General features: G+C 38.7%; 2 protein-coding genes across 4 annotated transcripts; one reads left to right on the top strand and one right to left on the bottom strand.

Annotated features, from left to right (window-relative positions):
• The first annotated feature begins 1,741 nt into the window (after positions 1 to 1,741).
• doc2g (double C2-like domains, gamma) lies at positions 1,742 to 33,810 on the top strand. Of its 2 annotated transcripts, XM_039664241.2 has the most exons (11): positions 1,742 to 1,942; positions 3,422 to 3,845; positions 4,526 to 4,605; positions 7,580 to 7,654; positions 14,775 to 14,884; positions 19,012 to 19,138; positions 19,277 to 19,333; positions 20,782 to 20,906; positions 29,666 to 29,747; positions 30,707 to 30,803; positions 33,513 to 33,810. In XM_039664241.2, exons 2-11 carry the CDS (start codon positions 3,440 to 3,442, stop codon positions 33,641 to 33,643), a joined length of 1,290 nt encoding a protein of 429 aa, XP_039520175.1. In that variant the 5' UTR covers positions 1,742 to 1,942; positions 3,422 to 3,439; the 3' UTR covers positions 33,644 to 33,810. The 2 variants fall into 2 exon arrangements, with proteins under 2 accessions (XP_039520175.1, XP_039520186.1); XM_039664252.2 differs by lacking the exon at positions 29,666 to 29,747 and having other exon boundaries at positions 33,513 to 33,650.
• A 1,579-nt stretch (positions 33,811 to 35,389) lies between these two features.
• On the bottom strand, positions 35,390 to 42,944 carry serping1 (serpin peptidase inhibitor, clade G (C1 inhibitor), member 1). Of its 2 annotated transcripts, none has more exons than XM_039664236.2 (10): positions 42,839 to 42,944; positions 42,522 to 42,570; positions 40,705 to 40,981; positions 40,257 to 40,598; positions 38,938 to 39,144; positions 38,705 to 38,848; positions 37,766 to 37,969; positions 37,536 to 37,675; positions 36,311 to 36,533; positions 35,390 to 35,815 (listed from the first exon to the last, which is right to left on the bottom strand). In XM_039664236.2, exons 1-10 carry the CDS (start codon positions 42,874 to 42,876, stop codon positions 35,574 to 35,576), a joined length of 1,866 nt encoding a protein of 621 aa, XP_039520170.1. In that variant the 5' UTR covers positions 42,877 to 42,944; the 3' UTR covers positions 35,390 to 35,573. The 2 variants fall into 2 exon arrangements, with proteins under 2 accessions (XP_039520170.1, XP_039520162.1); XM_039664228.2 differs by having other exon boundaries at positions 35,390 to 35,824; positions 42,839 to 42,943.
• Positions 42,945 to 60,948: the final 18,004 nt, after the last annotated feature.

Raw genomic sequence — 60,948 nt, 5'->3', positions numbered from 1 at the left:
ATACTCTGTAACCTATACAAATAAACAGACTCTTCACCTTTTTCAAGAATTCTACGAAACGATAGCATGGTGGCCTGTACACAGCCAGCTAGAATCTTTCCGTCTCAACCACAGCCAGTTGCTGCTCCTTTGTGCTGCTTCAGATCATAGACATATACACTAGACCTCACCTTGGGGTTCTGAGCATGCGTCAAAACCGCCGCCATCTTGGAACAGGGGTCTTGTCATAGGAAGTAGCTAGGTCGCTGCTATCTCTGCCTTTACTTCGAATTCATTGATGTTGGCGGACTTTTGTGCAGCGTATGATGTTCACGGATGAAATCTGAACTAGGAAGAATGTTTTTAAAAAAAAAAAAATCATTTTTTCTTTCTGGAATCAATGATACATGTCTGACCATTGGAACAAACCAAAAAAAAAAAACAAGAAAAATCGCATTCATGATGATTTATGGTGATTTTATTTCCGTTAGACCTGTGTCTACTACATTGACGCTGATGCATTAAAGTGGAGGGGCTCCCCTGTTTCAAGATGGCGGCTCTATTGACGCATTCGTTCCAATGAACTGCCGTTGCCAAGGTGAGGTCTAGTGTATATGTCTATGGCTTCAGATAAGTTCTTTACTGTGCGACGCAACGCTTGGCCACTGAATCCGACGTCTCTGAGGAACCGGGTTGTAGAGTGTGCCACAAAACCTCGACAACCCACTTCCACTGGATAAACCTGGACTCTCGTTGATCAAGATCAGCCATCATCTTCCAGTCCCGAGCAGCTTCCAGTTGTCTTGGGCGAGACTTGGTGTTAACACCTTTTCTTGGTGGTTGCTCACCTGGGCGGAGGAATATTGTCTTCCGCGTGTAATGTTTTGCTAGAACAGGCGGCAACTTATTGGTCATGCTACACTTGCCTTCCAATGCTAAAGCCAAACATCGCAGTAGCCTACTTGGTCATGGCGCCAAGTTAAACGACCTTGGCTAAGAGCCACCTTACATCCTGTCAGAATGTGCCTTAATGTGGCAGGTGATGAACACAAAGGACAAGAGGGATCCTCTCCTACCCAGAGGTTTAGGTTCTGAGAAATTACTTTTTTCACATATTGTTATTCGCCCTGCTATGGGCGAATATGCATTTTCGGATGCTGCCTTTCTAACACAGTCATATAACTGCCGTCTTGGGACGTCTTTTGACCATACGTCAACATCCGCCTTTTTAGGGTACCCTTAAACGTCGGTTACATGACGATCCCGGGCCGTCATACAACTGACGCTTTACCTTTAACGTCGGTTAGGTTTAGGTTTAGGGGTAGGTTTAGGTCTGGGGTAGGGTTAGGATCCGATAACGTCATCTAACCGACGTTTTAGGGTACCCTAAATAGGCGGATGTTGACGTATGGTCACAAGACGTCAGTTATATGACGTCTTTGGATGAGACTGCCCTGGCCTTTCTGAACATCATTGTGAGTGAATAATGTCAGAATATAAAATGTTTGTTTTTAGGTTAACTATTCCTTTAAGGTAACATGGCTATACAGAAAGTGACTTGGGACAACTAGCCCCGGCGTTCTATAACTTCTCTGCAGTTTTTTCTTGATCTTATCTTTTTACTAACTCACTATGCCTTTTTTCTTTCACATACATTCTCCGTTTCTCTCTCTCTCTCATCTCTCATCTCAGCGCGCTCTCTCATTGTTAAATCTCAGCAGTACTGTGAGAGTGGCAGATCAGTGAACACGGTGCGCAGAGAATTTATAGAAAACGTCACAACCGAGACACGAGAGAGAGAGAGAGAGAGAGTAGTGAGCGGGGAGGGAGAGTGTGAGAGGAGGACAGAGAACGAGGGAGGGTATATTGATACAAAACGACGTTGGTTTCTCTTCAGTGTGTGTGAGAGAGACCATGAGTGGAGACAAGATGGAGTGCTGGAACAGATGAAGACTGTCATTGGGTGAGTGTGTGTGTTGAGTGAATATGTGTCTGAATGCCTTTGTTTTTGTCCACTTGATAATGCAGGTTTGTGTATCAGCTTGACCACCTGTTAGTGTGTGTGTGTGCCTGTGTCCACATTCACAGGCACATCCACACTTCTGCGTGTCTCCTAGTGATTGTATGTTGCCTGCAGGTGTATTTTTATGAGTGTACATTGGAACGCATTTCTGTGTGTATGTGTGTGTTTATAAGTCATTGTGCACTAGTAGCTGTGTTTATCTGCACTTCTGCTTAACTCTGCGTATGATGTGTGTCTGTTGGTTCGTTACGCAGCCTGACAGCCTTGTGTGCACGTGACAGTGTTTTTTTGTATCTTACTAGCCTCACGTATTGAAATAACCGTCTTGCCACACATCATGTGATAGACATCTGTATGTGCAAAGCACAAATATTATTGTTGATTTATGTTTTTTGTACAACACTTCAGTTTTAGTCAAATAATTGAAGAGGCGAAGTAAAACTGTGTAGTACATTGTGTATTTGATATTTTAGACTTACAATAACATTCATTAGTGTGGCATTGTCAGCAATCACACAAAGCAGAAAGGGAAAACAACTTTGTTTTGCCTCATAACAGTGCCATTTTATCTCGCTTATTCTATTTTTGGCTTGTTAGACGGTCTAGTTCATGAGACAAGAATTTTACGAACTACAGGGGAAGATGTGAAAAACAGAGATTGAAAGAGAATGCTTGAGACAGAGATAGATCACACAGAAGAGGACTCGTATGAAACCGACTCTATATCTCTGTCCTTAGGGAAGTAGTGTAATCAAAACAGCAGCATTACTGGTAATGAAAGATATTATCATCAGAAAGTCTGTCACACGTCTTTATCTGTCTGGATCAGGGGCCGTGGGGCATTCTTGAGTTTCATTTGTCACACCAAATATTTCATTTTCAGTTTTGCCTTGGACAAAAATTGGCACCATAAGATTGGTTGGAATTATGTAAGATGATAAAACATATTTTGAATTAAAGACAGTTCACCCAAAAAATATTTACTTATCCTCGTCTTTCCAAACCTGTACTTTTTTGTTTTGAGTACATAAAAAAGATATTTAGCAGACTGTCCAAGCTGCTTTTTCCCCACAAAGAAATTCTAGAAAAATGACCATATATATATATATATTTTTTTTACGTTTATTTGAAATGAAATTAATAGGGTAATTTACTATTTTTGGCAAATAACCAAGGGTAATTAACTATTTTGCTTTATTTTATTTTTAAAAGTTTACTGTTACGTTTATTTTAAAGGAAGAGGGAAATGACAAGTTTTGGGTCATTTTTAATTTTGCTAAGCAATTTATTTTAGGTTTATTTTTTAACCCATTATTCCTTAAAAAGTTCATTTAAAAAGGTTTTGTTGTTTTAAAATCTCTCTCTCTCTCTCTCTCCCTCTCCCTCACACTCACAATCTCAATCTCACAATCTCCATAGTTCTTTCCAGTGGTCCCGATGAGCGTCTCCAAACCACCTCCACCCCAATCCCATTTCCCCCCCAGCAACCCTTCATCCCATCTCTCCCTGCCTCCATCCTCCTCTTCCTCCCTCTCTCCCTCCTCCCCTCCCTCCGCTGCGGGTCCCCCCAGCCCAGCTGTGCCTCCCCCTCCCTCCCCGGTGAAGATCTCCATGCAGGAGCACTTTGCCATCAATGTGTGCCCCGGCCCCATCCTCCCCATCCCACAGATCTCAGACTTCTTCCCTCGTTTCCACGACTTCCCCATCACCCCCCTTCCTCCCCGGGAGAAGCAGATTTTAAAGGACAAAGACAAGGACGGAGACGCGGACGGAGAGAAAGACCACAAGAGGGAGAGAGAGAAAGAGGAGAACGGAGAGTTCGTCGACTCGGATGACGATGACAGTGAGTTTGCCTCGTGGCTAGTGACTGTTTCACGTTTGTATCCCTTTGCGAGTGTATTTTACGCTCCGCTCTTCTTCTAAGTAATCATTTTGCAGAAGCATTTTTCACAAAGCTACTGACATCCCTCTGGAACGACCTGAGGGTTAAGTGCTTCTCTCAAGGACACAAGGGTAATAGTACCTGGAGGAGTCCTTGTGGGCTTTGAACCTACAACCTGTGTCACTAGTAGCCCAAATCTTGAACCATTAGACCACATCACTTTTTTTCATTGCATGCTTCTCTATTACATAACTCCCCACATAGATAAATCCATTGACATTTCATGTTCTGGATTCCCTTTGTTTGACTGACTGATTTTATTCACCAGTAAGCAGCCAATGAGGCATGAGCTCTTCCCATCTGCCTGGACCTGCATCTCACACTGTTCAGTATTGATTGCTTTATGTGGTGTTGGCCGGATTGGTGTGAGTGTGTGAGATAACTGAGGTACGCGATCGGAGTGTTAAATAGTTCATTAGTCTCTGTAATGGTGCATAAACATTACAAGCCCTCTGTATGTGCACAGCCCTGATTAGGTCATTACAGGCAAGACTTACTCTTTTGGATTGTTCTAGGCCTCTATTTTTGCTCATATAATGCGTGCAAGATATTAAGTTATTCTTTTGTTTTTGTTTTTTCAGCCTACCTAGGAACTCTGGAGTTCAACCTGCTATTTGACCAAGACAATAACTGCTTGCACTGCACCATCCACAAGGCCAAGGTAGGTTTGCACACACACACAAACACTATTGGGCACTTTTAAAAATAAACTCTCTTAAAGCACATCCACACTCTCACTCTTTCTCTTAATGTCTAAAAGTTGAATTTTTGTTATAGTCTTCCGAATCTAAAAACATTTTCACCACATCTCCAATTGTGTATTGAGTTTGATAATATTTGATGGTGGAATTGACATTTGAAAACGTTCCTGTCTTGCTATGGAAATTGTTATAGCCTGCAAGCATTATACAGTATGTGTTTGTATGCTTTGCACCATGTGGTACATTTAATAGCTTGTTTGGTAATTATACACAATAAAAAGATTCTGATCACAAATTATATTTTTAAATGTTCACAACGCAAACAGGTTCTTTTCAAAAACTCAAGAGAAATAGGCCCGAAAAGTGTTTGTTGTGGTTAAAATGAATTGGAAACTGAGGGGCAGTCATAATTTAATTTCACAGATTATTTAACATTTTTTAGATTATAATGCAGTAGTTGTAGAATGTAATAATGTATATTTTACTCTTGGTCCTGGAAAAGAGTAGTTTAAATCAACCACTGGAACATAAAATTGCCTATAGATGAAGAAAACATTTTGCACAAATTTACATTTTGTGGCTTTTATTAAATCCATTGCACACCGAGTACGAAATATTCGTAGCCTATGCGTATTTTCGTGTTCGTCAGCCTAAAAATTCGTCACGCATAGAAACCTTGCACACCGAGTCCGTTGCGTATTTCTTAAACCTTTGCGGGAAAAAACGGAAAAATACCAAATGGATTCGTCAAGCAGTGAGGATGATTTTTGCCCTCTCTCTTATTGAAAAGAGAAGAAAGAGAAAATATTACGTCCATCCAATCCTGAAATTGCGCCGAGAGGAAGGAGAGTTATCAAGGAGTTGCGAATTTATCCTGAGCGATTAAAAATTTACCTCAGAATGTCAGTGGGACAGTTCGATGCTTTGCTAGCGATCCTGGAGCCACATATTAAAAACAAGACCACCAATTTCCGTGAACCAATCGATTCTGAACGGAGACTGGCAGTGTGTCAGTCTGAAATGGACCAGGTATAGACACACACACGGACAAACACACACCCGCGCGCGGCCCGTTGGAAGCGCTGGGCAGACAGAACAGCTAGGCTGTTATTGTGTATATTGTGCCCAAATAATACATTAGTTATCGAATAGGCTGCTCAATCACACCTTATTCGATCCTAAATTTCAATCTGATTGAAAGGGGGGGTTTATTAATTTCATAATTCAATATAGACGAATCCGGCGAAACTACCGGAAGTAAGCGGGCGCCATTACTGAGCTGTTGCTGGGTAGCGTTGCGCCATTGCCTTCTATTGTTTTAGTTGCAACTTGCGTCCACTGGAATAAACAGCTCGAGATTTACGACTGACACTAACGTTACAACGTTAGCCCTTGTATAATGTCGAGTGGGTAAACAGTTTCTGTTATAAATTGTTTCAATGGTGGCAGTAAAATTTCAATTTTGAAGAGAAAACATTGTGAATACCCCGGGTCGACTGCCCCTGTCTGGAGCCGTACGGTAAACACAGATTTCCTGGGCGAGTAAAAGACGCGGACATTCGCGTATAATAACAATTATTTAATGACATAAGTAAAAAAAATATAATAAATGTGTGATATAGTGATCAGCAAAATCTCCTCTCTTGTTATTTTTTCTATTCAATTTACATGCTATGGTCATTAAATGGCTTTCCTGAGCTAAATATAACGTTATGTGACATAATTGTTCTCCTGCTGTTATATTGACCTCTTTCCATGGTTTAAAAACAGTAGTTGGTCATATTGTGTATACTTTCTAGCTGTAACGTTACCTTACCCTTGCCCGTTGCAATGTAAAAATTAGATAAATAATGGACACAAATGAAAAACATGAATTTGTTTATTTGATTTCATTTATTTATTTATTGTTGCCAAATGGACAGATCTTTTTATAGTTTCCTCGGTAGCAAATGTTAGCCTAGCTTGCTTGCCAAGCTATTTTCATAAATAATCTGTAAGATCGTTTGTACCTTCATCTGTGACTGGAGGCCAATGTCTAACATCATCAACCCAACAAGTCTGCCTGGCTGTAGCTGTCATCAAGGGTGCGTTATCACCTTATCTCCGAGGTTTGTTTACATCCCGGTGCATATGTCTATGCCGGTGTAACAGCTCAGTAATGGCGTCGCCACAAGATGGTAGCCTACACAAGAACGCTCGTCGGATTCGTCTATAGAGAAGAGAACATAAACACTTGATCGAATTGAAAACCGAAACTGAAAGCACGGCGCATATGCAATGATTTGAGGACGAGCTCCCCCCGGCCCTGAATTGTCAAAAGACCTCTCAAAATGCTGGCTCTGGATGCGAAAAACGCAGAAAATCGAACCCGATCCGATTAATTTTATGACGGACGAAAGTTTCGGAGGCGGTGTGCAAGCGTGATTGACATAACGTGAGGTCGAATTTTTTTTTTAACGTGCGAAAATTTCGGATGCGAATTTCGGACTCGGTGTGCAATGGCCTAGTCTTTGAAAGTGTACTTTTGAAATATTAACAAATTGCACAAATCTTTTTAATATGCTAATATTATATATATTTTGATGCAAAATATTGTCCAATAAAAATCTATACCATTACTAGAACTGTGAATTTACTAAACACAAAATGCACTTGCATGCATAAAGTGTGCCAAATGAAAATAAAATATTTTATTTCATGATTTATCTTCAGTAAGCAAAAAAATAAACAAAAAAGCTTAAGTTAAACAAGTCTTGACTCTAATGTCACACGTGTCAGTGCGTTTGAGGATTCCCCTCTGGTCCCGCCAGAGACACAAGTGTGCATATTACCGAAAGGATACGATCTATGAACCTCTTACCCCATCAAGACATGTGTGCACAGCTTTCGTGACATGAAGTCTATGTGCTTTTGTGTGTTTGTTTGTGCCCACAGGGACTGAAGGCCATGGACTCCAATGGACTGGCTGATCCATATGTGAAACTCCACCTCCTGCCTGGAGCAAGCAAGGTCATTGCAACCTTCTCACATGCACACAGCATGGTTAAACTCTCACAGCACAAGTTGTGATTCCCTGACACTCACGTACACACGGTTCAACACTTTCATTGCACAAAACACACAAGCGTTACTGTATGTGCGCATGCATCGCCGGCAGGGCCGCCCGTGAGCACTGAAGCTGTTCGTTTGAAGAACGTGTGGTGGAAACTGGTGGATTCAGTATGTGCTTCAGCACTGAATTATTCTCGCTTTCATTTCCTCTGCATGTAACAAAGGCACGGCGCTCTAATCTGTTCAAAGGAGGACAGGCTGAGACAGGAGCAGCCAGAAGCGTCCTGCCTTCTCTCCAGCGGTTTTTACTCTTCTCCATCCTCCCGCGCTCTCGTCCAAACCTCTGCCACTATCTCTCTGTCTATCGCCACATGACCCACTTTGACCTTGGAATACCAACACAGTGTTGAGTGCAGGATGGGAGGGAGGGCTGGAAAAGAGAGAGAGAGACAGATGAGGGGGGACAGCAGCAGGTGGTTGTCATGGAAACAGCACAGATTGTTACACGACTCACGTCAACAGAAAAGCGTATATATACTAGAGGGAAAGAGAAAGCGAGAAGCGTCACGTCTTGCGTATGCTTCCATGCGCCAACCTGGTAAATATCGACCGCGAGGATTATACAGACACCTCTGGGCTTTTAAAAGGTGTGCGAGCCGGAGGTGATGGACGGGTATGCGTAGTTGCGTACGTCCGCCCCTCAGACGTTTAGAGACGCATTCAAGTACGTGGATGTGCAGGCATTAAAGGAGCTCCCCTTTTGTCCTTTTACACGCTTCATGGTTTTATATGCATCGGCATGCCATCTATTAAAGGAATACTGAATAATTTGTCCTTTACTCACCCTCGTGTCTTGCCGTATGACTTTCCTTCTACTTTGGAAGATGAAAAGATCTGTTTTGTCCGTGCATTGAAAGTGAATGGAGACCATGTGACTGCTTAGCATGATTTTCAGTTGTCACATTTTAAATTTCAATCTGTTCACATTAAGCATCGTATGGCTTTAGAAGTCTTGGAATACTGTGCAAAAGACGCTGTTTCTATTTAAGTAGACAAATGCTGAGTCTATGACTAGATCATTATTGCTGTGATTATTAGGTTTCTAGCATGTTATTTGTTTTGGCAACAGTTCTTCTAACCCTTATTGACGGAGTGTGTAGCTGTTCATTTCTTAAACAACCATGTACTGTAGGAAGACACGTCATTGGCCATATTCCAGGAACACAATGTCAAGATCAGCTCAAATTGTGGAAGAATGTTTGGGAGGGAACATTTAAGAATCACTTTCACAAATGAATTGGCTCCTTTGAGCCTAGAACTTAAATGAATTGAAAGTCTTTGGGATGTGCTGGAGGAGACTTTACAGAGCGCTCAACTCTTGCATTGTCAATACAAGATCGTGACCAAAAATGTATGCGACTCTTTTTTGTGATATTTTTTCCATTCTTTCACGCTTTGAGTCTGATGAATCTTGACATTGTAGGACATCATGTTATTAGGATGTGAAGAGACTTTCAACCAGCATAACAAACAATGTTTCTAGAACAAATCGCCTACCCTGCCTTTAATGTTTAACATTATATTAGTTGTCAAGATAAATGAATTGCAGTTCTATCATAATGAAATTTAACACAGTACAAAGGGGAAAAAATGTCCATAAATAAATACCATAATGTAAAATTAATAATGTTATGCACATTTAAATGCGATCCATTTCCATTTACTTTGCCAACAAACACAAAATTGGTACGTATTTCCGACTACTGGGGGGGCGCCAGGAACAATTGCACTCGGACTGCAGTAAACGTGCCCTGTGTGAAAATATAATTTAAAAAATAATTAAATATAAGTATTAGTTTCAAATACTGAAACTAAACCTGAAATAAAAAAATTATAGCTGAAAATATATCTAAAAAATTAACAAAACAAAATTATTAAAGCAAACTAAAATGTTAAAAAAATAATAAAAATGTATAGAAAAATCATAATATATTAAAAAAAATACTACAATAGCTAGTCTCCATCCTCTTTCATTGTATGGAAAACAGCATCCTGAACATTCATCAAAACGTCTCCTTTTATGTTTAACAGAAGAAAGTCTCACAGCTATAGGACGACGTGGTGATGTGTCAGTTTTGCATGAACTATCCCTTTAACCAACTTCCTCTCATGCTGGCACTCCATCAGCATCCCATAAAAAGTGCAGGAAGCAGAAGGAAAAAAAAGCGAGAGGGAGCAGGGAGGGAGAGATTGTGGGGCTGGAGAGTGGCCCCTTCTTAGTCAAGTGTGTGTGTGCGTGTGTGTGTCATCACACAGCATGGAGAATGAGATATCTGAGTCACACACTCTCTCCCAAGCTGCTGCTCTGGGAATCTCACTGCTCTGGGCCAGATGGAGGGAGTAAAGAGAGAGAGAAAAGGGGGATGAGAGAAGTGGAAGATGAGGATGAAATATTTAGAATAAAAGGCGATAGCACCGATTTGGCAGGAGCAGAGAGAGACAGGTGAAACCATATGCTTTTGCAAGGATAAGATGTGAGTGAGCAAGTTGGAGAGAAATGGAAACTAGAGATCCAGATTCTTTTTCAATTGTGCCCAGATTTAATCACACCCCTGATAAATATGATAAAAAATGGCTGTAAAAAATAAATCTGCATCATTTATCCTTTTGATCTTTCATTAAAAAAACTGGCAAAAATCTAACCTTCCTGTGTAGTAAAAGAATTGAAAATGGGGGAGAAATCACATTAAAAAATGTGTAAATCACCCGTAAAAATGTCATCAGAGAAGAAATGTCACTGCAAGAGGGAGGGGAACATATTTTAAGTAAAAAGTTTCGATTTCATGTGGACGTTAAATTGCTCTTTCTAATTAAAAGGAAACCTGAAAAAAAAGAGAATCACAGTTTTGACAAAAAAAAAATATTTATCAGCTTTTCGACATGTTTGAATGAATAAGTTATATATATATATATATATAATCAGTTATTTTTAATTGTAATAACATTTCACAATTGTACTATTTTTTTCTGTTTTTTGATCAAATAAATGCAGTCTTGGTGAGCATAAGAAACATTTTTCAAAAAAGACCCCAAACTTTTGAACAGTAGTTTATGTATAGGCCTATATGATATTTTTTTAACCGTACGAACCCAACACCATGTTCTGTAATGTTTAGTACTTTTTAATTGATTTGAATGGCAAATTAATATATGAAATGCTCAGTACCATAGTGATAGACACCATCACTGTACCACTGCCAGAGTATCCGTTTTAATTAAACCAATTGCGATTTGAATGATTATTCTCTTCCTCATTCAAGTCCCAGTAGCTGTTTGCTCAGCTGGTGCTGTTTTAATGGATTGTTACAAGTATTTTTTGCTGATGTCTGTTGGAATTAAAGAGTGTTTATTCATTTGCCGAGCATCCTCAGGGGGCGAGAGAGAGGATAGCCAAGCTTGGCTGGTTCCAGCGTCAAATGCAGCAGTGCAAAGAGTAGAGCAGAGAGAGAGAGAAATGAAATATGCAGAGAAGCAACATGTTCTTCAGGCAATGAATGACGTGGACTCGCTTTGTCAGGAGAGCGAGTGCACGCGAGAGAGTCTGCGGTTTGGGAGATTGTGTTTGGGTCTTCACAGCCAGAACATTTCTTTGATTTAACACTAATTTGCTAAACGAGCTTTTGGAGGGTAATTGCCCGGTTTGGGGAGTTTAGTATGCATGTCAGGGTATGTGAAGTGCATGAGTATGGGGTGAGAGCTGATTTTTAGAGATGCAACGGAGGAAGTGATGAACTGTGTGTGTATGTGGGGGTGGGTCAGATTTGGCCTACATTGTGGAGCAAATGTCCCCAAAAGCAGTGGCATCATTTTTGGGACCATTTCTAGGATGGATATGACATGACTAAAGGGGGAAAACAGTTTTTGTGTAGTGTGAAAGGGGACTAGGGTACAAAACTTGACCTAATATGTAGTAGTAGTTGTTGTTGTTTTTTAAAATACTATGCACAATTTCAACTGACCTTGAGAGTCAGGGATCATCATGCATTTTCATTGTAAGGAAAAGAGCTGTTTTGACATTTTATTTTACAGAGAAAAAAAGTCATGCATATTAGGAGCAACATTGGGTGTACATGAATGATGACAGAATTTTTGACTTCATTGAACTGGCAACATTTAGACATAACATTTTGATTTTTTACCCCCATCTAGTGATGAAAAGGTAAATGACCATCCAGTGAATATTAGTTTCTGTTCCTCTCAATTTCGATTTCGTTTTAACTCCTACGGTGGCCAGTGTAGTCCAAGATTAACATGGCTTCCAGTTCGACCTCGTCCATGAGTGTTAACTCAAACGTAAACGCGAAAGGCGAAGCTTGAATTAACGGGTATGTCCCTCTTTGGCTAATGTTCTTTCAAGATGGAGGGGCAACATCGCGACCGACATCATAGACATATACACTAGACCTCACCTTGGCTACAGCAGTTCATTGGAACGAATGGGTCAATAGAGCCGCCATCTTGAAACAGGGGAGCCCCTCCACTTTAATGCATCAGCGTCAATGTAGTAGACACAGGTCTAATGGAAATAAAATCACCATAAATCATCATGAATGCGATTTTTCTTGTTTTTTTTTGGTTTGTTCCAACGGTCAGACATGTATTTATCATTGATTCCAGAAAGAAAAAAAATTATTATTATTTTTTTTAAAACATTCTTCCTAGTTCAGATTTCATCCGTGAACATCATACGCTGCACAAAAGTCCGCCACCATCAATGAATTCGAAGTAAAGGCAGAGATAGCAGCGTTACCTAGCTACTTCCTCTGACAAGACCCGTTCCAAGATGGCGGCGGTTTTGACGCATGCTCAGAACCCCAAGGTGAGGTCTAGTGTATATGTCTATGGACCGACATTAGAACCCCTTACCCGTATGTATTTTCAATGCCATATTATACACTCACGAGAATACTTTATTACTTGAACGAAGTAAATATACATTAATGAGCACATATATTTTTGAAAGAACTAAGTGTTTTTAGCTAAGAATAAACTAAAAGAGTTACACAGTGTAGTTTTAAACAAACTTTTTAAAAGGATGTTTTTTGGAAGTTACATTTTATCATTTGATGGTTCTGTCTAGCGTACTGTCTATCTATACCTGTCTGTCAAGAAAAATGTAAGGTTTTAGCCAGGGTTAGTCAAGTTAGTAAATACACTGTAGATGATTGATGACATTATAGAATGTCCTCATTTAGATACTGTAGCTACAAAAACAAGTGTATGTTTGTGAGTATGGGGCAGCTGATTTTAGGGTAAGACACAGAAGTGGTGATGATTTTGTGTATATGTAAGACAGAGGGGAGGTAAGCTGGGGAAAGCCTCCTGTCCTTTCTCTCAAATGCAAAGTAGGTGAGCAGATGTCTGCCTTTCACCTGAGGGAGAAGAAATAAATGATGTCTCCTCTTCTGGCCTCCCTGACTGACTCTCTCTCTTCATCTTTACCCAGATGCATCATGCCCATTCAAACAGGGGGCATGTCCTCTCAGATTTTTGACCCAAGTAGATTTGAAATCCAACTTACATAAAATTATTTTTTAATATTTTTTATTTGCAGGTAAAATAATGTCAAAACTAGCTCGACTGAGCTGCAGCAGAATCTAACAGATTCTTTAAATTGAGAAACTATTTACAGCCGTGGTAATTTCAGCATAGATGGAGCTTGGGGTGTTAATTGTTTCCCCAAAATGCTCTTAGGTGATGAAATGTGAAATAATGTTTATTTTGGGCTGGATTGTGCTTCTGGTTTAGTGGTGAGTTTTAGTGCTCAGTTTCTTCATTTAAGATGTACTGGGGCAATGTGATGTAGTGGTTAAGACCTTGAGCAATACAAAAATGATCCATTATAGCTCAGTCTGAGATGCATCTTTAATGAAAAGGCAGAAAATATTGCTGGATGTGCTCATAGATATTTACAAAATAGATCTTTAGGGTTGCCAACTCTCACGCATTTGCCGTGAAGCATACAGGCTCTGTCTCGCGCTCACACGCTGGAAATCTCACGCCAAATTTAAAAAGCCAGTGTGCTGCTCAGACCATTTGGCATGTGACATCAAGAATCAGTCACTCAGTCATGTTATCAGTGTGAAGCTGCTTTGATACAATCTGTATTGTGAAAAGCGCTATATAAATAAATGTGACTTGACTTGACTTGACTCTCCCTGGATTTTGATATCATACGCCGTTCGGTCTGCGCAGCACCACATGAAGTCAAGCATATTGACATGGTATGGGTTTTAATTAAACCAGTGAAGATCTGCAACCTCTAGATTAGACCAGTCTGTACTAATCACGTTTCCCCCACACCGTTCAAGGTCACTATATATAAGCTGCTGACCCCCACCTGTGCGACGATCACCAAAGACGTTTAGGCGGCATTGTGAAACGCAGTATTTGTGCGCACAAAGCAGATTTGCACATCTCAGATAACTATTATTCATTTTGTTGTTGTTGATTTTAATATTTGACAATGCAACCAGCTGACAGGACTCCCTGTATGTTTACAACACAACATTATTTGAGAGATTTTTTTTCCTTGAGAAAAATTAACATGTAGCTGTACCTGATATTTATCCAAATGAATCAAGATCGCAATCGTATTGCAAGCGCATGAATGGAAATTGTGAAATTTGTCCCAATCACTGATGAAAACATTAGGCTAACAGTTGTAACATGTTGTCGCTAAACTTAATGAAATTCTGTTTAGTTACCAAATGTTTTGCACTTACACTTATTGTGATGCAATGCAACGCTTTAGAGAGCATAAGGTTTTTGGAAAGTGATGAATGTCTGCATAGGAGAGGTCATGCAATAGCCCTTACATGGAAATGGTTTGGGTATGTCTTATGCTAATTACTAACTCTGTGTGCACGCACGCTCCCTCATTTACATTAATCTGGGTTCATCAACATTATACTGATGTTAAGAACAAGTTTATGTGCGTGCACAAGCACAGCTGTTGTAAACCCAGCAGAAATGTAATTTATTGTCATTCTCAATACACTCTCCCTCTCTTTTTCAGGCAAACAAACTGCGCACTAAGACTTTAAAGAACACGCTGAATCCAGTGTGGAACGAGACGCTCATCTATCATGGCATTACGGCTGCTGACATGACCACTAAAACCCTCAGGTACAGTACCACCTCCGTTTCCCATGATTCTCACCTGCATCCAACTATTTTTGGCTTTACTAGCACGGCTGAATTCACCCTTTGAATGTACAGTATGGCTTTCTGTAAAATCCCACGAGTGTCCCCGTCCACCTTATTAATGACAGTGAGAACATTGTTGAGCCCCATTTGTGTGCTGTGCATGTGTGAATTTCATTACTTCATGATGTTCAGGTCAAGTCAACTCAGAGCGCATTGTGTGTGGGCATATGTGTATATTCGCGTCTTTGACAGCAGGTAGTGGACGTCTCTGTGGTGCAATAACACACATTAGCCTTAAGGTATCACCCACACTTGGGTCTAACCTTCTGTGTAGAGGAATGCTACAATCGGCTTTATGCGGAGCGTCACGTGACCAAACCGGAAAACGGGTCTCATCGCATCCGCTTGTCATAGAAAGCGTTCAACGGCCGTAAGAACTGACTACGATATCTATGGATTTTTATGGTAATCAGCTAACCTAACTAGTTAACTTTGTTATTGGTGTTTTATTCCATTTAAATATCCAAACGTTACTGTGAAGAAGAAAAAATATAAAACGTTTAAATATCAATCTGCATATGTGAGGGACATTGGTTATGCTAATCTTTGCTCGCTCCTTTTAAGTTATCTTGAGTAAAACTGCAAAAAAATTTCATGAAGCACATACAAAAGACCTGGACCGGAAGCGATGAGACCTGTTCAAACAGAATACGGAAGTAAGTTGTGCATAGAGCCTATTTGAGCAATAAAACTCAGAAGACAGTGAGTGACAGTGAGTAATTTCTCTACAAATGTAATAGAAACCCTTCTGATGTACAGCTGGGAAACAAACCTAGCAGGAGCTCTTGTAGGATGAGAGAGAGGGAGTGAAGCTGTTTGCCTTACATGTTCCACTTTTTGGTTGAGGCCGTGAATAATTCTAGTTTCATACTGAAATGGTTATTAACTCGACCCCGATTTACTCAGCACTGGAGAAACACCTTCAATCCAGAGATTTTAGCCTCCGCAGTGAAACTGTTTAACACAGAAGCTTCTTGTAAATTAAAAATACAATTAGATGCATACATTCTGCCAAAACTGACACAAGCCGAATTGTTTTTCGTGGCAAACATGGATTCTTGCCACTTTTGAATCCCAAAGGATGAGTTTGATTTGACGATTCTTTACGCTCTGTTACGCTGTGTGACCATCATTCTGAAGAGCAAGTTGTTGGAGCCCAAGGCATAGATGGAGTATGTCACCACGGGCAGCGTCAGCACCTTGTCACAGTGGCTGTGTCTGGGCCATGACAGCTGGCTAATCTCAAACCCGACTGCAGTCGTTCAGTGCAGGGAGAGGCGGCAGGGATGAATATTTTACATATAAATTTCCAGAGCAAGTATTTCCATATTTACTGTATTTCCTCCCATATTCTTCAGCTTTTGTCATTTGAATGTCATTTCTCAATGAGAACAATGACTGCTGATGGGCTTCTTTTTTTTTTTTTTTTTAAGAATGGCTGCGTTATCAATAGTGCTATTGTGCCATTATATAAAAGCATCCTATGCTATTAGCGGAGTCATTATCATAACGAATGTCATGGAAGCATACAGTAGGTCTTTTTTTGTTTATTAGTAGACAATGAGTGTTGAGCAGTGGTCTTTTAGGAGCATAGCTGACAAATTTGTTTTGCCACATTTTAAAAACACCTTAACCAGATGTGACACATTTCCAGCGTCATTTTTCAGGTGAAAAAGCATGACTCAACAATCGCAGCTAATCAGAGCAATTTCGTGTTTAATTATATTTTGTTCAGGGATTTTAGAGCAATGAGATTTTGCTGTTGGTGGAGGAATTTGATTCATTGTAGTGAAATGAATCTTTGAATCTGTTCACTATTGAATCTGTCTGTCTGCCTGTCTGACGTTATATCTGAGAAAATGTGTATGACAAAAGTCATAAACATTCATAAACACTCCTTCATGTTCATGACAGGTGTTATGTCATGTTTATGACAGTGTCATGTCAGTCTTATGCAGCACACCCCTTCAAATAAAGTGTTACCTTATTTGGTTATTGAGAGTAAACCACATATTTCCATATATTATATAATATCCATATACTTCCAGCATGTTTTGGAATGTTGGGGCCCTTACCATTACCGTGCTAGATCCAAAGCGGTAAAAAATGGCGACAGCACAGTACTTACACAATTCAACCAGGCCTTGGCCCCTTAATTTTGCATTTGCCTTGGGAGGGAATTATTTAAATGTGCTATATTGTGACGGAAGAAAACTTAAGACTGCAATCAAAGTGTTTCAGGGAGTTCAGAAACAGTGCTTATTGATATAGAGAATAACTCCCTTTGGAGTGTTTTTGTGCTTTGTAACATTGCAAACATTCTTCATTCTTCAAAGAAAGTTTTTAAAAAGCATAATAGGTCCCTTTTTAACAGAAAAAATGAGTGTACTGGGTTTTAATTGGTAGCCGATGTCATTAATCAAATTAGCATATGAAATATTTAAACATGTGAGAAACTCTGAATGACGAGCAGTCAAATTCTGCAGAAACCTCTGGAGCTTTCTGCGAAATCCTGCCGGCACAGATTTTGCGTGGGGCTGCGCATGACTCATCTGACTAACAGTTCAATACTGAATAAACATTGAATAGTACGCGTCTTCTGGATGTCCTGCATGTAGGTGACTTCCGTATGCATGCAAGCTCTTGAAATAATCACAGTGACTGACATTAATAAGGAAAAGCTCAACCCTGTGACTTATTCATAGCAGCTTCAGGAAGAATGATAAACAGGAAGTGTAGAGCACCTGTTATCCACCTCCACACGAGTGTGTGCATGCGTTTGTATTAGCATGTGTACACACCTTGCTGGAAGGAATGACTAATCCAGAAAGCAAGAATCCAACAAGATCATGATGTCAGTGTCATCTGCTTACTGATCCGTGCAACAGAAGTGAATCGATCTAAATAACTTTAGCTGGACAATAACTTTATTCTAGAGCTGCTGTAAAGCCCTAACAATCTCCATTACTTTAATTTCCCATTATCACTGTAAAGCTGCGACAGTCCATATTGTTAAAAGCGCTTTATAAATGAAGGTGACTTGACTTGACAATGTCTTTTCTTACATTGTTTACTATAGATTCCTATTTTCCTTTTCTGGTTATTGTTGTTTCTTTTCCTTAATTCACTCTTTCTCAGTGTCAATACTAGAGGTTGAAAGATAATACATTTTGACGATTCCAATAACTAAGGTGGGGGGGCAGATTTACTTTTAAAAATAATATAGATATTTTATCTAATCTTATATACATTAACTATTTTTTTATGTCACATATTTCACGATGTCATCTATGGAGGATTAAAGTCACACAACTGTGTTAATTTCAAGTCAAATTTGTCAATGAAATTTGTGATGCGGTTCAGTGAGTCAGATGTTAACTCAGTAAGCAATCTGGTGGATTCAGTGATTCGATTGAAAGATTCAAAATAAATCTCTGCAGTTGTGGAGTATTTTGACTCATTAAAGTGGACTCATTCATTAAAAGAAATGGCTCATATTGAACTGAATCAAATAGACTCAGAGTCAGACTCAGAGTCATGTTTTTACACATGCATCAAGCAAGACAAGACAAGACGAGAACGAGATTTATTTATTTTTTTCCAGTGATCAGATTTTAAATTATTATGATTAATTTAGATACCAAACTCACAACTCGGATTTATTTAGTCTTGTTGCTGTAAAATCAATTGCTCTGCCATTGAATAGCGATGCAGGAACTGCTTTAAAATTAATGGTGTGACTAATTTTATGCAGCAGTCTAGTCTGGCAGATTTGCTCAATTCATATTCAGAAGTCATTTGAATCTAAAGTAATTTTGTCACTGACACAAGTGTTACTTTTTCCTGATCTCTGATCTTTTTTCACTACCAATGAAATGGTCAAAAATGATGTTTTGGTCAACCCCTAGTCAACACCACCTTCTTCTCAGCTCATATTAGCAGATATTCACTTTTTCTCTAGCTGTGGGTGCAACATGCTTAACACATTCTGCCTTGAAGGTTGAGCTGAAGAGTTGTGAGTGCCATCTCTCTCTCTCTCTTTCCAGGCTGTGTGTGTGTGATATGGATCGTTTGGGACGGAATGAGTTCATAGGTGAAGTCAGGGTGGCACTCAAGAAACTGAAGGAGGGAGAGAGCAAGAAATACTACATGGGTCTCGAGAGAATTGCACAGGTGTGTGTGTGTCTGTGTGTGTGTGTTAGACACGTCATTGTGGCCGTTGTGAGGTTACGTCCATTGGAATTTGTACAATGCATAATTTAGTGTTTGGGTATTTAGTCTATTATTAATAACATTTCTTTGGTCTTACAGGCCCGGGAGGCTAACAGTCAGGCAGTGGATCCTGGTTCTCTTGTTGCAGAGGAGGAGGTAAAGATTCAATAATTTCCATCCCATACTTGATACCTCTGCTCACTCTCCCTATTTACACTGAAACTGCACCAGAATATCGAACACTCACAATCAGGGTATAATGAGAAGAAAGAGATGAGGGCCTGTTTTTTTTATTATCTCAAATTTACTAATTAACCAAAGCACTATCCTGAACTCTTGTTTGTCTCTTTGTACTGATAAACTGTCCTGCTCCATGAAGTTATTATATTCATTGGCAAATAGCTGATTGTGAGGCAATTACTTTTAAAATAAATTTCACCATTTTTTCATGTAAATCGCTAATGAGAATTTCTTTAATTATATGTATATTTTAAGATAAAATTCTTATCATTTTTGCCTGTACTAATATTGTGTACAGGGTTCACATACATTATTAAATTTAGTATGAGAGGATATAAAAAGCCAAAAGATAATTTGTCCATCAATTGCTGACAGTTTAAGTATATATTGCACTACTGTTCAAAAGTTTGGAGTCAGTCAGTTTTTTTTTCAATGTTTTTAAAAGTATACATCTTATGCTCACCTGCATTCGATGCAATTATTTGAATATTACAATAATAATAATAATAATAATAAACGGTTCTCAATTTAATATATGCAACAAGAATCGTATCCCTGTGATGTAAAGCTGAATTTTCAAAATCATGTGATCACATGATCCTTCAGAAATCATTTTACTATAATGTTTTGATGCTGAAAAAACATTTATTTTTATTACCAATGTTGAAAATAGTTCTGCTGCCTAATGTTTTTCTGGAAACTGATTACATTTTTTTTACAGGATTCTTCACCCTTAGAAGAAATGGTTCTATTTAGAACCAGAAATGGTTCCATCCCATGCTTCATATATGGAACTCCAAAATGGTTCTATATAGAACCACTTTGGTAAAAGGTTCTATTGGCCAAGTATGGAACCCCAGGGTTCTATATAGAACCCAGAGGAACCCTTTTTTAAGAGTGTATAGAACCTTTTAGGGGTTCAAAATACGTAGCGCTGATAGAACCTTTTAAGGTTCTATATAGAACCTTATCTTCTAAGAGTGTTTGATAAATAGAATTATCAGCATTTATTTCAAGTAGAAATAACATTTCAAGAGTTAGACATTATAAATACTGTATCTTACTGTCACTTTTGAGATAAAATAAAAAATAAATCTAAATAAAGAAATCTGACTGACCCCACACTTTTGAATGTTATTGTTTTCATCTCTTACTGAAGGGGTTTTAGTATATACTTTAATGTTACTCAAAAATATCTTGCCTTAACTTTTACAATATTGAATAAAAAAAGACATTTTCTGTCACCATTAGTTTACATCCATTAAAACAGACATATATTGTTTAATTTATTATTGATGGTCTGATTATTGATCAGTGGAAACAAGCCAACTGCAGACTGTCTATCTCTTTCTCTGTTTCTCTAGCGTGGCCGTATCCTGGTCTCTCTGCTGTACTGCACAGAGAAAAATTCTCTGGTTGTGGGAATTATTCGCTGTGCCCACCTGGCCGCCATGGATTCGAATGGCTACTCAGACCCCTTTGTCAAAATGTGAGTCTTTGTTTTATTTATTTTTTGCCACGTTTTTTTAGAATGGACAGTGGCAAAGTGACAGGAATTGATCAAAGAGGCGGATTGGGTTACACTTCCCTCTAGGCCAAAAATAAAGTGGAAGCTTTTAGTCCGAAAGCCTATTTTGGCATCGTGAAAGTTGCATAAAAAAACAGCCAATCAGATTAAACCAGATAAAAATAGGGCTTACCAGCTTTGGGGCGCAATATGCATCAGATCATCAAACGGTCTGTTTGTGGTCATTATGTGTTGTTTTGTTTTGTTGTTTTTTTCAGAGGTTTGAGATGAGACCCGTGGTCTTTGTGTGACGATCTGAGCCTACAACCCCACACGAGTGAAGCTAATGTTGTTATCAGTACCTCAAAGCACCAATGTTGTTCAAATAGAGTTAAAGCAAATTAGCGCAATCCCCAAGGCTCTTGTAGTGAGTCACACACAGCCTTTTTACAGCCTTTATTTAATTTGCACATTTATTACAATGCAAAAAGTAAGTTTTAACAAGCACAATTTCGTTTCATCCTTCCTTGAATCAGACGAACGCAAGCATGTGTAAGTGCGTTATGACTCAATTCATTGCCATCGCCCTCCTCCTAGTTAGCATCATGGATTTCATTTCAGGGTGATTTATTTCTCTCTGTACCTCCGGTTGATCATAATTTATCCCCCTGTGGGTTCTTGCGAAGAATAATTCAAAGTCCACCCACACAATAAGATTCTATTTGGAGGCTGAGAGAATTAATGGGGCATAGAGAATGAAACGGAGTCAAGAGGCAAGCGGAAAGTCCCAAAAAAAAAAAAAAACTGGATCTTTGCTTCTCCTGTTTTTAATCGTCCTCTCTCAGCTTCAGCTTCTCACCCTCGAGTTCCCACCACTGCAATGCTCTTTTATCATTTGCCATACCTCTTTTTCTCGACTCATTCCATTCCTCGCTCTCTCTCTCTCTCTCTTCTCTCAAGTCTGATAAAGCATGCATAAATCTTGGACCACTCTTTTCCTGTCGATGGGGTCCTGTTCATTCTTATCATGGATGTATTTTGATGCGTAGTGTGATGGAGAGGAGGTTTTTTCCGCTATCTGCTCTGAGGAGATAGGATTTCCTTGTTTATCATGCCAGTTACAGGCACTGATGGGCTCACTAGAGCATTGGAAATCTATTGTTGAAGAGTGGACTGCAGGATAGACTGCTGGGAGTGTGCGTGTGCATTTGTGTGTGACAGGTGCTTTAGCGCTTGTTTAGGACTAGACTTGTCAATATAGTTTAGGATAAGGTGGAGATTTTGACTCTTTCTCTCCTGACATGTATGACAGTATGGCAGAGGCTTGTTTGGATGCTGGGTTGTTTGTGCACTGTGACCGCTGGACCAGGTGTTATTTGCCTTTTTGTCCGCTGACGTTGATTCCAGTTATGGCCGGATTTAGCTTGAATTTATTGATGCAGCACTGTGGTTTTATTAGCCTGGATTTTCTGCATCAGTGACTCTAGTCTTTTTAATAGCAGTAAAGGCTTTAATTGCAATTATTAAATGGATTCTGGAAAACTAACGTAACATGGCATAATTGGAATACATCAATAATGTGAATAGCAAGTGTTTTCAGTATCGCTAATTAGCTAATTTTTATAATGTGTATTCGTATAATTATGAAACGGGTCAGTAAGCTTAACGATAAAGATTTGTTTTTTACATGATTTATATTTTTACTAACCATTTTCCTTTTGAAAAACAAATATAAAAATATTTTTTATATATAAAAATATAAATAATAATTATCTGGAAATGATTGTGACAGCTATAAATTATGATTTTAAAATTTTTTTTCATAATTTTATCCAACATTGTCCTTGTGAAAAACAATTACAGTTACAAAAAATATTATTTCTATTACTAATTGGTTTGTAATTTTTAAAGTCCTCATGTAGTCAATAATTTGATCCCTTAAAACTCATCTTTGATCATCAAAATTTCATATTTAAATGATTCTATGGATATTCTAATTAACCCCGCCTCCACTAAGTCTCACCAGCTCAGAGATCCACTGATTAACGTGATTGGTTACAAGGCAGTTTGTGACGTCAGAAACATCAGCATTTTCAAACTGCGTTTTTGAGACTGTCTTTAATTGGTTCACTGCCGTTTTAAGAAGAAAATACTCCGCAATGGTGTTGACGGATGGATTTGTACATGGCTTGTCTAAAAACACCGCATAGACATTTACACAACATTAAAATGTTGATTTTTCACCAGGGGGACTTTAACACATTTCAAACAGATGCTTCTCAGTTAAGTCATTCTCTCGGTGTCATCTCATCTTCAACTGCATCAGTCAGCTAACTCTCTCAGACTGGCCCCAGGTCAGCAGCCCATCATTATTGTTGAGTCCTGAACTGGCTTATACTGTAATAGAGGGAACATGGAACTGGACACAAGTAGGGATTAAGTGTAGAGGGGACTGGGGGCCAATCAATACTGTAGTCAGTCCGTAGGAGGAAAGAGAAACTAAATCTCTAGATTTGGAGGGTGACTGCTATTGACGTTCACATGTTTTGTTTTCTCTGTTGAGATGTTTTTCTCAGACAGCAGTGTCTGAGAAAAGTGGTTTTAACAGAAAAAGCTCAGGCAGGGAAGCTTACTCAAACCCCTCTCTCTCTCTCTCTCTCTCTCTCATGGTGAATGTAATCACCATATCCAGGTTGCTAGAAGGAAGACCGTGTAGCTAAGGCAAGGCTACAGACATTTTCAGAGAAATTCAGGAAATAAATTTCTATATCTGAATTGTATTTGAAACATTTCAAATGTAATTAACCAAGCAACTAATTGGTAGACGTAGCCTTTCTGTTCAATAAAATGAATTTTAAAGCAGAAAGATGAACGGAAATTTTACAGGTTTGGAACGACATGAGGGTAATTAATGACTTTAAAAAAAAAATGAAATTTTGGGAGTACTATCCCTTCAGCAGATTATGTGTGTGCTGAGGAAAACACTTTTGCACAAATAGTCTTTTTGGGAGATTACCTGATAATAATTATACTTCAAAAGAGGTTTATTTTCTTAGGCTGCAAAGATGGAAAAAAAAGTAAAATGGTGACTTAAAAGTTGATGAAACATATTTTCAAACCATTTTACATCAATTATGTAATGCATTTTCTTATGAAGCAGAATATTCTGCCACTTGATTAAATCATGATCCCTTCATGACAGGTTATTAGAAATTATTAGTTTGCTGACATAAGCCAATATGGAAAGATGTTTCAGAAGCAGAGACTTGTTTAAAGATTACACTTTTTTTTTACATTGAATAACATGCACCAGTAAATAGAACAGGGATGTTTATTAAAAAGGTAAATAGGGTAAATTCACATCTAATGTTGCAGAAACCTCTGTCTGCTTTGATAGTGAACAAACACACCAACGGTAAACGGTAATCCAGCTGAGGCTAGCATTCATGAACGTCTGCCTTTCGGCAAATCAGTTAGGGTTGAACATCACATAAAATAATGAATATTCATGACTCAAGTACGCCTGGCACAGTTGCGCTAAGCTGCTGACAGAAAGTAAACTTCCTGAGGAGCAAAGACATGAACAACAGCAGAGAAGAAGAGCTTCTTTTTGCTTTTTTGCATATTGTTTTTTGTACAATGCTGTTTTTGGAAAGTTTAGTTTTATTCTTTCAAGTACTTTATCACATGAGTGTATCCGTAGCAACTAGGCATTTAAAACTGATGATGTTTCTAATGTGTAGTTAGAGAGGCTGATGAGATTTCGATATGCCCCCACTTTTCAGATTGTGTGCGCGCGTGTATGTGTGTGTATGCAATGATTATGAATGAGGCCCTGTAGAGTTCAGCTCTATTTTCATCTGGCCCTCGGCATCACCACATAATTAGAACAGACAAGGGAATGCAGATATTATTGCACATGCTCTAATTAATGTCATTACACAGGACACAATTTCAATAGTTCCTCTTTCATTTGAACTTGTGACGGTGAGACATTTAAGCTCACATTTGAATGTTTATTCAGACGCTTTGCTGTCTTGCACAGACTTGAATGTGCAGAAATGTAATTGCAGAAGCGATTAAGTCAAAATGTAATTAGTGACTAATTCACAGATACATGGATGCAGGTGCACATTTAAGCTGAAGTGTGTCATTTTCTGAATGTTAAAATACCTTCCTGTCTCAGTTTAATATGCAGAGTCAAATATAGCATGTTGATTTCTGGGAAAAATGTCAACATTGTTCTGCTTTCAGAACATTTCTGTTTGTTTCATCAATCTAAGCATCCCAACAGCAACATCGGCTAAAGCAATGGCACGAGTTAGGGGCAGGACTGTCAGTTTGATTAATGCATCCATCATGGTTGGAATATGTACTTCATTTATTAAACAATCATTAATGAGAATTGCACTACCATTCAAAGTTTTGCGGCCAGTACAATTTTTTTACTTTTTATTGCGCAAGGATAAATTAAATTGTAAAAACAATTCAGTAAAGACTTGTTACAATTTTTATTTTTGGAAAAATATTAATTTTTAAAATATACAACATTTAAAAAAAGTTACCCTCCCTAACTTTTTGAATTTTTTTGTTTTTTGTTTTTGGTAATTATTATGCATTTGTTTAATCCATTATTAATTTAGTTCATTTATATATATATATATAGCTTCTCTGGAAAAAACTTTAAAGTCATCATCCAGCTCAGTTCAGTTCTCATTTAATGGTGTCAATGCAGGCAGATCAATATTATTGTTGACTATTAAATTAAATTGTTACATGTAATTTGTTTGTAGTATAAATTCAATATGGACATACTACATCCTGAAGTACATACTTCCTTTTGGCATTGTCATGCGATGTGACCATTAATTGTAATGTGACCATCATCTGCATCATTGTTCCTCGCCATTTCTAAATACGATGACTCCCCCATTGCCTTATCGGAGAGTAAAGTTTCCTTTGGATATACACTTCAAAATCTGGGTAGGTCATTCAGAACATTTTCAGCAAGAATTTTATTAATAATGTGTATTTGGAAATTATTATAAGATTTTCTTTTTAAATATATTAGGAGAGTTGGCAAACTTGTACACAATTCCATTCGGTGGACACAAATGACCTTTTATATTTATGCATTTGGCAGAAGCAAAACAAGTTGCATTACATTTTAAGGTATGTACATTTTACAAGCTTTCCTGTTGCACAAACAGTAGAGTGTTGGCGCTTGCAACGCCAAGGTCATGGGTTCGATTCCCAGGGAAAGCAAGAACTGATAACAATGTAGATGGAGTACCTTGAAATGCAATGTAAGTCATAGGGTTGGGTATCGTTTGAATTTGAACGATTCCAATTCCTTGTTTCGATTCCGGTTCCTAACGATTCTCGATTCCGATTCTTTTAAGAGGAATGAATATCAAAACTAGGAATCGAAATTTTAACTTTTGAACGATTCCGGGAAAAACGAAAAGTTAGTCTCGGTTCCAATCGATACTCGATTCTCGATACCCAACCCTAGTAAGTCACTTTGGATAAAAGCGTCTGCCAAATACGTATATGTTAATGTAATTAGTGCATGCATTGGCCCATGGAGTCAAACCCATGGCCTTGGCTTTGCTACTGTTGCTCCAGGAATGATAATTACATGCACTAATTTAATGCTGCTTGCACTAATTACAAATGACACACTTCAGCTTTAATATGAAAATATGAAGTCAAATGTTTTTGTTTTGTTTTTCATGTTTCACAATGCCTGTTATGAACTGAACTTGCTTCAAGAAATAATGCAAGACTAGGACTGAACAGACAGGGGGTTCACATATTGAAAATGTCATTCTTATTGCTCTGAATTTGCCCTGCCACTACACAGTGACTTCAAATACTCAAGACTGTCGTTTTAGGCGTAAACATTCTGTCCATGCTAAATTCCTTCTTTCATCCAGGATTGACATTGGTCATTGTGGACAAGCTCTTCTAAGATGACAGTTATTCTTTTAATTATCAGATGATAATTGTCTCCTTAGGGTTAGATCTGAAGTGAGCTCCAAAGTATCTAAATGAAATTTCCTGCAGCTCTTCTTTACAAGGACAGTGGCTCATGTTTAATGTAATAACATCTAACATTAGCATGTCTACCATCACCATCAGTTAATTTTGTCTTTTAAATCAAGTTTATCCACTCTCTAACTCTTTCACACTATGATAAATCAATGATACCTTAATCACAACTTTCCTTAGGAACATATGTCGCGGGCCCTGTGAGATTTGGTCCCCAATTAGGTCCTCTATAATGTAGTATATTCATTAGGCCCAGGGTTCGGGAACACATCCAAAAATTTAGTGAATTTAAATCTGAGTCTGTATAGACCAATTAATATCCAACACTTATTATGGGACATGTCAATAAAAAATTAATAGGATCACATTAAAAAGCCATTAGAGATGCAAAATCATCCTGTCAGTGACGTAAATCTTGTTACACAGAAATAAAACATCATTAATATTCTGACTAAAAGTCATTAGGTGAAAGTTACTGATTCATTTCTGATTGATATCCAGTCATGTACCAGCAAATCAGTCAATTAATATCTAAAGATTGGCTAATTTTATATTGAATTACCGTTCAAGCATCTATTAATCGTTTCTATAGTGAGTCATTAGTCTATTGGTTAACATCCAGTGGTAAATCATTTCTGGCACCAAACAAACCCAGTGTTAAATGATCATTCGTTTGTAATTATAATGAAAACATCCAACGTGATTGCAACTGTGATATTGCTTTTAATTTGATTTCTTTTAGGTTGATATTACGAAATTAATTTAAGACGCAATAGTTACAGAACCAATGCACATCTCTGAGCAATCCACAGTTGTGTAGTGAGAGTCGTTCAAGAATGATTTGTTCATTTCGATTAATCTTTTATATGAGTTCAGAATAACGAGTTGTCTCAGAAGAATTCGTTCATTTTGTCGTAACTGCACATGCACAACACTTTCAATCCACAAAACACATTATTTCTGTTTCTTATAATTTATCTTTGGCTGCATATTCCTAATTTGTAATAAGATTCCGTATGGACGTGTTCGGTGAAAATATTTTACAATTTTAACTAAATTTGTTTCTGAATGAATTAGTGTTTTCTGTGTAATGAATGAATGATTCAGTTTATAAATAAATGACTCAATCGCTGAAAAAAACATACTAGCATATTACTCTACAACATAGCAGAGTATGGCAGAAATAGAAAGAATAGTTTGTGGGGATGTGGTTCTGAATTCAGCAAATGTGAATATAATATAATATTATAATATATGATTAGATATTTTCTGATATATGTTATTCACAAAATTCAATGGTGTTTGTCTAACACCGTTAATGTTGCATTATTTAAAGACCCCCTGTGGTGAAAATCAAGTTTTTAATGTTGTTTATATGTCTATTTGGTGTTTTTAATATGCTTTAAGGCGAACCATGTGCAAATTCATAAGTCAACACCATTGCTGCTGATCATATTCTCAAAAACTCGGTTCCTTACGTCACAAACCTTGTAACCAATCACGTCAATGTGTGGGCGGGCTTTTAACTCATTAACCGGCTCTGAAACATGGGAATCTCAAGAAAAGCCAGGTTTTCCTGGTAGATTTTTCTGTTTATATGAAAAATCAGGTACATTTAGCAATATACATAGGGCAGTGAATTATATATGATGTATATTACGATGTTATGATGAACCATATGCCTTTCTCCACTGACAATCTATGATGTTCAAAGTGTTTCTAATAGAAGACAGACTGAGATGGCAAATAGGAACATGGTTTGTAACATTAACACATTATTAGCTGTTTGATAATATAGTCAAGCAAAATGCTAATCATATTAATTACCGTTATGTCTCCGATGTTGTAAAGAGCAATACCTTTGTGCAGCATTTACCACAGTAACTTGACTAAAAGTTGACCGAGTGGATCTCTGAGAAAGCACAACAGCCTGCATTACGAATGTACTTTCGTCATTTTATAGAGCTAATTTAATGAATTTATTTAATTTACTTAATCTGCCTCTAACAGTGCAGATATCATGTACAAATACAGGCCAAAATTTTCTCTGTGATTCTTGTTGCTCAAACTTCATGTGTCGTTTAGATATATTCAACTGTACTATGTAACTGCTTTGGTTCGGAGGCATGTTTCACAACTCGTCATTGCAATATGTCTCTTGCATCATATCCCCATGCGTTTTTTTCACCTCTCACATGTCTCTCTATCTCTTTTCTCTGTAGCATGTTGTGTAGCTTGATATCTCCATGAATGATAAATGATACGTTCTGATTGATAATCCACTGATGACTCCATGAGCCACAGACGTTATGGATGCGTCATCTGTCCTCCGACACTCTCTCAATCCATTCATTCCATCCATCCTCAATTAGAGATTATCATCTCCCAGTCTGTAATGGATTGAATGAATAATCAAAAACAACACCCCACCATCACTACCTCACTCTACAAGGTCTCTCTCTCTCTCTCTCTCTCTCTCTCTCTCTCTCTCTCTCTCTAAAATGTGTCATCATGCTCTAAAATGAGCTCTTACACCCTTGCCTGTGTTTTTTCTTCTGTTTAGATTGTGTCGTGGATGTTTCTAGAGCGTTAGACAAACCAGGCTAATGATTTGCTTTGATGTTTTGGAAGTTATACAATTCTCACTGCAGAGCAATGATTTATTTCTGGTTATTTCTCTTTATCAGTATTTTGCAGCCTGACATGGGAAAAAAGTCAAAATACAAAACCTCAGTGAAGAAGAAGACTCTAAACCCAGAGTTTAACGAGGTCAGCTATTCCAATTAAAGGTGTAGTCACACAAAGCTGGATTGATTAATCATGAAGAAAGCTGATTCCTTTCCGTTTAAATTTAACTTCTGATGAACCAATTTTATTATTTTTAGTATTATTTCTATTTTGCGGCAGTTGAGCATTGCAACGAGTCACAGGCATTTAAATTCAATATAGGTCTTATGAGCAAGTTTAAGTTAGTCTATTTCTTTTTAATCAAAATTAAAAATCGGAATTAAAATATCAGGGGAAAATACTTAGCAATTAGGATATTGTCGTAGCCATTGAGCCCTTTAGTCACTTTTGACTTTCTGTTCTATTCAATTAATATTCATGTGTACGTGGGTGAGTGGAAATGCGAGAGCAAGTTTCTTCATTGGCTGCATACCAAATTCAAGTTTGATGAACTTCTTTGACATATACATTTGTATAGTCATAGATTGATCTCTTGACTCAAAATATAACTTAATAAAAACTTCAGTGTGGTTTGCAATTTTGTGGCAAAGTAGAGTAACTGGTATATATGACCATTTGTAATTTATTATGTTTTGTTACTTATATTTGTATGATTTATTTAAAAACAGAAGCCCTAGAATGTGACACAATACAGCACCAGGCGATTGTGTTTTGCTAGTTTCAGCCCGACGCAGTTATCATTTTCACGTCAAAATGCCTTGGACAGAGCTTAACTTATTTTGATGTGGATCTTTCCTTTAAGATGTGACTGTTCTGTGGCTGTTCGACCATTTTTCCTGTCATTTAACTAGCAACTAGCAAAAGTTGAATCGGACACGCCCTATGTGCACTTGCATCGTGTGCTTTAGACCCCTATCTTGTTGCTCATAATTTTGCATGCTCAAAGCTGAATGTGACCACACCTTCACTCAAAGTGAATATACAGTAGATGTTGTGATGTTTTCCTCTGCCAAAACTGATTAATGTCCTCTTCAACCCAGGAGTTTTCTTATGAAGTCCCACATGATCAGCTCGCCAAGAAAACTCTGGAGATCTCAGTCTGGGACTATGACCTGGGCATGAGCAATGACTTCATAGGTGAGTTTTACAAGCAAAAATATGTTTGTTGACTTAAGTAGAACAGAAACAATTGTTTACGTACATGAAGAAAAATGCTGAAAGGATGATGATGTGACATTTATTATAATGAGTTATTGTGAAGATTGTTCATTAGTTGGTTCATTAAGTTGTTATTTTTTTAAAGGCTAATAAATGTTAAAAATGTATTGCGTTCAATGGTACTGTAATGCTGAATGGCTATAATTAAAGGTCCCCTGATATGTGACATGTTTTTTTTTATTATTATTCTATAATGTTTCCTGGGTTTCCCTTATAATGTTAGTATGTTTTTTTTTTAGATCAAAAATAGTCATAATTTAGAAATAAAAGGCATTTTGCCTAGCCTGATTTTAGCCTCTGCTTAGAACGGTCTGTTAGAAGGGGCGTGCCTGCTGTGGGATTCAATGTAACCGCCCACTGCTGTGATTGGCTGACATGCTTGCATATGAAATAGCTACATATTACATGTGAAACTCTCTTGAATACGTTTTACTACAGCCATTATACGTTTTTACTATTACAGATATGGAGATTACTGAATCGTGAGAAGTTTTTGAAGTATTTAGATTCTCATCACATAAAATATTGCTGTGATGAGTATTGAGCAGCAGATGGCAGTCTGTCGATCGCGAGAATTAAGACCTTATTGAATAATCATGCAGATCTGCACTCTCTGCTTTCACCAATGCAGACATGATGATGTACAGCAAGAGCTTCGTTGTGCAGTGTAACGCAGTTTGACAAAAGTCTGGCTTGACTTACTGATGCATAAACAGTATCGAACGATTTTGAGAGAAAGATTAACTTACCTGTCTCCTAGCCATACAAAACTTTGGGAGTTGAGTCGCCGCATTTCCAGAGAAAATAAAATTAACCCATTGTTTCTTCAGAGGCGCGAATGAAGGAACTAAAAAATACTTTTGTGTTCATTTGTACATCCGAACACTAAGCAACTGCCATGCTTCGCTTGTTTGCAAGCCATGATATTTCTCGAGGAAAAACTCAAATCTCAAAGCTAGGAAAAAAAAAATGTTCGTACTGTACGTCTCTGGGCGGGTAAAGCAGAGAAAGGGGAGTAACCTTTCTACTATATGACGTATTTAGGGGGAGATTCTAGATCAGCGCGTCTGAGATGCAGACGGATGCAGAGAAGAGAAAAATAGCCAAAGCTTGGTTTACAGCGATTGAAAATTCTAGACACGAGGGGACCAAATACAGTCTAGGGGAACTCATATTAATGTTGAAAAACCACAGAAAATGAAAATTTCATGTCAGGGCACCTTTAATGTTGAATATTGAGGACGGAAAATGAAATAAAGGGATGTGAACAAACGGAGGCTTGTATGCACATGGAAGACGCAGGTCTCGGATTGACATGTGCAATGAACCTTAGAATTTATTTAACATTTTCTTGGAACTTTTTTTTTACCCACTCCTGTCTATTTCCTTTCTTTTTCTTTCATTCCCCATGGCGGAGATGTCATGCGTGTAGGTTTCATTTGTCATGACTTGCTCGTGGCCATGAACATGCGGTATTGATGTGAGGTGTGCATGTTTGTGTAGGAGTGATCGAAGCAGGGCAAAATCTCAGTACGTGAGGGGCCTGATGAAATGAAACGCAGCTTGTGTCCACAGACACATTGACATGCAATTTCAGAGCGAGTTCAGGTATTAGACTGGCAGACACGCTGAAGTGTCTAGAACAAAGGTACTTTGTACTCTCAGAAGCCAAGAGAACCACAGTCAAACTAAAACAGATGCGATGCACATATGAAACACATATGTATGTTTACTGTCTGGGCTTGATGCTACTTTTTTTAGAGGGAAAAAAATCGGATTTGGGTAACTTGAACCATGCAGAGTAAATGAGGCCGTAAAGTTGATAATTCCGCGAATGACTGCCATTGCAGATTTGGAACACAGATGGCGACAAAGTGGAAAAACTACGGACTGCAGCTTTAATTAAGAGATACAAGGATATTCACAAGCAAAATTAATTAATTTATTAGAATATAAAGAGCACACTAGGTATCAAAATGTTTCTGATTTTAAATATTTTAAATAATGTTCCCTAGTCTTACCTTCTTGTGACAGGGCAGCCCAAGACAGAACCTAGAAGAGTTTACGCTGAATTAAATTGCCGGATACAGATTAAGTTACCAAAATACCAACAATAACACGCGGGGTGGGGCGGGGGGGTGGGGGGTCGGATACTGAGACTTCTAGTATCAAAAAAACTTTTAGTATCACTGATACTATTATACTATACTATTAGATTTGTATTTTTTGTTTTTACTGTGATTTATTTAGTTTTTGTCCATTTGTTGTGGTTTTGTCATTATTAATATTTTTACAATATGTCCATACATTTTTTAATAATTTTGTATATATTCATTATTTTTGTATTTCTAAAATAAATAAAATAAATGTATTTTCATAATAAATGAAAAAAGTTCATAACTAGCTTAAAATGAACTTAAGTAATTAGCTTAAGTTATTAATTTCAGTTGCTTTATTTTATTTAAAGTGACGAAAATGTTTTTAAGGTTTTAATTTGATGGTTTTAATTTGATTTAATGAATGATAATAATAATGTAAATAATATATTTATAAATTAGGAACAATAGATAGATTTTCAGTTAGATAGGTTTGGTATCTTATTGTTCTCTCTCTTTCTCTCTTTCTCAGGTGGAGTTGAATTGGGGATCAATGCAAAAGGAGACAGACTGAAACAGTGGTTTGAGTGTCTAAAATACAAAGGAAAGAAAGTGGAATACTGGCACACACTGACACAACAAGGATCCGGTAGCAGTGACTAACACAGACAAGGAGACAATTCCCTCGATAAGTAATACAAAAACAATGAAGTAATAATGATATATAAATGCAATAATGCTCTGTCTGATGATGATGATGATGATGATGACTTTCAATATTAATGCGTGAGAAAAAGCAAAATAATCTACTGTACAGCTAAGTATCACATTCTTTTGTGATGAGAAAGAAGCAAGTGTGATCACAAACCTGGATTGTGACGCACAAAGAATCGACCCCTTTTTCTGGTCTATACGTCACTTATGTGAAATCGTACTGTGTTGTGACTATGCCACAGGGGCTCATGCCATATTATAGTGTTATTGTTTATTACATGTAAAACGTGTAATAGCATCCTGGTGTTTGTTACAGTTGGTGGTGCCGTAATTTTGCACACTGTCAAAGCACAACACATCCAGCTGACTGTAAATGTCTATGTGTATCTATGTATTTACCTTTTGTGATTTGTTACGTATGAAAGTTTACAGTCTCTTCCAGCCCGCCAAAAACAAGATGCACAGGAAAAGCACAAGGGACCTTTAATGCAATGAAAGAAAACCTCTGGATATAAACGATCACTCAAGAACTGCCGCAGATCTAAACGGCAGTCGCCTCAACGATCTGCACAACGTGAATGTGTGTGTCTGTTGGTGTGTGCGTGTGTGTGTGTGTGTGTGAATGACCCCAGTTTACGTTTTTGTCTTTGTACGTAACTCTGTTGAATGTTTGTACAGTCTCCTACAAAAAAAAAGATTCGCTAAAGCAGACTTTCTCGCTTTCTCTCCGGCATCCTCTACTGGTTTAGAGGTCTAACTGCCAGGACAGATCCAGTACGGAGAGTGAATCGCCTCTGGCAGGCCTCCTGCACAACTGCACACCCCATTAGGGGTTAAATGAGCAATCATGGACAAAATACCTGTCGAAGGATGTCTACGAAAAAGTCAAGCAATTAAAGGATACACTTGCTTTGCAGTCCATCAGCTCTGTGAAACGATCCACGTTTCTTGCCACTGCGTGGGAATTTCGGCTATAATTGTGTCCCTGTGATTGCATTTATTATTAGCTATTAGATTCAAATCATTTACCAACTACCTGAATCTACTTTTAATCTGGTCTTGACATTTAATTGCACAACAACATAATTCTGTCCTTCCATGGCTCTCTCTCTGCCATTCCTGACCTGGGGGTCTGCTTTTTTTTTTTTAACAAGTGGGTTATCAAATGAATTGCCTAAACGGTGTAAAATTAATTATCAAATGTTATTATAAGCAGCTGCATGCCAAGTGAATGTCACATATGCTTTGATGAACCACCGATCTGCAGTGCTTATGTTTGTCCTAATATTCATCCTCGAGCCCATCTAAGGGTATTTGTTTTTGCTCAGTGAACTGGGACAATCTAGGCTACCTTTGACGAAACCGCATGGCATTTAGATAATGGACTGGCACCACCTGCCAGCCAAGATGGGACTCCAGGCGGAGCGTTAATGACTGAGGTCAAACTGAAGGAGGATTATTCAAGTCACACTCACTTTTCCTCATTGACTGTCTGTGTGGAACTTGTGATGTGACTGCCATCGTGTGTCCGTCTCTGTAACTGCGTCTCAGAAATAAATTGGTGCCACAGTGGCTGTTGGAAATGAGAGCGAGTTGTGTGCGTTTGAGTCCTAGAACCTTTCATTCACGCGATGGATTTCTTGTCATGTAATGGAAAATGTTCCAAATAGAGTGAACAGTATTAACCCACGAATGCATGGTGTAAAGTACATCTTTAATGACAGAGATTCTGCATGCATTCTTATTCTATGCATAACATGATATTGTTACATCTGCATTTGTTTGTGATAAATGAATGAATGTACAACAGAAAGTTTCAGTATTTATTTATTTTTTTTGTGGCAGAACACTACTGTGATGTCTTTCTCTCTCTCTTTTTTTATGGATCAATAATTCTCCCCATGAAAAGAGGAATGGCAGCCTCGTCGTTCCACAGGATCAGAATGAAGGGTTGCAAGGCTGAGAATGAAGAGGAGGAGCGAGAAAAAGAAATGCTTGTGGCTGCGGCGGCCTCCGCTCCCTTCTCCGTGAGCGAGAGAAAAGCACTATGACGAACGTCTGAGATGAATGATTCAGATTCATCCGGAAACATTCCACACAAGTTAGGATTTGAGAAGAGATCTGTCAAACCTGAGGAGCAGGAGAGGTTAGGAGAATTCTGTCATAATTTACTCATCTTCATTTTTTTTTTTCATGAGATACAAAATGAGAACTTTAATAGTATACATGCTTCCTTTTTCCATACAATGACAGTTCATTGTTGTCAGGCTCCGAAAAGAACTAAAAAGCACCATAAAATGATCCTAAACCTATGATAAAAGTGGTCCATTTGATTCTTGCACTATTATTTAATAAGCCAGATCATAGTTTTATGTGAAAAAAATGTTTTAGAAGATTTTCAGTCTCTTTTCCTCACACAAAGTTATTCTGGAGTGCATAATTTTCTGATAATATTTTTGTTGTATGGAAAATAAAACTGTATATTTGTAAAAAAAAAAAAAAAAAAAAAAAAAAGTCCTACTGAGAGGTTTGGTTTGACATAAGGATGAGTAAATGATGGCCGAATTTTTACATTCTAGCTTGCCTCAGCATTTTAGACTAAATGAAAATTCTTACCCAGATTGCTCAGTAACTTTTCCAGTGGTGTGGTCTCAGTCAGTTTAATTATAGGAAGTGTGACCTCAGCAGTTTGGATTGGCATTTTGTTCATCTTGGAAACCATTTCATCAATAGTTTTGAAGTTTAAATTGTTCTCCATCAATAAGAAGTCATCTTCTGACGGTGTGGATGGGACCAGTATGTACAGGCTGTTTTTGCCTGTCAGAGGGAACTTTCCTACCTGGAGAAATAGGTCTGTATTGTATGTGTTTGTATTAGGGCTGTCAAACGATTAATCCTGATAAATCGCATCCAAAATAAAAGTTTGTGTTTACATAATATATGTGGGTGCACTGTGTATAATCATTTTATATATTTAAACACACACACATGCTTGTATATTTAAGAATTTTTTTTTCATGTATATACTGTATATAGATTTATATATAATTTATATTATATATAAATATAAATATTTTATATATAAATAATATATTTTTTAAATATACATGCATGTGTGTGTATTTATCTATATATATATATATATATATATATATATATATGCAAAATAATTATACACAGTGCACCCACATATAGTATGCAAACACATATATTATGATTTATCGCGATTAATCGTTTGACAGCCCTAGTTTGCATTTGTACAAATACAGTGCATCTGCTTGTTGTTCATTTTCAGGAAACTGTGCTATTTGTGCATGTAAAAAAAAATCCAAATAAAAATAAAATAATATTTAGATAATTAATTATTTTGAATCCTTTGTTATTTAGATTTTTATTATTTGTTTATTCATTTTTAAATCTGTTTAATTATATCATTTAAATTGTATTCCTAAATGTATTGGTTTGATTTTAATTTTTTAATTTATCTATAGGTGGCTGATTATTAAACTAAGCAATGCAAAATGGCGATTAGTGTAAAAACTGCCTTAACTAGCAGATATCATTCCAGCATACCAAACTAAAATTTTACTAGAAAAAAAAAAATTCTTAAAATTTTGAGAGAAATTAATCAATTTGACAGCACTAAGAAATATATATATTTTTTAATAATATAGTGAATGCAATTTTTTTTACTATTTTGCATTATACACCAAACAAGGTAAATCTATAAAACAATGTGATTAAGTTAAGTATCATGTTGATATTATTATGATCAAGTCAAAGGGTCATAAATAGCACCTTTTCCTGAGAATGACCCTTGTGCATTCATTGCAATACTTACATCAGCATTTAAATTTTTGAAGTAGCCCATTTGAAGGCTGTATTTGGAGCTGTAGAGAGTCGGAACATCTTTGGCCTTGTCAGAAAATGTAGTGAACTTTTCCAGTTTGTTTGTGGTCTCAAATACTGTCTTCCATTTGCCTGTAAAGCACAAAGAAACACTAACAGTCTCATAAAAAATAAATAGGTAAAGTATTCAGAAACCAGAATAGCGTCTCTTTACTCACTTACCATTAAAGTAGACGGCATTTAACAGAACAAACGAAGTGGAGTGATCCACATCTGTAATTAACTCAGTGATTTTCTTGTTTGTCTTATCTGCTACCCATTCATTGATGAGCTTCACGTTTAGATCGCTGTCATTGGTCAGCTTCTGTGGCATGGCATCATAGAACTCCAGTGATTGGTTGATAAAAGCTTCTCCCAACTGTTGCTCTATAAGGACATAAAACTTCAGGGATATGGACATGACAATCATGCAGCTATGCTATGACTTCCTGCAATAGTACGTATATTAGGCAGAATCAAAATGAAGTCCAGAATAAGTGATTCTGATTTAACTAGTGCATTGCTGTTAAGCATCACCCTAAAAGACCCTTGCAAAAAAGAAGTTCTAATTTAAAGTGTATTTGGTATCACTATTTTACAGTTTCCTTGTTACATAGTAATAACTATAAATTAAGCATTACATAACTAACCCTAATCCTAAACCTATTCTACTTTGAACTACACGTATTTTGATGTTGACTAAAGCACATGTAAAGGATCTGATTTTAATATTTGATATGCATCACATTTTGAATGTATTAAATTATAACTTCAATATAACAAATGTTATTGCAATAATATTTAAATACAAATTAAAGTATATTTTTGTTAACCAAAAATTAATAGTTTAAGTACGGTGTAGCATGTTTCAAAGACAACAGAATTATGTAAAATTTAAAGATTTCCTACTTAGTGGGTCAACAAATTTTGCATTTAATATACGTAAATGAAAACTATAATACTATATATTGTAAATTTTCATTGTACAATCATTCATCGTCGCACTTAAGAATATTATGGTATTCCCGCAATAAGGAAACTCTTAAAAAGTATGCTAAAGTATAGGCCTACGACTTTTTCATAAAGTGCTTATCTTAGCTTATCAGTATGTTCTGTGTCTACCTGGGGAATAAAACATGGCAGAGGCAATTCCCAGCGTGTCCTTCATCACTTGTTTCAGATTCTTTATTTCAGAATGCAAGCAGGAGAATTTTGGAGGAAGCTTGAGAGCATCTTCCAACTGTGTCCTGGTCACACCTCGTGCACCTTGCAAAGAGGTCAAGAGGAAGAAGAGGCTCAGCAGGTCAACAAAGTACAATGTGTAGCCTTTTTTTGACTCTGAAGTTCATTCTTACCCAAAAGCAAGTTATATAAAGCTGCAGCAATGCTGAATGGGGAGAAGATCAAGTTGGTTTGGGGTTTTGAACCTTTAAGACCACTGTACACAGAGGTGGAGAATTCTCTGAGTGATTCCTGCACGATTGCCCTCCCTGATCTGCTGTCGTGATCCAAACAGGCCTCCCATGGGTCGGTGTGGCCAAGGCAGCGGGGTGGAGGAGGGGCTAAAAAATAAATGGTGGGAGAAGGTTACCTTGATAAGAAAAATAAGTGATTTCATTCCAAAAGGATGTGATTTAAGATATAAAAATACATAGTAGGCTATATACATAGTAAAATATAGTTTATGTGAATTGCTGAATAAAGGCTCTGCTCTGAAACTCATATTATCCTCTCCTTCATAACAATATGAGTTTATAAACATAAATTATAAACAAATATTCTTCGTTTTAACTCATACATTTTAACTAAATAACTTATTTTTAACACCTAAATGGTAAGAATAATGTTAAAGCAAACAAGAATAAACTTATTTTTCTTACATTTTAAATTTTTAATAGCTTGTTTTCAAATGACGTCACGCCACTGGGTTGCCATGGGTGGCGCGAAATACAAATGGAGGGTAGGAAGTGGTTACTTGAATCGATCAAACCACAAGAAATTTATCGAGTACCAAAAGTTGCTGTTCTTAAAATGCAAGAAATTGACCGAAAAACTGTGAAAAAAACGGCTTGCAAACATAACTAATCTGCGGTCGGGAGGAGCCGAATGGGAAAATGCCTGTGTGTGCAGTGATCACTTCGTCAAAGGTGAGTTAATACAACTTAAGTGACTGTTTGTGTAACGTTTCCGAACTTTGTAAAGTCAAAGTAAGTTATGTCTGCAAGACGAGGTAGTTGCTGATATCTACAGCCTCGATTGCAGGAAAATATTTCATTTCAGATGAAAAATCGCTCCTCTTCATAACGTAAGGGTCACGTCGAACATATGTTTGATTTTGCCCTCCCTGCCCTGAGTTCCGCCGTTCCGCGCGTCACCATAATCACGTGACTGAAACCCAGCTATTAAACACTTTTATAAATGTTCTTAATTATTTTCTTTATTCCTAAATAAAATCTAAGAATAATGTTAAAATTTATGCACACATTTTGTTTAAAAAAGTTTTCCTTTTTTTAAAAAAAAATTGTTGTTTGATGTAAGAATATTAAAACTGACATAATTTATAAATAAAATTGGTTTTAAAATTAATTTATTTTATTACAAATAAAATACAAAAACATTATTTCAACAGACAGAATTCATAAATATTTTTTAAATAAGTGTCTAAATGGAGTACCTTGCACTTCCAGCTCCACCAACAGTATATGAGATGATTCTGTTATGACACACTGGTACATCCCAGCGTCTTCCTCTCTAGCCTGACGAATGTTAATCGCCCACCAGTCCTGTTCGTCAGACCTGGTGTCCCAGAAAACCCTCTGAGCTGTCAGGTCTCTCTCTTTTTGGCTGTCTGTTTCTGTGCCAGGCATGAGCACCACACCTTCTTTCTCTCGCTTCCAGACAACAGGGGGTGATTTTGTTTCTCTGGAAGAGCGAAATCCGTCATACTGGCATGGAAGCGTGACATCATTCGTAGCTTCTACCTTGATGACCTGCCACTCCTGAAAAGGTGGGGGTTCTGAGAAGAAAAGAGAAAAGAGTTTAGTTTATTTATTGATTTCTGAGATAAAAATCATGAATGAGATGTTTGACATGCGCCCTTCACTGTAAAGAAAACCTCTAACCTTCCACACGTATCGTGAATGTTCTGCTTAACCTTACACGATCCTCTCCTTTATAGCCTTCCTGCACACACTTGTACTGTCCGCTGTCAGTGATCTGTATGCTTCTGAAGTTCAAGGTGTTACCCTTCTCCTCCAGTATGTGCTGCTGCTGTGTCTGAGCAGACGTGACGCTCCAGGTGTATGTAGAGTCGACCAGTGTAGGGGCTTCGTCAGGAAGACAAGGAAGGGAAATGCTGGAGTTTAGCAGGACAGTGATGTCGCAGGTAGACAGGGAAAGCTGAAGAAAGGGCAGATTGTAAAAGCACTATTACAGTCTCATAAAAGGGGCCCGTTGTGTTAACTTTTGTGATATATATAAGTCCTATGAACCCAAATAGGAACAGTCTGAAATTTGTATCTCCAAATAAAGTCAAGCTAGTTTGTAAAAACATGAAGGTGAGTAAACGTTAGTCATCTTTTATTAAATGACTAAGTAAAATATTCAGTTTGTTTTATTTCAAAGGGGATAAAGGATTTAGAAACCCTTGTTAGCGACACCGGTGGCCGTTAAGTGAACTGCGGCCAGCAAATTATTGCTCGTTCTCCCGTACGTTAAGAGACCATAGACTGTAGGAAGAGACTGAAGTAAACCTGATTCAAGGCCCCGATATACTAACTGCAAGGTTTTTTTTCGTTCTTAACTTAGAAATAAAAAGCGATAAACCTCCCCGACGCCGTCCATTCTGCTGAGAGCTCTTGCAATAACAAAATAATCACAACGAAAGGACAGCGTGGAGAAAGCGGCATTTAAGAAACCATCTAACGCTAATCAAAGTGATGTTTGGATATGTTTGAACCAGCTATGGAATTTACTGCTATCATGTCGACAGATGAGGTAATTAAATTTACACTATTATAGTTTGACAATCAAGTATAGGTTTTTAGACTAGTCTGTATAAATCTGGCATGACCCATTGGCGTTACAGTTTTTTAGCATTATCCTCAACGTTAAGGTCCCGTGACACGACATTTTCACTTTCTGAGATTTTTTAACATTAATATGAGTTCACCTATCCTGTGAAATTTCAATTGATGTTAACCGAGCTTTGGCTATCTTTCTCTGCCTTTGAGAAAATTAATGCTCAGGCGGGCTGATCTTGAATTTCCTCCGTATGACGTCATATGGAGGAAAGGTAACCTCCCCTTTCTCTGCTTTGTTGCCCAGAGACTTTGGCTCACCCATGAGAAAATGAGCTAGGAAGTACGAACGCATGGGCGCGATTTTAGTTTTTCCTCAAGAGATATCATGGCTTGCAAATGAGCGAAGCATGGCAGTTGAACAGCTTTCGGATGTACAAATGAACACAAAAGTATTTTTTAGTTCCTTCATCTGAGCCTCTGAAGAAAATAATCTCATTTAAATTGTGAACAAATTATATCCAGAAAGCATTAGAGAGAGTGCAGAAACTGCATTGTAATAAGATCTTCATTCTCGCGATCAACAAACTGTCATCTGCTTGCTCTGCTCATCACAGCAACATTTTATGTGATGGGAATAGATCTAAATACTTTCAAAACTTCTCACGATTCATCCCGTGTGCAATCTTTGCTACGTTACGCAACGAGACTCTCGATTTGTCCGATATATCATACTGTATTATGATGGGATGCAGCAAGCTGCTGCCGTCCGGTATAGACCAAGCGACCAACAACCGATTAATCAAATATTAAAAATAGACACTTGATTAATCATAATTTATTTAAAAAAACATGGAAACGTTCAATTATTCTACTTCAAAAATACTGAGTAAAAGTCCTCATCTTAGTCATTTACTTACACCTGCACAGAGCAACAGGAGGATGCGGTACATAGTGTTGGATTCTGTCCTGGAGAGAAAAGAAAACCAATTTCACGTTATTCCAAGTTATAGACACATACATTTAATGTTCACTAGGCCTACATGTTTCTCAGAAACATTCACAATATCTCTGAATAAAATTACAAGAAAGAACAGAGCATGGCCAAACAGTTTTTATTTGTAATAAATGTACTATATATATATATATTACTAATTGCTAATAGAAATGTATTGTAAGAAAGGGAAAATAATTGTAAAGCAAATTTATTTGTAAGCAATAAAGAAAAACAACTTACGCAGATATACTTTCAAATGGAAGAAGCTTCAAGCCCATGAAATGTGTGTCTGTTTGGCGGATCTGTCTAGTTTTTTTTCCCCACTGACAATTGATAAATCATTACACAGATGTTTGCTAACATGTTGATTCTGTATTTACATAGATCTCGGATCAAAATCTGACTGATTTACGGCAAATCACATGTCCAAAGTCTCTTTAACAGATAAAAAATAAATAAAAACGGGCCATGTTAGTTTTAGAACAGTCAGTTGTTCATTGCATTAGTTCTAAACAATCAAATCCGAAAACACCATGATATTGTTGTTTGCGCAGAGCACTGTAAATATATTTTCTATACAGGATAAATGTATGTGACTTTCTTAGCTTTTCCTCATTTAACTGCATTTTTGAGTCTCAGAATGATTTTTGGCCTATAAACTAAAGGGACCTTGAGAGGTCATTTCTCCTTTCTATTTGCTCACAAGGTTAAGATTTTTCAGTCAGTTTTGTCTAATTACATGCTTTGACTTATCCTGTGGAGCTGGGAGGTTATGAATAGATTGTTAAAATGCTAATTGATTTAAATGTTTTAGACAAATGTTTTCAGATAAAAATCTGCCATTTATATCCCTGCACCCGTGTCTGAAAAGTCATGAACATTTTTAGTCCTTTTCTTCATTCATTTTTATTTGTTTCTTTCTTCAAATATAATTTCACCTATGCTAAGGATTTTTAAATGCATTTCTGATAGAAATGTTGTCAACAAAAATAGGCAATGTTGCCCGGTCATTTTTTTCCAGAGCTAAAAGGGCATGTTTATCCTGACCACAGTGGCCCAGGGATTTGGTCCGTCTCCAGAACGAGAGAGTGAGCGCTGTTATCTCTGACGCAGAAGGGAAAATTGAGTATTGTGATGCGAATGTATTTCTTATCTACGACTGAAGCAGCTGTAAGTTTGTTTCAGCGTTATAAGACCATCTCCACCTCGCACATCGGATAATAAAAAATGTGATGCTGATATCGCAAAAATGGCCAAGGCCTGGGAAACACATTTGTTGAAATACTACTCTGATGGTTACAGGTTTCAGGCTCTTGCTGACAAATCAAGAGTGACATGTACATGACATATTTATTTTAAAGTAGGTTAATATTTTTATTCAGCAAGAATGCATTCAATTGATCAAAGCGGTTAATGCTAAAAGTCAAATAAATGCTTTTTTTTTCATCAAAGAATGGAAGAAAATGTATGACGGTTTCCAAAAAAAAATTAGGCAGCGCAACTGTTTCCAACATTGATACTAAGAAATATTTTGTGAGCATCAATTTATCATATTAGAATGATTTCTGAATGATCAAAATCTGAAACATGCTTAAAATTCAGCTATGCCATCACAGGATAAATTACGCCTTAAAATACACTAATGTTAGCATTAGCAATAGAAAATACTTATTTAAATAATGTTTCACAGTTTTCACTATATTATTAATCAATGCAGTTTGGTGAACATAAAAGACTTTTATTAAAAGCATTATATATTACCAACCTCAATCTTTTGGCCAGTAGTGTAAGTGACCAGTTCAGCTCCAGAAGACTGGTAGATCCCCATAAGTAATCAGTGCTGACGATTTTAAAGACACAAGTGATGTCAGAACTCTTAGATTATGAAAATCTCAGTTTGATATGCAAATAAGAAACAACTTCATACAGTGATAAACTAAACAGACGGCATGTCACTGTAACTTTATGATAACTTATACATACATATTAAATGTATTGTTATACATTTTGCAGATGATGTGTGTAAATAGAGAGAGAGAGAGTGTGTGTGTGTCTTAAAAGGCTGCAGATTTGTCACCTGTGAAACTCCAGATAAACTCGAGCACCCCTCTTATCACTGCTCAAGGGCAGAGGAAGTGCGTTTCCAGCTGGACAAACCTCATAAAACGATACATGACTAACTTTTTATCTCTGCAGTGTTACATTAATTGAGTTGCTCTCTTTAATGTATTTACATGCATCATCTCCTGTGCGCATGAAAAATCTGGGAGTAATTCCATTATTTTTTTTATTCTGCTCTGTAATATTATGATGGTTTTTAATGTAAACATGTCTATTTTATCATGAAAAATCTGGGAGTAATTCCACTATTTTTTTTATTCTGCTCTGTAATATTATGATGCTTTTAAATTTAACATATCTATTTTATCTCTTTTTGTAGGTCAACAAAGGATAGATGCTAAAACTGTCACTGACAGCAACTTTATACAACTAGTTATACATTTAAAAAAATGTAAATAATTTATTTTTAACAAAATAATTCAATAAGATTATTTCAAGTATCTATTTGATGGCTTTGTAAAAGCTGATTTTGGTATTTCTCTTAAATCATTAGGTGTGATGGACTTGAAGTGGCGCTGCACAGATCAATCGGTGTATAACCTCAATGTACTGCAAAAAGTGATTAGAGGGAATACAGCTTTGTTCTTTCCCGCAGGACTTTTATGCCATACACCAATCGGTCTTCCACAGCGCCACTTCTAGTCGAATACACCCAATGATGTGCCTGAAGCCGAATACTATGTTTTGACCTGAAAAAAATAACGACAGTGGTACCCCTTTCGTTTTTTTTTTTTTTCGGGCGAAAAATTAAGTTTCTCCAATCTTCTCAAAACTCTGGATTCTGATAGAGCGCCATGAGACTTAGACTATGAGATTTTTGCACTCAGGTCTAAGTCCCATGGCCCTCTATCAGAATCCAGTGTTTCAAGAAGATCAGAGAAACTCAAAATTTTGACCAAAAAAAAACGACAGTGTTACCCCTGTCGTTTTTTTTTTTTTTTTGGTGAGAAAAAATAAGTTTCTCCAATCTTCTCAAAACTCTGAATTTTGATAGAGGGCCATGAGACTTAGACCTGAGTGCAAAAATGGAGGCTCTAGACCCTTCCAGAGCTGAGATATCGAAACTCAAAAATTCGACCCGAAAAAAATAACGACAGTGGTACGTATCCCTTTCGTTTTTTTTTTCGGGCGAAAAATCAAGTTTCTCCAATCTTCTCAAAACTCTGGATTATGATAGAGGGCCGCGAGACTTTGACCTGAGCGCAAAAATGGAGGCTCTAGACCCTTCCAGAGCTGAGATATCGAAACTCATAATTTCGACCCGAAAAAAAAACGACAGTGTTACCCCTTACGTTTTTTTCAGTATTCGGGCAAAAAATCAAGTTTCTCCAATCTTCTCAAAACTCTGGATTATGATAGAGGGCCGCGAGACTTTGACCTGAGCGCAAAAACGGAGGCTCTAGACCCTTCCAGAGCTGAGATATCGAAACTCAAAATTTCGACCCGAAAAAAAAAACGACAGTGTTACCCCTTACGTTTTTTTCAGTTTTCGGGCGAAAAATCAAGTTTCTCCAATCTTCTCAAAACTCTGGATTATGATAGAGGGCCGCGAGACTTTGACCTGAGCGCAAAAACGGAGGCTCTAGACTCTTCCAGAGCTGAGATATCGAAACTCAAAATTTCGACCCGAAAAAAAAACGACAGTGTTACCCCTTACGTTTTTTTCAGTTTTCGGGCGAAAAATCAAGTTTCTCCAATCTTCTCAAAACTCTGGATTATGATAGAGGGCCGCGAGACTTTGACCTGAGCGCAAAAATGGAGGCTCTAGACCCTTCCAGAGCTGAGATATCGAAACTCAAAATTTCGACCCGAAAAAAAAACGACAGTGTTACCCCTTACGTTTTTTTCAGTTTTCGGGCGAAAAATCAAGTTTCTCCAATCTTCTCAAAACTCTGGATTATGATAGAGGGCCGCGAGACTTTGACCTGAGCGCAAAAATGGAGGCTCTTGACCCTTCCAGAGCTGAGATATCGAAACTCAAAATTTCGACCAGAAAAAAAAACGACAGTGTTACCCCTTACGTTTTTTTCAGTTTTCGGGCGAAAAATCAAGTTTCTCCAATCTTCTCAAAACTCTGGATTATGATAGAGGGCTGCGAGACTTTGACCTGAGCGCAAAAATGGAGGCTCTAGACCCTTCCAGAGCTGAGATATCGAAACTCAAAATTTCGACCCGAAAAAAAACGACAGTGTTACCCCTTACGTTTTTTTCAGTTTTCGGGCGAAAAATCTAGTTTTTCCAATCTTCTCAAAACTCTGGATTATGATAGAGGGCCGCGAGACTTTGACCTGAGCGCAAAAATGGAGGCTCTAGACCCTTCCAGAGCTGAGATATCGAAACTCAAAATTTCGACCCGAAAAAAAAACGACAGTGTTACCCCTTACGTTTTTTTCAGTTTTCGGGCGAAAAATCTAGTTTCTCCAATCTTCTCAAAACTCTGGATTATGATAGAGGGCCGCGAGACTTTGACCTGAGCGCAAAAACGGAGGCTCTAGACCCTTCCAGAGCTGAGATATCGAAACTCAAAATTTCGACCCGAAAAAAAAAACGACAGTGTTACCCCTTACGTTTTTTTCAGTTTTCGGGCGAAAAATCAAGTTTCTCCAATCTTCTCAAAACTCTGGATTATGATAGAGGGCCGCGAGACTTTGATCTGAGCGCAAAAATGGAGGCTCTAGACCCTTCCAGAGCTGAGATATCGAAACTCAAAATTTCGACCCGAAAAAAAAAACGACAGTGTTACCCCTTACGTTTTTTTCAGTTTTCGGGCGAAAAATCAAGTTTCTCCAATCTTCTCAAAACTCTGGATTATGATAGAGGGCCGCGAGACTTTGACCTGAGCGCAAAAATGGAGGCTCTAGACCCTTCCAGAGCTGAGATATCGAAACTCAAAATTTCGACCCGAAAAAAAAACGACAGTGTTACCCCTTACGTTTTTTTCAGTTTTCGGGCGAAAAATCAAGTTTCTCCAATCTTCTCAAAACTCTGGATTATGATAGAGGGCCGCGAGACTTTGACCTGAGCGCAAAAATGGAGGCTCTTGACCCTTCCAGAGCTGAGATATCGAAACTCAAAATTTCGACCAGAAAAAAAAACGACAGTGTTACCCCTTACGTTTTTTTCAGTTTTCGGGCGAAAAATCAAGTTTCTCCAATCTTCTCAAAACTCTGGATTATGATAGAGGGCTGCGAGACTTTGACCTGAGCGCAAAAATGGAGGCTCTGGACCCTTCCAGAGCTGAGATATCGAAACTCAAAATTTCGACCCGAAAAAAAAACGACAGTGTTACCCCTTACGTTTTTTTCAGTTTTCGGGCGAAAAATCTAGTTTTTCCAATCTACTCAAAACTCTGGATTATGATAGAGGGCCGCGAGACTTTGACCTGAGCGCAAAAATGGAGGCTCTAGACCCTTCCAGAGCTGAGATATCGAAACTCAAAATTTCGACCCGAAAAAAAAAAACGACAGTGTTACCCCTTACGTTTTTTTCAGTTTTCGGGCGAAAAATCTAGTTTTTCCAATCTTCTCAAAACTCTGGATTATGATAGAGGGCCGCGAGACTTTGACCTGAGCGCAAAAACGGAGGCTCTAGACCCTTCCAGAGCTGAGATATCGAAACTCAAAATTTCGACCCGAAAAAAAAAACGACAGTGTTACCCCTTACGTTTTTTTCAGTTTTCGGGCGAAAAATCTAGTTTCTCCAATCTTCTCAAAACTCTGGATTATGATAGAGGGCCGCGAGACTTTGACCTGAGCGCAAAAACGGAGGCTCTAGACCCTTCCAGAGCTGAGATATCGAAACTCAAAATTTCGACCCGAAAAAAAAACGACAGTGTTACCCCTTACGTTTTTTTCAGTTTTTGGGCGAAAAATCAAGTTTCTCCAATCTTCTCAAAACTCTGGATTATGATAGAGGGCCGCGAGACTTTGACCTGAGCGCAAAAACGGAGGCTCTAGACCCTTCCAGAGCTGAGATATCGAAACTCAAAATTTCGACCCGAAAAAAAAACGACAGTGTTACCCCTTACGTTTTTTTCAGTTTTCGGGCGAAAAATCAAGTTTCTCCAATCTTCTCAAAACTCTGGATTATGATAGAGGGCCGCGAGACTTTGACCTGAGCGCAAAAATGGAGGCTCTAGACCCTTCCAGAGCTGAGATATCGAAACTCAAAATTTCGACCCGAAAAAAAAACGACAGTGTTACCCCTTACGTTTTTTTCAGTTTTCGGGCGAAAAATCTAGTTTCTCCAATCTTCTCAAAACTCTGGATTATGATAGAGGGCCGCGAGACTTTGACCTGAGCGCAAAAACGGAGGCTCTAGACCCTTCCAGAGCTGAGATATCGAAACTCAAAATTTCGACCCGAAAAAAAAAAACGACAGTGTTACCCCTTACGTTTTTTTCAGTTTTCGGGCGAAAAATCAAGTTTCTCCAATCTTCTCAAAACTCTGGATTATGATAGAGGGCCGCGAGACTTTGATCTGAGCGCAAAAATGGAGGCTCTAGACCCTTCCAGAGCTGAGATATCGAAACTCAAAATTTCGACCCGAAAAAAAAAAACGACAGTGTTACCCCTTACGTTTTTTTCAGTTTTCGGGCGAAAAATCAAGTTTCTCCAATCTTCTCAAAACTCTGGATTATGATAGAGGGCCGCGAGACTTTGACCTGAGCGCAAAAATGGAGGCTCTAGACCCTTCCAGAGCTGAGATATCGAAACTCAAAATTTCGACCCGAAAAAAAAACGACAGTGTTACCCCTTACGTTTTTTTCAGTTTTCGGGCGAAAAATCAAGTTTCTCCAATCTTCTCAAAACTCTGGATTATGATAGAGGGCCGCGAGACTTTGACCTGAGCGCAAAAATGGAGGCTCTTGACCCTTCCAGAGCTGAGATATCGAAACTCAAAATTTCGACCAGAAAAAAAAACGACAGTGTTACCCCTTACGTTTTTTTCAGTTTTCGGGTGAAAAATCAAGTTTCTCCAATCTTCTCAAAACTCTGGATTATGATAGAGGGCCGCGAGACTTTGACCTGAGCGCAAAAACGGAGGCTCTAGACCCTTCCAGAGCTGAGATATCGAAACTCAAAATTTCGACCCGAAAAAAAAACGACAGTGTTACCCCTTACGTTTTTTTCAGTTTTCGGGCGAAAAATCTAGTTTTTCCAATCTACTCAAAACTCTGGATTATGATAGAGGGCCGCGAGACTTTGACCTGAGCGCAAAAATGGAGGCTCTAGACCCTTCCAGAGCTGAGATATCGAAACTCAAAATTTCGACCCGAAAAAAAAACGACAGTGTTACCCCTTACGTTTTTTTCAGTTTTCGGGCGAAAAATCTAGTTTCTCCAATCTTCTCAAAACTCTGGATTATGATAGAGGGCCGCGAGACTTTGACCTGAGCGCAAAAACGGAGGCTCTAGACCCTTCCAGAGCTGAGATATCGAAACTCAAAATTTCGACCCGAAAAAAAACGACAGTGTTACCCCTTACGTTTTTTTCAGTTTTCGGGCGAAAAATCTAGTTTCTCCAATCTTCTCAAAACTCTGGATTATGATAGAGGGCCGCGAGACTTTGACCTGAGCGCAAAAATGGAGGCTCTAGACCCTTCCAGAGCTGAGATATCGAAACTCAAAATTTCGATCCGAAAAAAAAAACGACGGTGTTACCCCTTACGTTTTTTTCAGTTTTCGGGCGAAAAATCAAGTTTCTCCAATCTTCTCAAAACTCTGGATTATGATAGAGGGCCGCGAGACTTTGACCTGAGCGCAAAAACGGAGGCTCTAGACCCTTCCAGAGCTGAGATATCGAAACTCAAAATTTCGACCCGAAAAAAAAAACGACAGTGTTACCCCTTACGTTTTTTTCAGTTTTCGGGCGAAAAATCAAGTTTCTCCAATCTTCTCAAAACTCTGGATTATGATAGAGGGCCGCGAGACTTTGACCTGAGCGCAAAAATGGAGGCTCTAGACCCTTCCAGAGCTGAGATATCGAAACTCAAAATTTCGACCCGAAAAAAAAAACGACAGTGTTACCCCTTACGTTTTTTTCAGTTTTCGGGCGAAAAATCAAGTTCCTCCAATCTTCTCAAAACTCTGGATTATGATAGAAGGCCGCGAGACTTTGACCTGAGCGCAAAAATGGAGGCTCTAGACCCTTCCAGAGCTGAGATATCGAAACTCAAAATTTCGACCCGAAAAAAAAACGACAGTGTTACCCCTTACGTTTTTTTCAGTTTTCGGGCGAAAAATCAAGTTCCTCCAATCTTCTCAAAACTCTGGATTATGATAGAAGGCCGCGAGACTTTGACCTGAGCGCAAAAATGGAGGCTCTAGACCCTTCCAGAGCTGAGATATCGAAACTCAAAATTTCGACCCGAAAAAAAAAACGACAGTGTTACCCCTTACGTTTTTTTCAGTTTTCAGGCGAAAAATCAAGTTTCTCCAATCTTCTCAAAACTCTGGATTATGATAGAGGGCTGCGAGACTTTGACCTGAGCGCAAAAATGGAGGCTCTAGACCCTTCCAGAGCTGAGATATCGAAACTCAAAATTTCGACCCGAAAAAAAAAAACGACAGTGTTACCCCTTACGTTTTTTTCAGTTTTCGGGCGAAAAATCTAGTTTTTCCAATCTTCTCAAAACTCTGGATTATGATAGAGGGCCGCGAGACTTTGACCTGAGCGCAAAAACGGAGGCTCTAGACCCTTCCAGAGCTGAGATATCGAAACTCAAAATTTCGACCCGAAAAAAAAAACGACAGTGTTACCCCTTACGTTTTTTTCAGTTTTCGGGCGAAAAATCTAGTTTCTCCAATCTTCTCAAAACTCTGGATTATGATAGAGGGCCGCGAGACTTTGACCTGAGCGCAAAAACGGAGGCTCTAGACCCTTCCAGAGCTGAGATATCGAAACTCAAAATTTCGACCCGAAAAAAAAACGACAGTGTTACCCCTTACGTTTTTTTCAGTTTTCGGGCGAAAAATCAAGTTTCTCCAATCTTCTCAAAACTCTGGATTATGATAGAGGGCCGCGAGACTTTGACCTGAGCGCAAAAACGGAGGCTCTAGACCCTTCCAGAGCTGAGATATCGAAACTCAAAATTTCGACCCGAAAAAAAACGACAGTGTTACCCCTTACGTTTTTTTCAGTTTTCGGGCGAAAAATCAAGTTTCTCCAATCTTCTCAAAACTCTGGATTATGATAGAGGGCCGCGAGACTTTGACCTGAGCGCAAAAATGGAGGCTCTAGACCCTTCCAGAGCTGAGATATCGAAACTCAAAATTTCGACCCGAAAAAAAAAACGACAGTGTTACCCCTTACGTTTTTTTCAGTTTTCGGGCGAAAAATCAAGTTTCTCCAATCTTCTCAAAACTCTGGATTATGATAGAGGGCCGCGAGACTTTGACCTGAGCGCAAAAATGGAGGCTCTAGACCCTTCCAGAGCTGAGATATCGAAACTAAAAATTTCGACCCGAAAAAAAAAACGACAGTGTTACCCCTTACGTTTTTTTCAGTTTTCGGGCGAAAAATCAAGTTTCTCCAATCTTCTCAAAACTCTGGATTATGATAGAGGGCCGCGAGACTTTGACCTGAGCGCAAAAATGGAGGCTTCAGACCCTTCCAGAGCTGAGATATCGAAACTCAAAATTTCGACCCGAAAAAAAAAACCGACAGTGTTACCCCTTACGTTTTTTTCAGTTTTCGGGCGAAAAATCAAGTTTCTCCAATCTTCTCAAAACTCTGGATTATGATAGAGGGCCGCGAGACTTTGACCTGAGCGCAAAAACGGAGGCTCTAGACCCTTCCAGAGCTGAGATATCGAAACTCAAAATTTCGACCCCAAAAAAAAACGACAGTGTTACCCCTTACGTTTTTTTCAGTTTTCGGGCGAAAAATCAAGTTTCTCCAATCTTCTCAAAACTCTGGATTATGATAGAGGGCCGCGAGACTTTGACCTGAGCGCAAAAACGGAGGCTCTAGACCCTTCCAGAGCTGAGATATCGAAACTCAAAATTTCGACCCGAAAAAAAACGACAGTGTTACCCCTTACGTTTTTTTCAGTTTTCGGGCGAAAAATCAAGTCTCTCCAATCTTCTCAAAACTCTGGATTATGATAGAGGGCCGCGAGACTTTGACCTGAGCGCAAAAATGGAGGCTCTAGACCCTTCCAGAGCTGAGATATCGAAACTCAAAATTTCGACCCGAAAAAAAACGATAGTGTTACCCCTTACGTTTTTTTCAGTTTTCGGGCGAAAAATCAAGTCTCTCCAATCTTCTCAAAACTCTGGATTATGATAGAGGGCCGCGAGACTTTGACCTGAGCGCAAAAATGGAGGCTCTAGACCCTTCCAGAGCTGAGATATCGAAACTCAAAATTTCGACCCGAAAAAAAAACGACAGTGTTACCCCTTACGTTTTTTTCAGTTTTTGGGCGAAAAATCAAGTTTCTCCAATCTTCTCAAAACTCTGGATTATGATAGAGGGCTGCGAGACTTTGACCTGAGCGCAAAAATGGAGGCTCTAGACCCTTCCAGAGCTGAGATATCGAAACTCAAAATTTCGACCCGAAAAAAAAAAACGACAGTGTTACCCCTTACGTTTTTTTCAGTTTTCGGGCGAAAAATCAAGTTTCTCCAATCTTCTCAAAACTCTGGATTATGATAGAGGGCCGCGAGACTTTGACCTGAGCGCAAAAATGGAGGCTCTAGACCCTTCCAGAGCTGAGATATCGAAACTCAAAATTTCGACCCGAAAAAAAAAACGACAGTGTTACCCCTTACGTTTTTTTCAGTTTTCGGGCGAAAAATCTAGTTTCTCCAATCTTCTCAAAACTCTGGATTATGATAGAGGGCCGCGAGACTTTGACCTGAGCGCAAAAACGGAGGCTCTAGACCCTTCCAGAGCTGAGATATCGAAACTCAAAATTTCGACCCGAAAAAAAAACGACAGTGTTACCCCTTACGTTTTTTTCAGTTTTCGGGCGAAAAATCAAGTTTCTCCAATCTTCTCAAAACTCTGGATTATGATAGAGGGCCGCGAGACTTTGACCTGAGCGCAAAAATGGAGGCTCTAGACCCTTCCAGAGCTGAGATATCGAAACTCAAAATTTCGACCCGAAAAAAAAACGACAGTGTTACCCCTTACGTTTTTTTCAGTTTTCGGGCGAAAAATCAAGTTTCTCCAATCTTCTCAAAACTCTGGATTATGATAGAGGGCCGCGAGACTTTGACCTGAGCGCAAAAATGGAGGCTCTAGACCCTTCCAGAGCTGAGATATCGAAACTCAAAATTTCGACCCGAAAAAAAAACGACAGTGTTACCCCTTACGTTTTTTTCAGTTTTCGGGCGAAAAATCAAGTTTCTCCAATCTTCTCAAAACTCTGGATTATGATAGAGGGCCGCGAGACTTTGACCTGAGCGCAAAAATGGAGGCTCTAGACCCTTCCAGAGCTGAGATATCGAAACTCAAAATTTCGACCCGAAAAAAAAACGACAGTGTTACCCCTTACGTTTTTTTTAGTTTTCGGGCGAAAAATCAAGTTTCTCCAATCTTCTCAAAACTCTGGATTATGATAGAGGACCGCGAGACTTTGACCTGAGCGCAAAAACGGAGGCTCTAGACCCTTCCAGAGCTGAGATATCGAAACTCAAAATTTCGACCCCAAAAAAAAACGACAGTGTTACCCCTTACGTTTTTTTCAGTTTTCGGGCGAAAAATCAAGTTTCTCCAATCTTCTCAAAACTCTGGATTATGATAGAGGGCCGCGAGACTTTGACCTGAGCGCAAAAACGGAGGCTCTAGACCCTTCCAGAGCTGAGATATCGAAACTCAAAATTTCGACCCGAAAAAAAAACGACAGTGTTACCCCTTACGTTTTTTTCAGTTTTCGGGCGAAAAATCAAGTTTCTCCAATCTTCTCAAAACTCTGGATTATGATAGAGGGCCGCGAGACTTTGACCTGAGCGCAAAAATGGAGGCTCTAGACCCTTCCAGAGCTGAGATATCGAAACTCAAAATTTCGACCCCACAAAAAAACGACAGTGTTACCCCTTACGTTTTTTTTAGTTTTCGGGCGAAAAATCAAGTTTCTCCAATCTTCTCAAAACTCTGGATTATGATAGAGGACCGCGAGACTTTGACCTGAGCGCAAAAACGGAGGCTCTAGACCCTTCCAGAGCTGAGATATCGAAACTCAAAATTTCGACCCCAAAAAAAAACGACAGTGTTACCCCTTACGTTTTTTTCAGTTTTCGGGCGAAAAATCAAGTTTCTCCAATCTTCTCAAAACTCTGGATTATGATAGAGGGCCGCGAGACTTTGACCTGAGCGCAAAAACGGAGGCTCTAGACCCTTCCAGAGCTGAGATATCGAAACTCAAAATTTCGACCCGAAAAAAAAACGACAGTGTTACCCCTTACATTTTTTTCAGTTTTCGGGCGAAAAATCAAGTTTCTCCAATCTGCTCAAAACTCTGGATTATTATAGAGGGCCGCGAGACTTTGACCTGAGCGCAAAAATGGAGGCTCTAGACCCTTCCAGAGCTGAGATATCGAAACTCAAAATTTCGACCCGAAAAAAAAAACGACAGTGTTACCCCTTACGTTTTTTTCAGTTTTCGGGCGAAAAATCAAGTTTCTCCAATCTTCTCAAAACTTTGGATTATGATAGAGGGCCGCGAGACTTTGACCTGAGCGCAAAAATGGAGGCTCTAGACCCTTCCAGAGCTGAGATATCGAAACTCAAAATTTCGACCCGAAAAAAAAACGACAGTGTTACCCCTTACGTTTTTTTCAGTTTTCGGGCGAAAAATCAAGTTTCTCCAATCTTCTCAAAACTCTGGATTATGATAGAGGGCCGCGAGACTTTGACCTGAGCGCAAAAATGGAGGCTCTAGACCCTTCCAGAGCTGAGATATCGAAACTCAAAATTTCGACCCGAAAAAAAAACGACAGTGTTACCCCTTACGTTTTTTTCAGTTTTCGGGTGAAAAATCAATTTCCTCCAATCTTCTCAAAACTCTGGATTATGATAGAGGGCCGCGAGACTTTGACCTGAGCGCAAAAATGGAGGCTCTAGACCCTTCCAGAGCTGAGATATCGAAACTCAAAATTTCGACCCGAAAAAAAAACGACAGTGTTACCCCTTACGTTTTTTTCAGTTTTCGGGCGAAAAATCAAGTTTCTCCAATCTTCTCAAAACTCTGGATTATGATAGAGGGCCGCGAGACTTTGACCTGAGCGCAAAAATGGAGGCTCTAGACCCTTCCAGAGCTGAGATATCGAAACTCAAAATTTCGACCCGAAAAAAAAACGACAGTGTTACCCCTTACGTTTTTTTCAGTTTTCGGGCAAAAAATCAAGTTTCTCCAATCTTCTCAAAACTCTGGATTATGATAGAGGGCCGCGAGACTTTGACCTGAGCGCAAAAATGGAGGCTCTAGACCCTTCCAGAGCTGAGATATCGAAACTCAAAATTTCGACCCGAAAAAAAAACGACAGTGTTACCCCTTACGTTTTTTTCAGTTTTCAGGCGAAAAATCAAGTTTCTCCAATCTTCTCAAAACTCTGGATTATGATAGAGGGCCGCGAGACTTTGACCTGAGCGCAAAAACGGAGGCTCTAGACCCTTCCAGAGCTGAGATATCGAAACTCAAAATTTCGACCCGAAAAAAAAACGACAGTGTTACCCCTTAGGTTTTTTTCAGTTTTCGGGCGAAAAATCAAGTTTCTCCAATCTTCTCAAAACTCTGGATTATGATAGAGGGCCGCGAGACTTTGACCTGAGCGCAAAAACGGAGGCTCTAGACCCTTCCAGAGCTGAGATATCGAAACTCAAAATTTCGACCCGAAAAAAAAACGACAGTGTTACCCCTTACGTTTTTTTCAGTTTTCGGGCGAAAAATCAAGTTTCTCCAATCTTCTCAAAACTCTGGATTATGATAGAGGGCCGCGAGACTTTGACCTGAGCGCAAAAACGGAGGCTTTAGACCCTTCCAGAGCTGAGATATCGAAACTCAAAATTTCGACCCGAAAAAAAAACGACAGTGTTACCCCTTACGTTTTTTTCAGTTTTCGGGCGAAAAATCAAGTTTCTCCAATCTTCTCAAAACTCTGGATTATGATAGAGGGCCGCGAGACTTTGACCTGAGCGCAAAAACGGAGGCTCTAGACCCTTCCAGAGCTGAGATATCGAAACTCAAAATTTCGACCCGAAAAAAAAAACGACAGTGTTACCCCTTACGTTTTTTTCAGTTTTCGGGCGAAAAATCAAGTTTTTCCAATCTTCTCAAAACTCTGGATTATTATAGAGGGCCGCGAGACTTTGACCTGAGCGCAAAAATGGAGGCTCTAGACCCTTCCAGAGCTGAGATATCGAAACTCAAAATTTCGACCCGAAAAAAAAAACGACAGTGTTACCCCTTACGTTTTTTTCAGTTTTCGGGCGAAAAATCAAGTTTCTCCAATCTTCTCAAAACTCTGGATTATTATAGAGGGCCGCGAGACTTTGACCTGAGCGCAAAAATGGAGGCTCTAGACCCTTCCAGAGCTGAGATATCGAAACTCAAAATTTCGACCCGAAAAAAAAACGACAGTGTTACCCCTTACGTTTTTTTCAGTTTTCGGGCGAAAAATCAAGTTTCTCCAATCTTCTCAAAACTCTGGATTATGATAGAGGGCCGCGAGACTTTGACCTGAGCGCAAAAATGGAGGCTCTAGACCCTTCCAGAGCTGAGATATCGAAACTCAAAATTTCGACCCGAAAAAAAAACGACAGTGTTACCCCTTACGTTTTTTTCAGTTTTCGGGCGAAAAATCAAGTTTCTCCAATCTTCTCAAAACTCTGGATTATGATAGAGGGCCGCGAGACTTTGACCTGAGCGCAAAAATGGAGGCTCTAGACCCTTCCAGAGCTGACATATCGAAACTCAAAATTTCGACCCGAAAAAAAAACGACAGTGTTACCCCTTACGTTTTTTTCAGTTTTCGGGTGAAAAATCAATTTCCTCCAATCTTCTCAAAACTCTGGATTATGATAGAGGGCCGCGAGACTTTGACCTGAGCGCAAAAATGGAGGCTCTAGACCCTTCCAGAGCTGAGATATCGAAACTCAAAATTTCGACCCGAAAAAAAAACGACAGTGTTACCCCTTACGTTTTTTTCAGTTTTCGGGCGAAAAATCAAGTTTCTCCAATCTTCTCAAAACTCTGGATTATGATAGAGGGCCGCGAGACTTTGACCTGAGCGCAAAAATGGAGGCTCTAGACCCTTCCAGAGCTGAGATATCGAAACTCAAAATTTCGACCCGAAAAAAAAACGACAGTGTTACCCCTTACGTTTTTTTCAGTTTTCGGGCGAAAAATCAAGTTTCTCCAATCTTCTCAAAACTCTGGATTATGATAGAGGGCCGCGAGACTTTGACCTGAGCGCAAAAATGGAGGCTCTAGACCCTTCCAGAGCTGAGATATCGAAACTCAAAATTTCGACCCGAAAAAAAAACGACAGTGTTACCCCTTACGTTTTTTTTAGTTTTCGGGCGAAAAATCAAGTTTCTCCAATCTTCTCAAAACTCTGGATTATGATAGAGGACCGCGAGACTTTGACCTGAGCGCAAAAACGGAGGCTCTAGACCCTTCCAGAGCTGAGATATCGAAACTCAAAATTTCGACCCCAAAAAAAAACGACAGTGTTACCCCTTACGTTTTTTTCAGTTTTCGGGCGAAAAATCAAGTTTCTCCAATCTTCTCAAAACTCTGGATTATGATAGAGGGCCGCGAGACTTTGACCTGAGCGCAAAAACGGAGGCTCTAGACCCTTCCAGAGCTGAGATATCGAAACTCAAAATTTCGACCCGAAAAAAAAACGACAGTGTTACCCCTTACGTTTTTTTCAGTTTTCGGGCGAAAAATCAAGTTCCTCCAATCTTCTCAAAACTCTGGATTATGATAGAGGGCCGCGAGACTTTGATCTGAACGCAAAAACGGAGGCTCTAGACCCTTCCAGAGCTGAGATATCGAAACTCAAAATTTCGACCCGAAAAAAAAACGACAGTGTTACCCCTTACGTTTTTTTCAGTTTTCGGGCGAAAAATCAAGTTTCTCCAATCTTCTCAAAACTCTGGATTATTATAGAGGGCCGCGAGACTTTGACCTGAGCGCAAAAATGGAGGCTCTAGACCCTTCCAGAGCTGAGATATCGAAACTCAAAATTTCGACCCGAAAAAAAAAACGACAGTGTTACCCCTTACGTTTTTTTCAGTTTTCGGGCGAAAAATCAAGTTTCTCCAATCTTCTCAAAACTCTGGATTATGATAGAGGGCCGCGAGACTTTGACCTGAGCGCAAAAATGGAGGCTCTAGACCCTTCCAGAGCTGAGATATCGAAACTCAAAATTTCGACCCGACAAAAAAAACGACAGTGTTACCCCTTACGTTTTTTTCAGTTTTCGGGCGAAAAATCAAGTTTCTCCAATCTTCTCAAAACTCTGGATTATGATAGAGGACCGCGAGACTTTGACCTGAGCGCAAAAACGGAGGCTCTAGACCCTTCCAGAGCTGAGATATCGAAACTCAAAATTTCGACCCGAAAAAAAAACGACAGTGTTACCCCTTACGTTTTTTTCAGTTTTCGGGCGAAAAATCAAGTTTCTCCAATCTTCTCAAAACTCTGGATTATGATAGAGGGCCGCGAGACTTTGACCTGAGCGCAAAAATGGAGGCTCTAGACCCTTCCAGAGCTGAGATATCGAAACTCAAAATTTCGACCCGAAAAAAAAACGACAGTGTTACCCCTTACGTTTTTTTCAGTTTTCGGGCGAAAAATCAAGTTTCTCCAATCTTCTCAAAACTCTGGATTATGATAGAGGGCCGCGAGACTTTGACCTGAAGGCAAAAACGGAGGCTCTAGACCCTTCCAGAGCTGAGATATCGAAACTCAAAATTTCGACCCGAAAAAAAAACGACAGTGTTACCCCTTACGTTTTTTTCAGTTTTCGGGTGAAAAATCAAGTTTCTCCAATCTTCTCAAAACTCTCGATTATTATAGAGGGCCGCGAGACTTTGACCTGAGCGCAAAAATGGAGGCTCTAGACCCTTCCAGAGCTGAGATATCGAAACTCAAAATTTCGACCCGAAAAAAAAACGACAGTGTTACCCCTTACGTTTTTTTCAGTTTTCGGGCGAAAAATCAAGTTTCTCCAATCTTCTCAAAACTCTGGATTATGATAGAGGGCCGCGAGACTTTGACCTGAGCGCAAAAATGGAGGCTCTAGACCCTTCCAGAGCTGAGATATCGAAACTCAAAATTTCGACCCGAAAAAAAAACGACAGTGTTACCCCTTACGTTTTTTTCAGTTTTCGGGTGAAAAATCAATTTCCTCCAATCTTCTCAAAACTCTGGATTATGATAGAGGGCCGCGAGACTTTGACCTGAGCGCAAAAATGGAGGCTCTAGACCCTTCCAGAGCTGAGATATCGAAACTCAAAATTTCGACCCGAAAAAAAAACGACAGTGTTACCCCTTACGTTTTTTTCAGTTTTCGGGCGAAAAATCAAGTTTCTCCAATCTTCTCAAAACTCTGGATTATGATAGAGGGCCGCGAGACTTTGACCTGAGCGCAAAAATGGAGGCTCTAGACCCTTCCAGAGCTGAGATATCGAAACTCAAAATTTCGACCCGAAAAAAAAACGACAGTGTTACCCCTTACGTTTTTTTCAGTTTTCGGGCGAAAAATCAAGTTTCTCCAATCTTCTCAAAACTCTGGATTATGATAGAGGGCCGCGAGACTTTGACCTGAGCGCAAAAATGGAGGCTCTAGACCCTTCCAGAGCTGAGATATCGAAACTCAAAATTTCGACCCGAAAAAAAAACGACAGTGTTACCCCTTACGTTTTTTTTAGTTTTCGGGCGAAAAATCAAGTTTCTCCAATCTTCTCAAAACTCTGGATTATGATAGAGGACCGCGAGACTTTGACCTGAGCGCAAAAACGGAGGCTCTAGACCCTTCCAGAGCTGAGATATCGAAACTCAAAATTTCGACCCCAAAAAAAAACGACAGTGTTACCCCTTACGTTTTTTTCAGTTTTCGGGCGAAAAATCAAGTTTCTCCAATCTTCTCAAAACTCTGGATTATGATAGAGGGCCGCGAGACTTTGACCTGAGCGCAAAAACGGAGGCTCTAGACCCTTCCAGAGCTGAGATATCGAAACTCAAAATTTCGACCCGAAAAAAAAACGACAGTG

The sequence above is a fragment of the Pimephales promelas genome, chromosome 14, assembly GCF_988280905.1.
Source record: "Pimephales promelas chromosome 14, fPimPro1.hap1.1, whole genome shotgun sequence".
Classification (NCBI taxonomy): Eukaryota; Metazoa; Chordata; class Actinopteri; order Cypriniformes; family Leuciscidae; genus Pimephales; species Pimephales promelas.
Note: the sequence above shows the minus strand (reverse complement) of the source record. Positions and strands in the feature narration are given on the sequence as shown.

Excerpts from the sequence above, each read along its gene's own strand:
- serping1 (XM_039664228.2), bottom strand. The coding sequence starts at position 42,876 with ATGGGCTTGAAGCTTCTTCCATTTGAAAGTATATCTGC. Across the intron at positions 39,145-40,256 it reads GGTGGAGCTGGAAGTGCAAG|CCCCTCCTCCACCCCGCTGC; the intron begins GTACTCCATTTA and ends TTTATTTTTTAG. Across the intron at positions 38,849-38,937 it reads TTTATATAACTTGCTTTTGG|GTGCACGAGGTGTGACCAGG; the intron begins GTAAGAATGAAC and ends CCTCTTTGCAAG.
- doc2g (XM_039664241.2), top strand. The coding sequence starts at position 3,440 with ATGAGCGTCTCCAAACCACCTCCACCCCAATCCCATTTCCCCCCCAGC. Across the intron at positions 14,885-19,011 it reads ATGACCACTAAAACCCTCAG|GCTGTGTGTGTGTGATATGG; the intron begins GTACAGTACCAC and ends CTCTCTTTCCAG. Across the intron at positions 20,907-29,665 it reads TCAGACCCCTTTGTCAAAAT|TATTTTGCAGCCTGACATGG; the intron begins GTGAGTCTTTGT and ends TCTCTTTATCAG.